The sequence below is a fragment of the Clinocottus analis genome, unplaced genomic scaffold (assembly GCF_023055335.1).
Source record: "Clinocottus analis isolate CAN_PGR_092001 unplaced genomic scaffold, fCliAna1.0.p SCAF_22, whole genome shotgun sequence".
Classification (NCBI taxonomy): domain Eukaryota; kingdom Metazoa; phylum Chordata; class Actinopteri; order Perciformes; family Cottidae; genus Clinocottus; species Clinocottus analis.
Window position 1 is genome coordinate 833826 of NW_027175954.1, and position 62612 is coordinate 896437.

A 62612-nucleotide genomic window follows, 5' to 3' on the forward strand; every position below is an offset into this window, starting at 1 on the left:
GGAAGGATGCAGCAGAGGTCCAAACACATCCCCACGCCTTCCTGCAAGGCTCACTCGACAGTGGGCACGGCAGAGTGCCGCTGGTGCAGGCTGAACACGTCCTTCGGGTTGTACTGTCCCATTCGATTTTGTTTGTAGCAATAGACGTATGCAAGCAAGCTCAAGATGGCGATCACGACAGCTGCGGCTACTATCACGGCGATTATGAGTACCATGTGGTTTGCTGCAGAAGGTCAGAGTGAAGAAAAAAAAGAGAGAATACCACACATCAGACCGACGCCGAATATGAAAACAGTCGCAATGAAACTTCCTTATTTGTGTCACGCGTGTGAGACTCAGTTCAACACTGTGACAGTCAAAAAAAAGGAAAAATAAAGCTCACCTTTGACCTTCACGTCCAGCTTCACGGCGACGGCCCCGATGGCGTTGCTGGCGGAGCAGGTGTAGTTCCCCTCGTCAGCAAAAGTTGCAGAGTCGATAGTGAGGACGCTGCCGTTGGAGGTTGAGGAGCTCCCCGGCGGGACCGTCCAGCTGTACGAGGGGCCGGGGTTTCCGACGGCCGAGCAGTCCAGTCGCAGAGGTTGTCCCACCTTGACCGTGATCGTCTCTGGATGCGACCACCCCTCCGGCTGAGGCATATCTGTTGGAAACGTGGAACATTTTCACATTCAAACAGATTGTCCTTGCTGCAGATATACAATTCCTCGCATAGAGAAGGGATGGAAAGTACCTAACAGTCTGTTTGTACACCCTCTATCAGTCTCTGCTATGATATACTTCATGCTCCAGCACATAGAGGAGCACAGGAGCAGCTGCTAGAGCTATGAGACTGAACTGAAACAGCCAAGTTGAGGGCCAGAGAACCAAAAGCACTAAGACGAAAGACACTATATTGCTCCGTTGAGACGAGGAAGTCTGTGGAGTCTGGTGATAATTATCTGTCTAAGTAGTCATGTGATCTACTGCCGATCAAAAATGTATCTGCCATCATTTCAAAAGAGAGCAACATAATGACCGACGGTGTCAAGATGATTGTGTTGATGTTCTGGCGTCAGACTCACAGAGAACGGTGGCGGTGATGGTTTGTGACGTCACCACTGGAGGGCGCTGCGGTCCGTCAGGTCCCAGTTCCAGCTTGGCTTCACACCAGTACTGGACTCCATCGTCTTCTTTGCTCGGGGTGATGTTTAGAGAGAAGGTCTCGCTCACTGGTTTCACAGATTTGTTGTCGGACCGCAGCTGACCCAGCGCTGTCCGACCTCTGTAGAAGGTCACGGTGAGGTTTTCAACAGGAGCCACTTCCTGCACCGCGCAGCGCAGAGTGTACCGCTGACCCTCGAGCATCGGCCCAGTGTGGTCACCAAAGCTGACGGACACGTTATCTGGAGGCTCTGTGGAGACAGAGAGTCAGAAACAACTGAAGGTGGTTTATTACTCACTGAGATGACAAATGATTGAATCATCGTAGCGTTTCTCAGCTTACGGTAGAGAGTAACGGGCAGAACGGTACAACACTGGTAATCAGTATTGTTGTTATAAAAGCACAAAGGAGACGTGATCCACTCCGTCAGTCGGTCGATTGTCCATGAAATCGTGGTTCCGTTCTTACTGCTGTTTCCCACAGGGCTTTCCAAATCATATATGTTGTTGACTGAGCAAGCATGCTGACACACAGAGCAGCTGGCGGAGGCCGGGTCACCAAACTTCACCACCAGTTTGGACGGAGTGAACACCGGTTTATCTGGACAGTTTTTATCTGCAACACAAGACGAATGTTGTGGTTACAGATACGCCGTTACAGCATTTTACATTGTGTAGTTGGGTTTTTACTGATCAAGATATATTTGCATTTCTACATTTCTAGTCACTAAGGATGTAGGTTACGGTTCATACGAAGGTCCCTTTTATTCTCCTGTGGTTACAAGAGTTCAAACCCGTTCACTGGAGGTCACATGTTCACCTTGATAACTGCCTGTAGTCTACAAGCAGTGTGGGTAAGTGAGTGAAAGTTAGCATGCCCGAATACAAATCAGCTTTTTGGGGGGCATGGCCATATTTATAAATGTGGACACAGTATACAAAGTTCACAATATTATGTGCAATATTCAGAATGTGAGTAAAGAGAGATGACAAATGGTACACAACTTCATCCAGAGGCACTATAAGACATGTGATATTAAAATACTGCAGTATTACTACAGTTACAGCAATTAATAAGGAAAGAAAAACAAATAAATACAAATAGTAATACATACATATATGATGAAACGTGATTTGAATATGTGAATCTTTTGAACAAGTTTTACTCCATTAAACTTGCTGAGAACATTAAACATAACGTTTAATAAAAACACGTGTTGTGTCATGATGTAAACCGCCATTAACGATCATTAGTATCACATAATGAGGGAGACGAACTGTTTCCATACAAAATGAAATAATCAGACCGCAACAGAAGGTGCAGAAAACTCACCACAGCTGGAGACGTGAAAGTCCTGCAGAAAGCTCATGAGAGAAACCACCAGAAAGATGTGACAGAAAAGCATTATTATTCCCGTGCAGGTCGGTCCTGTCTGCGAGTTCAAATGTCCGGTGATTGAATTAAAAAGCCCAACAACAGGAAGAGAGCGAGTGACTGAAATTGAAAGTAAAAGTCTTTAGACCAAAATAAACGTCCACTCCTCTATTTCCCTTGAGAGAGAGAGAGAGAGACGTGGGGAGTCTTCAGTCTCGCGCAGCCTGCCAGCCGACTGAAGGCTCGTCGTCATTACTAGAAATGGATAAGAAGCTGAACTGAAACCGGTCAGCAGTCAGGGAGGATTTCCGCAGTAGTTTTTGGGAAATTCCGGTATTGCCAGTGCAGTGGATGACATGGTTTCCATGACCCAGAGTGAACGTATGACGTCATTCAGCCTCTCAGCAGCCCCTGAACTAATGAACCCTAATATAAAAAACACATAATATGCAACCTAACCTGCACACAAGAGCTAAACATTTAGGTTGAACTTTTTTTTTTTTTTGCTTCTTTTTTTGGTGGGCTTTGGGAGAGGAAACCGGAAGCATACTGCCCTTATCTCCTTCCTGAAAGCAGTTCCTCCCTTTGGTGAGGGTCCTGCTCAGGAATCTGCTTTCATATCCACAGATTGCAGAACTATTGGTGACCTTTAACCTCTCTCACACGTGCTTATCAACGTCCTCCCCACATACACCAGATTTTCAGCTGCTTTCTCATTTTTGCCTCCACATATTTGTAATCTTTTTTCTTTTATTTATACCTCCCCTCTGCCTCCCCACCACATGCTTTCAGGCAGTACAAGGCTGGACTCCATATCAGCGGCACAGATATTTTAATGGACTTGGTGTCAGGAAAAGGGCATTAGAGGCACAGATAGGAAACCATCAGGGAACTGTGACAACGGAAACACCATAGTAGTAGTAGAAATAGTAGTAGTTTTATTCAGTCATTACATACAATACCACGAGTAAAGCCTATATACACAATATAATCTATAGTTATAGGCAGAAGCATAATGCGTATACATTCCTATACTAAATTCTTATCAATTAAATACTCTAAAGACAATAAGATATAGAAGGATATAAAATGTACAGGGGGGAGAATTTAGCTGCATATATTAGCAGAAATGGAAGACAATATGAATATGTTTTCTTTGGTATAGTGTCCTGAAATCAACAACCGTTGTGTCTTTGTTACCTTAGAAGGAAGTGTTTATAATGTAGAAAGCAGAACCTCGTCAAAGTGCTGGTTGCCATCTTACAGTTTTATTTCCTTTTTTTAATTTTCATCTAAGAAACACATCAATCGAAACGTTAACATGTAAAACACATTTTTTAAATAACACTTATTCACAGTTTTCTCAAGGAGTAAAGATACAAACTATTATCTGTTAAAAAAAATACAGGGAACAGACCGTTAGCTTCATTTAGCATAGCGTATGGAAGCTATGGAGGTATAGTCATCATGTAGAGTGGACAGTACTTGATGAAAACTGGGGGAAACAGATTAAAACCACGGGATGAGATATAATCTGTTAAAAATCAATCTTGAGAGGAGTTGGTTGACTTTCGGACAGAGCCAAGCTAGCAGTTTCCCCCTGATTCCAGTCTGTATGCTAAGCTAATCAAAACCAGCTGCTGCCTCGGACGTTAGCTTAATTTTTAGTGTTGTTTACATGCTTTAGGTTTTTGTATTTATTGAACAAACAAGATACAAGGTGTTAATTAGTGACATTTGAAGAGGCTGGTTAGGTACTGAGCTAGGCTAGCAGTTTCCCCCTTGACTCCAGTCTGTATGCTAAGCTAATGAAAACCAGCTGCTGTCTCTGACATTAGCTTAATTTTTAGTGTTGTCTACACACTGAAAATTATGTTTTTGTCTGTATTAAAACAAAACAAGATATGACATGTTAATAAGAGACCTTTAGAGAGCCTGGTTGACCTTTTAGCTGCCGGTTTCAACCTTTATTTACAAAGCTAACGGCACGGCTGCTGCTCCTTTGCTGAAAAACAGGTTCAGCAGGCAGATAAAACCCGGTGGTGAACTTCAATGTGTGTTGTCTATCATTCGGCTACTCGTTGACCTTAATAAGCTTGTCTCTGCACACTCTTATACACTCTGAAGAGAAATAAGAGTTTTAATCATGTTCCATTACAGGGTTAAAAGTACACAAGAACAGAGGAGAAAAGTTCATCATGCTCTTAAAAGTTCATCATGATTCTGCATGTTTATACATCTGCAAAGTTTATATGTGTGATAAGTTTATACGCCTGCAAAGCTTATACTTCTGCAATTTGCTAAGCGCAGCGCTAAGGTGTTAAACACTGTTACCTGAAGGTAGACACATTTCAGGAACTTGAGATGTACAATCAGTTTTTCAGACCAACATGCAGTGAAGGATGGGTTCCTGTTTCATATGCTTAGAGAAAACCAGCACGTAGAGGGGCCTCACACAGGCCGGAGGTACCACCTTTGCTCTACCGACACATATATTACCTTGATATGAAACACTCCAAGAGAAGGAGTGAGGATCTCATGAGCCAAATACATGTTTCCTTCTATTCACAGGCACACTTATTATCTTGTCACAAACAGAAGGTAGGGTTTCACGAAGTCTGCATTACCATTTTAGGATATACTCGTTTATGTAAATGATTAGCACGCATTGCTATTTTAGAACATACCCACTTATGTAAATGCTTATGGACTCTTCACCCAATAATATGTATTAGAAAAGACAAGTACGCACAAACAAGTAAGAAGGAAGGGTCATTGGAGTCAGATAAATACGTCCTGCTCTCAACGATCGGGGCTCTCTCTTCAGGGGAGCTGAGTCCAACGCCTTGTAGGTATGAATTTCATGTATGCTTTTGCTTAATAAACAATCATTGACTGTACTATAACCTGTTCTGTCAATTCTTGAACACAAAAGAAATGTCCTGTCAAGGCCAATTTCTCTTCAACTCAAAGCATTTCACCCCCAAAATGTGGGTCAACTTCACACAAATTGCCACAAAAACAAACCCGACTGAGCGTGTGCCCGAAATATTTTGCTAATGAGCGGAAAGAAGAAGTCCTCAGGAATTGTATGAAGGGATCGTTTTGATAATCGTCCAAATATGATGGAAAAAAAACACCTTTTAGTTGTATTTCAGTGGCTGTACGAACCTAAAAAACAGTCTTTTAAACTGTTTTGACCAGTTTGTAGTTTTTCCTCGCAACAAAAAACAACAATCAAAAGCGCACACACACACACACACATCATTGATGAAAATGTAACACTGTCACATCTCTAGTCATCTTTTGTCATCATCTGCTTCTTTTATCCATCACCATTAATGCAAAAAAAAGAAAGAAAGTAATTTCACTTCAAGTACAAGCAACAGAAATACTTTTCTTTTTCGAATATGAATACAACAGAATACTTTAAATATGTCAAATAGTCTCACTTTCTGTTGCAATGTGTGCGAGGTCTAGTTGCGTTTACTAGAAGAACATGTTCTCTGGATGAAGGTTGGCCGTGTTGCAGTAACAGTGATGACGTCAGAGCAGGAGAGACGTGAGCCTCAACAGTTTGACACGCAACATAAACAGCAACAGGACCTGCGTATGTTTCATATAATTTACAGGAATCTCCCCCCGATTCCTGTAAATCAAACCTCTCTTGTTTAAGTCCCTGCTAAATGTACTGAATGTGAATATGTTGCGTCTTTCCATATTTTATACATTGAAAGCAACAAGTTTGCCCTCGGTTACTTTCAATTGAGGCGTGAAGGCCAAACCGCAGTGTGTTTTTTTTTTTGGATGTCTTCAGGCGGCCAACACACCATGACTTTAAGTCCACACAATGCTTTTCCCCTTCATTAGGAAATGTCCCCTTAAGTATTTTCTTTTCCAGTTCTGCAAACTAAACAGAAGTGAAACATTCAAAATGCAGATCAGCTGACGTATCTTGAGAGGAAGTTGACTCTCGGTTAAATTTAGGTCCTGCACGGGTTTTTCAGAAGAAGTATTACGAAGCTGACCAGCGTCACTTCTGCCTTTCTCTGAAGTCCTGTACTTCAGTCATAAGCAATGCATTTAACTCTTAGTTACTTGTTTTCTTGGTACAAACTGAAATGATTAATTATTTTTCAGAAATAATAATTAATGATAGGTCTACAAGTTCTACATTGTTAAATTGATTTGATAATTATTATCTTTTTAATGTATTTATGACAGATTCCACATCTAGATTTGAGAAGTTACAGCCTTTGGATGTTTTGTGATTAACAGGATATTTTCTTTCCATTCTATCGACTTTGTTTCGTGCTTTTGATCTGCGGGCCGAGCTGCTGCATACAATCGCCCTCACATGTCACGGCAGGTGAAGGCCGGCGACAGACGGAGGCAAATACAGCCGCCAGGCAGACGGGTGTGAAGGGAAAAAGGTGAACAGGTTGTCAACAGGAGGAGGGCAGTACAAACAAACCAAACCAGGAAGGGCACGACAGGTGAGCAGGTCGGGGAACAAATGAAGAAGAAAAAATAATCCAGCAGGTCAAAACAGGCAACAAAGACAAACCGGAAGAGATCAGGTAAAGATAGCTTTGAGTGCAGACGGCTGCAAAATGCAAATGCACGAGCAGCGAGGACGCTCTGTCCAGCAGCAGGTGAATACTGAGGCGGGGCATTGCGCAATGAAAGGATGTAAGAATGTGGCTGAAAATAAATAAATAAAGTTGTCTTGAATTGAATTGTGACTCAAACTTATCACTCGTCCATTGTCCTCCTCTTTTCATTGCACTACATTGCAGATTTTCATCCACAATTACAAAATGCTATCATATAATTATATATAACTATATATATGTATAATGTGTATATTTCTTTTACATATAATTAGCTATGAATTAATAATTTTTACATGGTTGTAGACTCAAAAAGTATTCCACGCTGCATTTCACTGCATTTGCTGCTTGTAAGAAACAAAACCTTTGAATCCTTCCAGCATGACATGTCTAATAAAGACATGTGACGTTTCTCTGGAGAACTGGAGAGGTGAGTGGGGTGAGCTTTGTGCAAGTTACAACCTGCCCATATTACACTTTCCCATAATCATTCATGTCTTTTAACATCCAAACATAAGTCACACATTGCTCTCTGCTTTCATATCAAGTTACTTGAGGCATCAATAGCACCTGATGATGTCCCAAAACTCAACTTTAGGTTTGGTTATTGTGTAAATACAAATATTTTAATTGAAAACTGACTTGCAAAAAAAAAATTAGCCGCCTATTTGATGACATATTTCTTGGCTCCTCCCAGTGGTAACATGAATAAATACACTGTGGCAGACAGAAATGACAGCCTGCTGTTTTAGAGGGAGGTAATGATTTACCCCGAAAAATAAACTGTGTTTATTTTTTAACAAAGCCGGAGATTGTTTAACTTTTCAATGAGAGGAAATAGGCGAACGGATATGATGTCGTTGCGCAACAGTTATGCTTTGATTGTAAAATATTAACTCAAGAGAAGAGATTCGATTAGGTTTTATTCCTTTTTCTTGGTTTTACTGACAGTTGATGCACTCAAATAAACAACATCTTATGAAGATAATATATTCCTTTATTAGTCCAGCAGTGGGGGAATTTGCTTGAACAGCAGCAGACAGGTAAAATACACACAAAAGATAGTAATTAATATCAAAACGGAAAGAAAATAATGTTGAAAACAATCTTTGCGTTCCTTTTCAGTGATTCACTTCACAGTATTGATTGATCTGACAGGCAGGCGCGACAAAAGTTTGAACTCACCTTGAACCTTGACCTTGAAACCTCAAGATGTTAGCATTCAGATGTTAGCCTTTAGCTCAAAGCACCACTGTGCCTGATCACAGCCTCACAAAGAAAAACACATTTGTTTTAAACTGTCTATACAATATATTTAATCTAACTTATCAATTATTACAGTATGTTTTAAGTACGCATTTGCAGAAAAAGAAGAAAAAACAAACATTAAAGATCTTAACTCATAACTAGCACTCATAACTAGCACCCCTAGCGGTACAGTAGCAGTACTACACAATACAGAGTAATTTCTTACACAACTGACTACAATAAAATACCTTTTATTGTCCATTTTCTTGTTTATTGTTTAGTGGCCAAAACGTTGCTCTGCATTGTCTTAGAAACAAACCTCTTCTGTTCTGTGGGATTGAACTCAAACCAGAGCGGAGAACAAAAGCATGAAGCACATCACGAGGCCGCCGAGCAGGAAGCTGCCGGAGCTGCAGTTCGGTACGATTGTTGTCCGTGTGGTTGTCCGTGTGGTTGTTGGGGTCGAGGTTGTAGTTGTGGAGGGTGTGGTTGACGCGGTTGTTGTGACGTATGCAGTTGTTGTGACGTATGCAGTTGTTGTGACGTATGCAGTTGTTGTCGGCGGTCTGGTTGATGTCAACTCCAAACCTACGAACAAATAGACAAGTCGTCTTGTGATTTTCTTGAGCAACGTCTTTCAATGAAGGACTGACATCAACCATGTTTTTTTTTGTGTGTGAATTTATTGTATCTTTAGACTGGTCAGGTGTTTTAAAAAGCAGCCTACTGGGAGTTAAATAACTTTAAAAAAATGATTAAATAAAATAATTTCATTATCTAAAATAAATAATAAAAGAAATGTAAACTTTATTTTAAATGTATCATTGAAATATTTAAAGTTATTATTTTAAAAAGTACCTTAGTGGAAACCAAACTAATTGAGGTTAAAGACAAGAAAGATTTCTGTTCACGCCCAATTAAATTATCTAAAAGAAAAGAGTATAATTTATTGGTGTATTATATTTTTGGTATGTTCAACAACTTTTCCCTGCATTTCGTTCGCTTTGGGTCTGCTGCTGCACCAGTGCTAAAAGATCAACCATATACACGTACTATAACATCAACGCAGCATTTATACTTTTACCAAAAGTTAGCTTTTCATGTTTAACCTTTTAAATATCAAGAATATTCACATTTGCAGGTCTTAACAACGAGCATGTAGTCGTCTGCAAAGAGTCGAATTAGAGGTTTGAGAAAAGAAAGAAGGATCAGCAGCACCTTGGACCTTCACGCTCAGCTTCACAGTGACGGTCCCAATGTTGTTGCTGGCGGAGCAGGTGTAGTTCCCCTCGTCAGCAAAAGTTGCAGAGTCGATAATGAGAACGTTGTCTTTGGAGGTTAAGGGGCTTCCTGACGGGAACGTCCAGGTGTACGAGGGGACGGGGTTTCCGACGGCCGAGCAGTTCAGTCGCAGACGGCCTCCCTCCGTGACGGTGATCGTCTTTGGATGCGATGACCCCTCCAGCTGAGGCTTATCTGGAGGTAACATGGGAACATGGCAACTTCCTCTTCTGCAAAGTGCTTGCATTCTGTCTACAAGCCAGCAGGGGGCGACTCCTCCGGTTGCAAAAAAGTTGAATTGTTTGGTTGAATTATTTCTTAGTTAACCTTTTTAAAAAGGTCTCAAATGCTACTTTAAAGTCTTTTTCAATACAGCATGATGTTCATTAAGTACATTGTGGTTTCATTTAGACCATAAAGCATGGTATGTGCTTTGGGGCGGGGCTACCTTGTGATTGACAGGTTGCTACCAGAGCTATATACTGCGTCTCTTTGCACTCATCCGCAGTCTAAATATTGTCACTTTTATTCACTGGTTGCATTAATACAGCCAAATAGCCGAAGTCTAGGCTTAAAAACCTTGGTACTGATTATATCCTGATTATATCGACTTCCTAAAAACAGTCTACGGTGTAAACTTAGAGATACACAAATAAAGGTTGTCTTAGGAATAGTTTAACATGTTTTGGAAATGCACTCATTCATTTAGTTTATGAGCGTTAGTTTAGAGCCGGGCTAGCTGCTTCAGTCTTTATGCTAGGCTAAGCTAACATGTTGCTGCTGTAGCTGAGCGTTAGTTTAGAGCCGGGCTAGCTGCTTCAGTCTTTATGCTAGGCTAAGCTAACATGTTGCTGCTGTAGCTGAGCGTTAGTTTAGAGCCGGGCTAGCTGCTTCAGTCTTTATGCTAGGCTAAGCTAACATGTTGCTGCTGTAGCTGAGCGTTAGTTTAGAGCTGGGCTAGCTGCTTCAGTCTTTATGCTAGGCTAAGCTAACATGTTGCTGCTGTAGCTGAGTGTTAGTTTAGAGCCAGGCTAGCTGCTTCAGTCTTTATGCTAAGCTAAGCTAACATGTTGCTGCTGTAGCTGAGCGTTAGTTTAGAGCCGGGCTAGCTGCTTCAGTCTTTATGCTAGGCTAAGCTAACATGTTGCTGCTGTAGCTGAGCGTTAGTTTAGAGCCGGGCTAGCTGCTTCAGTCTTTATGCTAGGCTAAGCTAACATGTTGCTGCTGTAGCTGAGCGTTAGTTTAGAGCCGGGCTAGCTGCTTCAGTCTTTATGCTAGGCTAAGCTAACATGTTGCTGCTGTAGCTGAGCGTTAGTTTAGAGCCGGGCTAGCTGCTTCAGTCTTTATGCTAGGCTAAGCTAACATGTTGCTGCTGTAGCTGAGCGTTAGTTTAGAGCCGGGCTAGCTGCTTCAGTCTTTATGCTAGGCTAAGCTAACATGTTGCTGCTGTAGCTGAGCGTTAGTTTAGAGCCGGGCTAGCTGCTTCAGTCTTTATGCTAGGCTAAGCTAACATGTTGCTGCTGTAGCTGAGCGTTAGTTTAGAGCCGGGCTAGCTGCTTCAGTCTTTATGCTAGGCTAAGCTAACATGTTGCTGCTGTAGCTGAGCGTTAGTTTAGAGCCGGGCTAGCTGCTTCAGTCTTTATGCTAGGCTAAGCTAACATGTTGCTGCTGTAGCTTGGAGACAGAGTGATATCGTCCCATTTAACGCTTCGAGAGAAAGCAAATGAGCTTGTTTACCAAAATGTTTAACTTGTCCTTTATTTCACTCTCTAAAGAAAGTGAACACGTTTTTTTTTTTTGCTTCGATGCTAAAATTGAGGTGTGTTGATGTCAGACTCACAGTGCACGGTGGCGGTGATGGTTTGTGACGTCACCACTGGAGGGCGCTGCGGTCCGTCAGGTCCCAGTTCCAGCTTGGCTTCACACCAGTACTGGACTCCATCGTCTTCTTTGCTCGGGGTGATGTTTAGAGAGAAGGTCTCGCTCACTGGTTTCACAGATTTGTTGTCGGACCGCAGCTGACCCAGCGCTGTCCGACCTCTGTAGAAGGTCACGGTGAGGTTTTCAACAGGAGCCACTTCCTGCACCGCGCAGCGCAGAGTGTACCGCTGACCCTCGAGCATCGGCCCAGTGTGGTCACCAAAGCTGACGGACACGTTATCTGGAGGCTCTGTGGAGACAGAGAGTCAGAAACAACTGAAGGTGGTTTATTACTCACTGAGATGACAAATGATTGAATCATCGTAGCGTTTCTCAGCTTACGGTAGAGAGTAACGGGCAGAACGGTACAACACTGGTAATCAGTATTGTTGTTATAAAAGCACAAAGGAGACGTGATCCACTCCGTCAGTCGGTCGATTGTCCATGAAATCGTGGTTCCGTTCTTACTGCTGTCTCCCACAGGGCTTTCCAAATTATATATGTTGTTGACTGAGCAAGCATGCTGACACACAGAGCAGCTGGCGGAGGCCGGGTCACCAAACTTCACCACCAGTTTGGACGGAGTGAACACCGGTTTATCTGGACAGTTTTTATCTACAACACAAGACGAAGGTTGTGGTTGTGTGTTGTTAGCATACAAGAAGAACCTTCTATTCTCATTATAAACAGTCTAATGTTTGATGATAGTGAAGTTTTAGCCTACATGTCGTCATGTATGTATGTAACGTGAACAATTAATGTCAAAAAAAGTCACGAGATTAAATAAAGACATGGACCAAAAAACTAAAAAGTATGGAAAACAAAAGATTAAGAATGAAAGGCATCTTAAGGTAAATTCAGACTATATACTTTAGATTTTAATAATGTTTACAGGGTAAATGGAGTTCCTTATATTATGTAGACGCTTCCAGAGAATACGGCAACAGTAATACTAATAACAATAGCAACAATATACAATTACAATAACTTAATTTGTCCTGCTTGATAAATAAAATAGAAAAAGGACGCATGACGAAAAGAATCATAAGTCAAATGTGATTTAATAATAAAAAGACACTGCACAGAACATTATAAAACATAAAACACTGGAAAAACATTTCATATTTAAGTATATTATAGTTATACAGTTTTGGAACCAGATGGGAAACTTAACTTACCACAACACGACATGTGGAAGCCAGGCAGGAAACTCATGGAAGCAACAACCAAAAGAATCGCACCGAAAAACATTTTTCCAAGTTATAGTTTTAAGTTTTTTCCAACACACAAAAACGTTCCCAAAAGGTGTCCAGAGAGTGAATGAGTCCGCTCTTTTTTTTTTTTAGGGGGTTTTCTTATCGCAGTCGAACAATGTTGGCAGGCGCCGCCTGTTTTTCCCTGATGTCGTCTTCATGAAAGTCTCCTGAAAGTAAAAGTGTGGCGCTCCAGACTTTAACATCCTCTCCTCACCAGATCACCTTCAAAGAGACTTTACACCGTCCGACTGCTTCACCACCTTCACTATCTTTCCTCTACCGACTGCCCTGACTCTTCTCTGTGAACACCAACAAAGAGAAAGACAAAGAATTTAAAAAATCATCCATGTGTGTAAATCCAAGTAGAGTTGTTGCCTTTGTGTCCCATGTTCCTCCTCCATTGTAGCCTTTTAAGGTGGTGACAGAAATCTAACAAAAGTTCAAGACCAGCGAGCTTTAAACCGCCGAGTTACCACATGGCAGACACGCTGATCCGGCACGTGACCCCTGCAGCCCGCCAGGCGGTCCACGCAGCATCAAAACTGAAGCTTTTTGGTACTTCAGGCGGACAATGCAGAGGACGATTTGTGCGTATGATTTCATGTGGAAACGGTTCGGGGAGGAAAACATTCCTCAGCTTCCCGGTGATCTTTATCGCTGCAGTTTCCTGAGAACCCCGCCCATGAAAACTGGGCACACAAGTCTCATCTATTCTTCATCAGCGCTTGTACAGATCGACTTCAACTCGCTTCGTAAGCCTTCAGGAAAATGGAGGATATTGTACATCACTGATTACAAAACCATCTGAACCGCTGAATTAGCAAAACATGCGTCCGTGTATGTTTGCTCAAGACTCGTGCTGCACTTGTGGGAGTCCTGCTGGATGCTGAAATCTACCTTCAATGGACAAGCGACAATAATAATAAAAAATAAATAAAAAAACACTCCTTTCTGAATCTGAAGCTCATCACATCAGCCAGAGGCCACTTTACGGCTCGCTGGCATCAGTTTTCTCGGGGAGTCTGAGTAACACAAGTAGAAGCCAAGAATGTCATGCAATGCGCTTTTATTATTAACAAACAAAATATGAACACACACCTTTTCTCTGTCTCAGAATGACATTCAGTTCATTTCAACATCGACGAAAGCATCTATGAAAGAAAAATGTAAAAAGAAATCCATCGTTCTGTAAAACCAGAAGTGAAATCTCTCAAAGAACTCGACATTTTGTAAAAAAAAAAAAAAAAGAAAAAAGTATGGCGGCTTCCAGCAACTTTTTACTTAACTTAAACTCCTTCAAAAGCCTTTTTAACGAGTCCTTCAACGTCTTTTCACGGCACGGTGAGGTTCCAGTGGCGTTCGTTGGGCAACACCTGGCTGAGCCGCAGGCAGCAGCTGATGGTGGGCTCGTAGTACACCTCCTCGACCGGCGCCGCCTCCGCGCTCGCGGGCGGCGTGAACAGCCAGCGCTTGGGCGCTTTGACCTGCGTTTTCTCCGTCACACAGCCCATGTCTAAGAGCGCCTGCGGAGAGGAGGTGGATGGGGGAGGGTGGGGTCAATGCATTAATACTTTTAGTATTCGATGCGTTAATCATTCCGAGGGTTAATGTGTCAACGCGCGCGATGGCGTCCGTCCGTTTACCTGCATCAGGTCGAGCACCGCCATGGGCTGCAGCACGTCTTTGTAATGCTCCAGCAGCGTCTGCTGCGTGAGTCCGGGCCGGGACATGGTGTGGTACAGCATGGCCTCCAGCATGCCCTTGCACACCTGCCGGTTCAGGTTGCCGTCCACCATGCGCCACGGCCGGCTGACGAAGCTCACGTTTTCCCTGTGTGGGGTTTAGAGGCGGGAAGAGGGGGATGACGCTCAAAGAAAAATTTGACTCAGAATCAAAATGAAATCAGCGGCGGGCTGCACTCACGCTTTGTGATCACCGTCTGCCGTCGTCGGATGAGAGAGCGCCTCTTCCTCTCTTCCGTCGCCTCTGCTCGTCCGTCGGGCTCCGCGGTCTCTGATTCCTACCCGTCTTCCCTCCGGCGCTCGCTCTCCCTCCTCTTCAGGCTGCGTCGGCTTTCCGCTCTCCTCGTCCAAGCTCAACGATTTGTCTCCGCTCCCCACGTCGGCGAGCTCCATCTGTTGCTCCTGATCCTGCTGTTGCTCCAGCTGTTGCTGTTGCTCCTGATCCTGCTGTTGCTCCATCTGTTGCTCCTGATCCTGCTGTTGCTCCAGCTGTTGCTGTTTCTGTTGCTCCAGCTGTTGCTGTTTCTGTTGCTCCAGCTGTTGCTGTTTCTGTTGCTCCTGATCCTGCTGTTGCTCCTGCTGTTGCTCCTGCTGTTGCTCCTGCTGTTGCTCCTGCTGTTGCTCCTCATTCGGTTCCTCTCTGGTTGCGTCGCCCGACAAGTCCGCCGAGTCCCGTCCGTCCTCGCCTCCTCCGTCCTCGCCTCCTCCGTCCTCGCCTCCTCCGTCCTCGCCTCCTCCGTCCTCGCCTCCTCGTTCGTCCAAGGCCATGGTTTTCGCGGGCGGCTCCTCGGTCTCCGGCCGGACTTCCCGCCTGGCTCTCTTGCGCATGAAGGGGATGTTGTGGTCCTTCTCCAAAAACGGGAGCCTGTCGGACGAGAAGCGCGACTGGGACCACTGCTTGGAGTTCACGGTCAGCAGCCACGGGTCGGCGTGCTGCGTGAGCACCCAGCGCACGCCAGAACCCCCGACTCTCACCACCTGGCCTTCTTCTTGTAACTCCTGGAGGAAAAAAGAGGGAGAAATTAGGAGGAGGAGGAGGAGGAGGAGGAGGAGGAAGAGGAAGAGGAGAATGAGGAGGAGAAGGAGCAGAAGAACAAGAAGAAGAACACAAAGAATATGAAAAACAAGAACAAAAACAAGAAAAAAAAGAACAAGAAGAAACAAAAGAAAAGAAAAAAAAAGAACATGCAAAGGGAAGAAAAAGAAGAACGAGGAGAAGAACAAGAAGAGGAACAAGAACATGCAAAGGGAATATTTAGAGTTTAGGAGGTGTTGTCTTTTAAAAAAAACAAAAACTTTCCAAAACCAAAAATATGAATAAAAAGAGTACGCAGTGAATTAAACATTAATCTGCTCTAATGTGAGCAGCACATTTTAGCACGTCTGGCTAACTAGCTGAATAGCAAGAGTAGAGCCAGTGTTGGCTCCAAAGCCAACGTTGCATTCTGCATTCATGATTTAGCAGCGCGCTGTCCCTTTAAGAGCCGTAACTGGGACTTCATTTTTTTATTTTCTTGTTAATGCACACTTCACGTGCTTCATTCACTGAAATGATCCACCACGAACGGCATTAGCAGCACGCGTGTTCACCTGCAGGTACTGCTGCAGGCCCCGGGTGCGTCCGGACCGCGGCTCCTTCAGGTGTCGGAGCGTCCGGTGGAGGTCGCAGGCGGCCACGCCCTTCTCGCCGGCCGCATCCAAGCTCCTCCGGAGCTGAGCGCACGCGTCGACGTCCTGCGCGGCGTATCCCCTCCGCTCAATCAAACGGCCGTCGCACTCCCGCGCGGCGTTCGGAGAGGGCGAGGAGGGGGAACAGGTGAAGTCGGTGAGGATGGAGGGCAGCAGGGACGGGCCGCATTTAGTCAAGTCCAGCGAGGTGGAGCCTACGGGAGAAAAAAAAAAAGACACAAAAAGTCAATAAACGGTCGTGTTCTGCAGGTGACGGTGTTGGTAGGAGTGTTTTCTTTGGTGCTTACTCTCCGTGTCGAACAGGTGGTGAGCAGGCGAGTCGCGCAGCTGCAGCCTCATGATGCACGACTCCACCACCACGTTGTCGTTGGTGTTGAGGTTACGGATTTTGACTGGCAACAAAAAAGCAACACAAACTCCATTTTATAACTGTCGTGTCTCTTTACGGACTAATCCATCTTTGATTTTCTTCAAATAATCAGCCAGGCAAGAGTCCGTATTTATGATATAAAATAGAGAAACAGACAATCTTCACATTTAAGGAGCGAAAAATAAAACAAGATTAATTTGTTTTGGGCTTTAATCAAACAGAGAAAATGGATTGAAACCCTGAATACTCCTCAACCGATTCATTCATCGTAAAAAATGAAAGCAGCATGATTTTTATGTATTAATAAAACTCTACCTAGTAGCTAATGAATTATAAATAAACTTAACATGCAATTTGCAGCATTTCACATTTACCTACATATTTATATGATTACTAAGTCAAATTTCCGTTTTGATATTTTGGCTTTTGTTTCTTTCGGTGAACTTTTAAAGCTCGTTTTAACACATTTAACATGTCCTGTCGTCTTTTTCTATGAACGTAAAGTGTGCTGTGAGCGATTGTGACTGTTAAATAAACTATAGCAGGGATTATTTCATTGAATTATTGTTCAACAAGTTCTTTTTTTTATTAGCTACAGCCCTTGTGAGAAAAAAAAGAAGCAAAATTATTATTTTTTTGCTTCTGTCACACATGCAGAAAACAATTAAACAAAGAAAACTGAAGTCTACCGATGCCAGGAGAGCAGTATCCGCGCATCATCAGGTAGTTGGTGTGAGACGCTTGATGTGCCTTCACTTCTAATTTCTTCCTCCCTTCACACTCCTCCCCGTCCTCTTCATCGTCGTCCTCTTCTTCCAGAGCCGCCATGCTGGAAGAAAAAAAACAAAAGTTTTATCAAACGACTCAGACGTGTAAAACCTTCCGTAAAACTTTTAATAAGCCTGCCGCAAATTAACAATATATTTTATTTAGCTTCATCTTCCATCATATAACATATCATAAAATGTGTAAAACAAGATGCAGTTGTTGCTGTTTAACCTTTTGGAAATTGTGCGAAAATCCTCCTGCGGCCATTTTAATACCCAGCATGCCCCCTTCAGACACTCTTTTGGCATAAAATATGTATTTCTTTTCCATTTTTGAACCGAACAACAATTTTTTTTTTTGGCTTAAACTCCTTCCTTCCAGGCCAAGACTTTTTTTCATTGTGATTTTTGTTGCAGATTCTGATTCTTTAGGTCCTAATCTTTCCAAAAAGGTGTCTTATTGGCCGCTCAAGGAGGCATTTTTGGGGAATCTGGCTCATATCATGCTGAATGTTCATACTTACGATCCAAAAATCTTTTAAAAGTGATTTTTTTTTTACAGATATACATTTTTTTCCCCCAAGACTTTGCTGAACAAACATAAAAAACCCTGAAGTGCTTCATTATCGTCTCGCGCTCAACGCCGACGCTGCCGCCTCACCTCTTGACGACGTCGTTGTCCACCAGGTTGCTGTCCACCACCACCATCTGTTTGGGTATGGAGATGGAGACGCTCAGCAGCCCCAGAGACATCAGGCTGAGCGACACCACGCAGGCTCCGCCCGGAGAGTCCATGCAGAACCGCAGCATGTCCGACACGTCCGGAGGCTCTGCCGGCTCTTCCTTGGCCTCTCCTTCCGCGTTACTCCGGTCGGCCGGCTCCTCCTCCTCCTCCGCGGTCGCCGCGTCCGTTTGCATCGCGGCGTCGCTCGCCGCCCTGCCTCCATCTTCCTTCTTTTGGCCTTGTTGGTGTTGTTGTTGTTTTTTCTTCTTCTTCTTCTTCTCCGTCACCTCCTCGCCGCTGTCCGACCTTTTCTCGGTCTCGTGGTGGAACTCCACCACGGGTCGGCCGTCGCCCGTCCCGTTGTTGATCAGACTCCTCAGGAAGCGGAAGGAATCGGTGCACAGCAGGGGGGGGAAGCGCCACGAGAAACACCTGAGGGAGGGAGAGGGGGAAGAGGGAGAGAGAGAGGGGGGCGGGAGAGAGAGAGGGAGGGAGAGAGAGAGAGAGGGGGGAGATAGAGGGAGAGAGAGAGAGAGAGAGAGGGGCAGGGAGAGAGAGAGGAAGAGAGAAAGAGAGAGAGGGGACAGGGAGAGAGAGAGGGGGGGGGGGAGAGGGGAAGGGAGGGAGAGAAAGAGGGGGGGGGGGAGAGGGGAAGGGAGGGAGAGAGAGAGAGGGAGATAGAGGGAGAGAGAGGGGGGGAGAGAGAGAGGGAGAGGGAGAGAGAGAGGAAGAGAGAGGGGGCGAGAGAGAGAGAGAGAGAGAGAGAGAGAGAGAGAGAGAGAGATGTGGGGGGGAAAGAGAGAGAGAGGGAGAGAGAGAGAGAGAGGAAGAGAGAGGGGGCGAGAGAGAGAGAGAGAGAGAGAGAGAGAGAGAGAGAGAGATGTGGGGGGGAAAGAGAGAGAGAGGGAGAGAGAGAGAGGGGGGAGGGAGAGAGAGCGTGGGGGGGAGGGGGAGGGAGAGAGAGAGAGGCGGGGTCAGTAAGCTTTGCAATCAAAAACGGGAAAGTAGAGAGGCAACGATTTCAATATTAAGACTCAAGATGGAAGATGACCTTTTTTTTTTTTTACCAAATATTTAACAAATATTTGGTAAAAAAAAATGAATGGAATGACTTCTTAAGAACAGCAATGTGATTTTTTTTTATACGACTAAGACAAAAAATAACCCATGAATAAACATTAAAAAAAGCGTGACAATATTTTTCCAATTCATTTTAAAAATAAAAAATACATAAAATTTAAAAAAGCGGGTAAAGTAAATAGGAAAGTAGGGGAATTAATAAAAAAATGTAAAAAGGCAAATTAAAACAGACATATACATGTGATGCATTTTATCAATCAAATATTGGCTACCTATATTTTTTTATATTCTTTTGGAACATTTTAATAAAATATGTATTTATTTAGGCTCCAATTACTCCATAATTTGGTTTGTAGTTACAGGAAAATAAACTCTGGTGAGGGCCGAGTAGCTGAAATGTTGAGGAATAATTCCTGGAAGACCTTTCGGACTTTTCTAAAACCTTCAGCTACAAATATATGAAAACACGTAAAATAAAACACGTCTCTTGTAAAAGAGACGACGTAAAACGTAATCCGAGTGTTCCCAGTATTCCCAGTGACCTCGGCTGGGCCGTGTACCTGTAGTAGGACTGGGACAGCTGGTAGGACATGGGCAGGATGGGCAGCGCTCGGTTCTTCTTCGGCCCGAACGGCTGATTGATGCGCCGGCGGTTGACGAGACCCATCTTCCTGCACTGGACGAACACCTGGCACAGCAGCTCCTGGTTGTACCGACTGTACATGTGGAAGGTCTGAGGAAGAGGACGGGCGGTTACACAGACACACGTGTGTGTGTGTGTGTGTGTGTGTGTGTGTGTGTGTGTGTGTGTCTGCTATCCAAGAGCGAGGGACAAATGGATGTCTTTAAAAAGCAGCTTAATACACATTAAATATTTTTTATTTAACCTTATTCTGTTTTTTTCTCTCCCCCCCCCCCGAAAATGTTTTTTTCTAAACTAAAACTGTGCTATCTCCTCAGCCACAGTTCAGATTTAATTAATTTAAAATCGCTAAAGTACCGTAACCCTTGTGAGAAGAGACTTGTTTTTTTTTTTAAGACAGTTAAGTTTGAATAATTCCGTAAATGACGAAGCGATTATAACATTTCACTAAAACATCCATAAGTCCTCCTTACAGCGGCGGGTTTCAGTGTGTGGGAGTCTAATAAATAAATAAATAAATAAATCTAGATCATTTTCTGATCTCATTGGTGCTCAGACTCTTCTGAAGGTGCAGTCAGTCTCCTGATCAGAGGACCTTACAGTTGAACAAGTTGTTTTCACACTTCTTAAGTCTGTATTTCTATGTGAAGCACTTCGTAGTGCTGTGCTCATGAAACGTGCTCCACAGTGTATTTGTGTACTGAATTGAAAAAAAAATTCAGAGCAGCGACAAACTATTTGCTATTTAAAAAGAACCGCTAAAATAAAGATGGCCGTACCTGAAAGGACCTGGACGACTTCATCTGGCAGTTGGTCATGGCCAGAGTGCTCTGGATCAAGTTATGCAGCACTATGGCGTGAATGTCATCCAAGCTGCAACGGACACACACAAAAAAAAAACATTAATTTCCAACCACAACAATTCAAACGTGTCAAGGAGAAGAAAATCTAACTGGCTCCTCACCAGTTGAGCGTGTCTTTCCAGGACAGCCGCTTGCTGTTCTCGATTGCAGAAACCTTGTACCTGTAACACACAGGCACAGCGTGACGTTCTATCCTGCACGCAGCTTCTCGTTTCAGCCATCAAACCACCTCCTCCTCTTCCTCCTCCTCTTCCTCTTCCTCACCGTGCAAAGAGCTGACGCTTCGTGTCCGGCAGGACCACGTTGCGAGTGCTCAGAAGAACGGCGCTGAACTTCTGCCTGAGCAGCTTGGTGTACTCGGAGAACGATTTACCGCAATCCTGAAGCAACACAGGCAGAAATATGAGACACACACACACACAAAAAAAGAAAAGAAAACGGCGACAATATTCGACAATATCACAAGACGACGCACATCTGGGTTTTCTGGATGAGCGGGCTTCTTCGCCTCCAGCAGCTTCATGAGAGGTTTGTCCTGGTAAACCTCGGCCAGACAGATCCTGCAACGCACAGCGGAGGAATCAAACTTTCGCGAGGTTCGCGGTGAACAAGTGTGCGTTGTTTTTCCGGCGTCGGCACCGACCTGTAGTTCAGAAGCGTCTGAGGGTTCTTGAGGATGTATCGGGTGCGGCGCCCGACGGAGAGGGACGTTTTATCCATCGATATCTCAAACTCCGCTTGGAGGAGGTCCCTCACCACGCAGTAAGGAACGTACGGCCTCTTCAACTGCAACACAACAACAAACACGTTGAGGAGTTTCCATCCAGACGAGTTTCCATCCAGACGAGTTTCCATCCAGACGAGTACAAACAACTGATCGGGACTTTTGACTCGTTGGTTGAATCGAAAGGTTACGCTTCAGAATACTTTAAATACTTTTTGGGAAGACGCAGATTCATTGTTTCTCTGTGGGTTCATCACTGTGAGTGAGGCTTTTTGCGTCGTTTACACATTGTCATTTGATAAATTATGAAAATATAGTTTTTTTTTTTTACGTTTTAAGCTAAGCAAAGCCTTACATGGACAGAAACGTTTTTTATCAGCGGTTCTCAACTGATCTGGCTCGTTTGTTTTACCTTTGAGCACAACTTATCTCATGTCAGAGGCCAAAAGAGATAAAAAATAATATCCAATATCTAACTAACAAAAGCAAAAAATAGCCGAAATGAGGAAAACGGAGAGAAATCAAAGCTAATTCTTAATTTTGGAGGACAGGAAGCAGGACAATAATGTTTGCTTTCACCATTTTTTTTAAACTACAGGATAGCTTTACCTCTAAAAATGATTCAAATGAAATAAAGAGTAAAAAAAAACGTCAGTCTTCGGTCCAACTGCCCGTTGACAGTAAACAAAGACCGTTACAAGAAGGAATCATTTGGATTGAAGAAAGGAAGTTCTCGAGGCGAAAAGGTTGGGAACCCCCAGCTCAAACGAACACGACTTCACGTGTGTGCTTGTTTCTCTGTTTGTTTGTTTGTTTCTCTGTTTGTGTGTGTGTGTGTGTGTGTGTGTGTGTGTGTACTTTGCTGTTGAGCAGGTGCGTGGCCACGCTGCACAGCATCATCAGCGAGTCCTCCTGCAGGGACCAGTAGACTCTCTGTCTGGTCATCAGTTTCAAAGCTCGGTGGTCCGCCTCGTCGTGCGCCGGGGTGCGTTTCTTGGGCTCTGTAAAAACAAAAAAAAACACAAAAAAATCATACACAATCAGACACAGGCACACAATCTGAAAGCTTTCCGTGCTTTTGTAACGCTCGCGCTGTACCCTTCTTCTTCTTGCGCGGGGCCTTGACGACCTCCTTCCTGACTCTCTTCCTCTTCTGTTTCTTTCCTCCGACCACCTGCTGGTTTCTGGAGGCGGGCTCAATGTCCAGCTGGTTATGAAACACACGGGAACAGTAGTTTGTAGCTTGTATTGGCCCTCAGATTTCTATTATTCTGTCCGTCCCATTCACACCAATGAGGTTTGTTCAACAAACAAAATGACGACATCAACACCTCAAAGACAGTCTCAATAATAATGGAACATTTCTAACCTTCATGAAGGATCTTTTACAGGACAGTTGTATCAGAAAACATCTTCAGACAGGTGTACCGAATACATTTGCAACTTGGTGTATATGTAAAATATCATGGACTCATACCTCAATGGTTTCTGCGATCAGGGGCCTCTTGGCCGTCACGTACCGAGGTGTAGTGGTTCCTCCTGTCACACACAAGACGCATAAAAAGTGATTCATCGACGAGTGAGAGAACTGGCGCAGGAGCGTTTTCCATCTGGTCAAAACGATGAGCAGCAAAGTCGCACGCAAAAAGTAAAGCGCCGCTTGAGTTTGTGTGTGTATTTAACACAAAAAAAACCCTGACGTGTCAATAAATGCATATTTAAAAGAATTAAAGTCGGTGCAGGCATCGGTGGTCGGTGGCAGTAAACTCACCGGCTCTCAAAGCGATCCTGAGAGCGTTTCTGGTCAACAGGCTCTTCAGTCGGATTTTATTCTCCTGCGACTCCAAACCACTCGACCTCTAAAAAACAACAACAAATAGATGAGGTCACATTATTCTGGAGTCGCGGACTCGGCGCTTCGTGCACGTGCACACCGCTGCGTACCGCTTTGACAGCGAGGAGGTGATTGGTCCACAGCCAGTTGCGTTTAAGATGAGCGAAGAACTCAGAGTGCAGACCTCCGGCTCCTTTCCCGTCTCCTGGTATCCACCCGTCTTCAGACACTTCACGACGGCCCCTGTGTGTGTGTGTGTGTGTGTGTGTGTGTGTGTGTGTGTACAGACACATTCACTCATCAATGTCACACACAGGCTATGAACTGGATTTACACTTGTTTTTTTTTATGTTTACAGTTAAAAATGTCAGCTTCTTTGAGGGGATCCTCTTCTAAATAAACACCAGGAACATTTAGCTAAATGCATTTATGTCGTTTACAGACGATTCTACATTCGCAGTGACTTTGTGACTCTTTTCAGTGACGGCTAACAACTTTGTCGAGACACAAATGTATCATTAGAGTAAGTTGGTGTGTTTGGCTAATAGCTAACAGCTAACAAAACCACCAGTACACACACAGCTGAGCGCACTGCTAATGGCTAACGTGGCTACAATGTTAATGCAGCATAGGTCTGGTCTATCTCTATCTTCCTCTATCTGTTTATTTTACACTCGATAGTAATTATATATATTACTGTTATCTCTCTCTCTCTCTCCACTTACTTGAGCAGGTATGACAATCCCACAAACACGTTGCGTTCATGCACAAAGGAAGGAGCCGGTGTTTCTTCATCTGTGGTGTTCCTCTTACTGCGGATTACCCCTAAAAAAAAAAATGTAAAAAGTGAAATTTCTACTCTTCCCACTCGGTTGCCAGTGCTGCCGAGTGATTTGTCTGCGTGTGTGTGTGTGTGTGTGTGTGTGTGCACGTACCCAGCGCCGTGTTGAGGCAGACACACATCAGGTCAAACCAGTAGTGTTCTACATCTTCGGCGGTGTTGAACGTGTAGCGGCGCCGCTCAAACGGCTTGTCGGGCGACTCGGTGACCAGCCAGTAGTGCGGCTCCGCGCTGGTGGTGTCCACGATGGAGGCGTTGCGCATCAGGTACACAAACACCTGGATAAGAGCAGATGTGGAGGGAGAAATAAGACACTCGTGAACAGAGAATTTACTACATTTTGACCTCTACTAGGATATTACAATATGCTTTATTTATAACACGTGCAATACATAATCCCATTTCATTCGTATACAGAGCAACAGACACTGGAAGCCCCCGTGCTCTGTGGTGACCTGGACATTGGATTTTATTTGTATTTATTTTTTCATTGGATTTTTAGACTTTGGAAAATAAATGAAAGACATTTTGAGTCACTTGAAAGCACAGTTATTAAATCTAATAGGGAAATTATTTTTAAGCAGCAGAGAAAACTTACGAATGTGAGAATGAACATTTAGTTCGGCTCATTTTAAACCAACTTTTAATGTCGCAAAATAAATGAATGCAAATTAGGTCCCAACCGTTCTATTAAATGGTTGAGATAAGTTTTAATTGTTCTTTCATGCCAGCTCATACGTATGTGTTGTTGTCTGGAGACACAGATCTCTGGTTTGTTAAATGTTTCACAGACAACGTAGCAATCAACTCTCCAAAATCCACCTCAAGCGAGCGTAAAAAGTCTTTTTTGTGCAATTAAGGTTAAGATTAATCTAACTTTTCCACTACAACTCAACTTTTGTAATGTAATACTTCAAAATGTGCGAATAAAATATGTGAATGGATTACTATTGATTACTTATGCTACCGTTAAATTACTAGAATAAAAAAAAATTATTTGGACGAACATCTGGTGTGAAATTAAGCCCTCATATATTTTATATATATATATATATATTATATATTATATTTCTATTGTTGTACATTTTAGATAGATTACATCTCTACCTGTATTTAAATATAGCTAATCTAAATTGGTTTGAAGTAAAATGAGGGGAAAAAACTCATAATGCTGTAACGACTTAAAAAAGTTAAAATGTGCATGTTCTGAACCCTTAAAACCAAACATCTGCTCTCTCTTTGCAGGGTTTTTTTTGCACCGTCGACAGGTTTCCTGTACCTGGTCTTTCTCCTTGAACTTCTCCATGGGGCCAAACTGCAGCAGACCCATGTAGACCAGCTTCTGCAGGTTCTCGTGAAATGAGAAGATGTACTTCCTGACGCAGGAAACAAAAGACACATTCTCCAGTCAGGACGAACGGTTTTCACAACGCTTCGTGGAGAAGAGCCGGAGAGCAAGGGGGGGGAGAGAGAGAAGTCACCGTTTGTAAAGCAGCTGCCTCTTCATTCTGGCCGGCAGCGCTCTGATGAGATGGTGTTGCTTCACGGGGTCGTTCAGGTATTCCTCCAGGCCGTCCACCTGTGGACACAAGACAGCGTCTCTCTTCACGCGCTGCGAGCTGAACATTCAGTTCATCGGGTCCAGATGTTACTCTGACCCCTCCCCCTTTTATATCAAGGGAACACTAAATATTAGAGTATAAATCAACACAATTCAGCAACAACACAAACTATACGGTGGAAAACGAGTCCACGCCTCTCTTCAAAAGACATTTAACAAAGAAGTTACAGAGATAACCTAAAAAAAATATGTCATAAGCTACAGAAGAGCACAATATATTTGCCAATTGTAAATAAATAAAACAATTTCACAAAGTAATTAATCAAATCATAGGTCAGGATTTTCTTTTTACGAATTAATAAATTAAACACTGGTTTATTATTTATATATTTATTCATATAAACGTCGACTTTCACTTCTCTTCTTTCAAAAAATAAAGTTGATATCACTTGATTTATTTATTTTTAATGGTAAGTTTGATGTCCAGTTCCAGATTTATTTATTAATTACCTTTGAGCAGCAGATGAATCGGCTTGTTCCTGCTCCAAACTGTAGTTATTGTACTGGCCTTTTAAAAATTAACTCCACTATCTGTCTAACCTCTAATAACAACCTTAAAAAAAAAGATTTCTCACCACATAATTGATCTGTATGACCTGGATGAAGATGGAGAGCGGGAGGCAGAGGAGCAGGTCGCCGACCCGCGCCCAGCCGCTGCCGAAGTCCGAGTGCACTCGGACAGGCGGCATGAATTTCTTCCAGGACTCTTCCTCGGAATAAACTATCAGAGAATATTATATTATCAAGATGGCTAGAAGAAGAAGAAGAAGAAGAAGAAGAAGAAATCTCATCCACGTGACACACGTGATGCTCTCTCAACCTTTCAAGCCACACCACGAGAGTACAGGTTGCTGCTTTATCCTTCACGCCCTCGTCTTCCTCACCTGCCGTCACGTCCGTCTGCGGCGAGTCTGCCGCTTGTTTGTCGGCAGAGCCGGAGGCGGCCGCCTCAGACGGCGGCGCTTGACCTTCGTTGGCGGTGGGGGAGGACTCTTTCGGGAGTTTGCCGTCGGGGTCGGCGTCCTTCGCGCCGGTCGACGCTTGAGTGGCGGACGACTGGGCGTCAGCGGAGTCGCGTATGCCCGGGTGTCCGTAAATCAGGTACCAGAGGAAGTTGTGGACGAGACGCAGGCGATGCATCTTGGGCTGGAAGCCAAACGTCTTCCCCAAGCCGCGGACTATAAAAGCAGACGAAGAGAGAAGACTTAAGTAGAGCAGCAAAGTGGGCAGATCGAAAACTATTTTCCCGACTGCGAATGTAAAATAAAAAGTTATCTTTTTAACTGGCTCCTGAATGCAATACTGTGCAATTCTTACACTACCAGCATTTATAGCAATGTTTTTTTGTATTCTTAATTAGTTTTTTGTAAGGAGGACCTAGAAAAATAACCTTTTCTCTGTATCTGTACTGTTATCTGTGCGTATGACAATAAAAATATCAGAACAGAACCTGTTGTGGGCTTGAAATCTTCAAGTTTTGTGGTCTTATCCTTGTTCATCTCCTTGGACAGGCTGGTGTTCCCACTCTCGGCCTCTTTGGCTTGTTCTCTGGCTTTCTCCTCAGCGTGCTGCAGCCTGGAGGACGAAGAGGGAAAACCAGAGACAGGACTGAGAAAATGTAATCTCGCGGTGGGAGAGCAGCGGAAATCAAGACATCCCATCCCATTCGTGCTCACCGTACAGCCGAGTAAGAGCTGGAGATTCTGAAGCGGACCTGTTCAATAACTTGGCTCACGATCTCGTCGCCGGGCTGAATGGACGGATCAACGACCATCTCCACCTGCAGGAGGAAGCACGTCGGACAGAGGAGGAGGAGGAGGAGGAAGGGGGAACAAAAGTTAGGTTGTTTTTTTTCTTTCTAGTTTGCATATTTGTTACACGAGTGTGCTCAAGATTTAGTACCAATTGTGCTGCATTTTTGATGATTTGTCATCTTAATAAGTAGTAAATATGTGAGTAAATGCGTAGAGGTTGTTCCATTTAAAGAGTTACTATTCACAATACATTGAATTATGCATAACTTCAGTCTCATAACAGTTTCCGTGCTGTGATTTATTGATTTTCTATCGTGTGTCACTTTGTAAACCTCATCACTAGCGAGATGAAGTCAGATTAAATACCTTAATCATTATGTTAAAAACTTAATTATTGATTCCTTTAACATATTTCTCAAAAAAAAAGATTTTTTTCCTACATAAATCACAACATTTTAAACGTTTTGCCAACTGACAACATGCTTGTAAATGTCTCTGACCATCCAGGTGCGATGTGTGCGTTTACATTTTTGGTGATCCCATCCTGTATGACGGTGGTCTTGTACACCTTGAGCAAGCCTTCTCTGGACAGACTGTCCACGAGGCGCAAGACGGTCTTGCGGCAGCACTTTGAGTTGATCCCGTCGTTCTTCTCTTCTTCGTTGATGATCTTCTGCAGCCTGCAGAAAGACACACGCTTTAATTCCTCGGACTGTGCAATAAAAGGCTTTGAAGTTAATTAATTGAGGGGATACTTCCAAATGTATTGGCTCGGGGTTGTATGAGGTACTTATCCGCAGTTAGAAGATGGCGATCGGCAGCACGGAGGTAACAGTTTCTGTCAAAGAAGTCTTGTGAATTTAAAGCCGATAACAGCTTCAGTTACCTGATGAAAGCGCCGTCTGGAGTCAAGATGAACACACTCCAAGCGGAGCTAAACTGTTATTGATTTATTTCTTAAGGGTATTTTCTGTTAGGTGGCTGAATGATATGTTTTGTCTCGCTCTTCTGTCTGTTTCTCCACACTGGAGATGACACACCGCCTACGGATAAGTACCTCGCACGACCCGAGCTCTCGGTTTAAAAAATGGTAGCGCTGGAGACCAACTGACGGGAAGAGACCCTCGATGATCCTGAAGCTGCGGACCGCCTCGATGATCACGTTCCTCCTCCTCAACAGGCGGTACGTCTCGTGAGACCTCGCCAACGACCGCTTGGCTTTCAAACGGCCCTGAAGGAAGAGGGATCGAGTCGGTTAACTTTCCAACGATCTGTCGACAGATAAATACGCAGAGTGAAAAGAAAAAAGGGAGCAAAACACTGACCCGCGGTTTGCAGACCTCTTTGACGAGCACAATGTCGTTTTCAGGCCGGTTATTGGCTGCGTTCGAGTCCTTCCTCCCAGGTAAGGGAGGACTGGCGGCGCTTGATTCTCCCTCCTCAGCTGCAGCTTCTTCTGACAGAAGAGATCGTTTGAATTTAATATGATTGAACAGCACGAAAGGTTGCAATTTTGGAGAAAATTACATTTTATAGACAATGTTTTATTATAAACACACACTTGAGAAAAATTACAGAACATGTTCTTGTGCATTATTCTTGGGCAATACCGTTACTATATTTTTTTACCTTTTGTTGTAATTTGGTTTGTAGGAGGACAGCAAAATATGCTTCTTATTGTAAAAGTGACTGTTATATGTGCACACGACATGAAAAATGTCTTGAATCTTTATTTAAGTTGTCAATTATAGTCTTTATGAGAAAGAAAATTGGAATCGACAGGTGAGATTTAAGAATTAAAACTGCAATTAATGCATTTCTAGTCTTTACAGATTACTTCCGTGTCATATTTCCAGCAGCATTGTTCATTACCGTGTGACAGCGAGACCCTTCAAGGTTCTCTTACCTGCTCTGGGACTGGACGCCGAGTCAGATCTCGTACTCGTCTCGCCGTCGCTGCCGGCTGCAGTTTCGCCCGAGCGATGACAGAAGCACAAAGAAATGGGGATGAAGAGAAACAAATACTTTTGGTTTGGCCGTGTGTCGGCTGTGAAAAGGGTTGCTGGGTACTCACATTCAGCTGGCGTGGTTTGTGCGACGCGGATCTCTGGACTCGTTTTCACACTTTTCCCTCGTGCCGTCTGTTCTTCAGCTCCCGGCTTTCTTCCTGCTTCACCTGCGTCTCCATCCGAGGCTTCACCCGCTTTCTTCGCGTCGTCCTTCCCCCCGCCGCCCGCTTTCTTAAACTTCTTTGCCGCTTGGGGTTTGGTTCTCTCTTTCGCCGCCGGCGGTTCGGAGTAAAGGAGCTTCTTCCGCTCCTGCTCCTTCGCCACCAATTGGAGTTGATTGCTCACACCGACACACCTGTCAGGAGGAGTGAGCGGAACGACAGCATTTGACACGATGCTCGTGTTAAATGTTAGAAGTTAGAACATCTACACCTGGTTACGGATACACACCTGTGGCTGATGAACCTTGTCGTCCTCTGACGACCCACGTCCACCATGAACCCCTGCGGGGTGAAAGACATCATAGACATTAAAATGAGTGAGCAGGAAAATGAAAACAACTTCACAATGTAACGAAAAAGCCCTGGATCAATACAACATTACTTAAAAATGCTCATTTTCTGTATAAACTATTTTACCGAAGCACATTTTTATGAAGAGTGTTTCCTATGTTTTGTCCACCTCATCTGTGAACATATAATACAATCCAAGTGTGGCTGAAATTCAAAACAATTGTCTTCATCTAGCGTCTGTGTGAGGCTGAATTTAGGCTGTACGCTAAGTGCTAACAATATGGTTATGTGCTCACAATCATGATGCTAACGTGCTAATGTTTACCATGTTAATAGCAAAAAAGGGAAATTCATTCTGTGGAAAAATTATGAGATAAAAAGTCAAAATTATGAGATAGAAAGTCAAAATTATGAGATAAAAAGTCAAAATTATGAGATAAAAAGTCCTCATTATGAGATAAAAAGTCCTCATTATGAGATAGAAAGTCAAAATTATGAGATAAAAAGTCAAAATTATGAGATAGAAAGTCAAAATTATGAGATAAAAAGTCAAAACTATGAGATAAAAAGTCAAAATTATGAGATAAAAAGTCGAAGTTATGAGATAAAAAGTCAAAATTATGAGATAGAAAGTCAAAATTGAGTTGGAAAGCCTTGCAAAGGTGTCAAAATCCTTTTTTTTTTTACCGGCACTATAATATGCAACTCAGAGCTGAAACATTAGACAAAAAATGGGCGGAAAGCCCAAACACATCGGACAATTGAGAGTCTGCTGCCAACATGACCGCGTTCACAGGCTGACTTCCTATTATGCAAGATATTTAATCTCAAACTGCACATTCATTAGCTATTGTTACAGATTTAGTTTGCACTTCACTGACTTTTTAGGGAGTTTTTTTGAACGGAAGTAGTAACAGTGGAGCCAGCTGTTTATTCATAAAATGTCTCCGTGTGGGAACCATCGTGTTTACGGCGTAATTCTCACCTTAATCAAGCCATCCCTCTCCAGCCGGCGGCAGATCATGCGACATTCCAGTTTACCGACGCGCATCCTTGTCCCGACATCGCGCTGGGTGATTCCCTTTGTGCCACAGGATAACACTGCATCACAACAACAACAACAAAAAACAAAGAAAGTTATGTTTAGGGAATTACAGCGCAATTAAGAACATAAGAGATGGAAGTGGGACATTTATTACACCGCTTGTAAGAAGGTGGAAGAAAAATATGAAAAATCTCTCCGTGTGTGTGTGTGTGTGTGTGTCCATTTAACCTGCTACAGGCTCATTATGAGGCCGTCGGTTTATTCAGACTCTTAAATGGGAAACAATCACGGCGTCGTGATCTAAAAGCGACTCGAGAGTTTATTTATGCGACCGCCACGTGAGACTGAAACCACAAGAGGAACCAAACCTACCAAGACGATAGGCCTGCGACAGGATGTCGGTCTCCATGTTGCGCCCCTCCGACGGGAGCGCTCTGCTGTCGTAATCTTCGTCCTCGTCGTCCTCGTCGTAATCCTCGGTGACGCCCTTCTTTGTGTACGGCTTTAACAGTCTCACACAGCGCACGAGCACTTTACACCCTGCAGGACACAGGAAAGAGGACGCAGAGCATTTATTTGGCATGTGGAAGCAACGCATTTTTAGCAGGAACTTGAGCATTATGTTTATTTTTTTTCTCCTTTCTTTTTGTTCGGCAAGCTACTTTTTTAAGATGAGATAAGATAACAATTTGAATATCAATGCTAAAACTTTCACGCTCATCTTCCATTTTATTTATGTATAGCATCACTTAAAATATTCCTTTTCATAATATCACAAAATACTTTTTGTCTTTGCATATTTTATTAGTCGTCTAGGCAAAGATACGATTTGATCACAAAAGTCAGCTGCAGCAACTTGATAATTGATTCATCATTAAATCTTTTTTCAGACAAAAATGCCTGAAAGACAAAAGAAAATCAGCTTTGCCAATTTGCATAAATCAATAAACTGACATTTTACAGATGAAACAACAAATGAAGAAAATAATCACAGTGATCTATAATAAATTATTACTTTCAGCCCGACACACAACACATTGACAAAGTAATGCTGTTTAATAAACATTTACACAATGTTAGTGAGTTCTATTACTCCTTATGTTTAGGGGATTTTATCTATATAACCTAACTTTGACATTAGGGAACTGTTTACACTTTCAATATCCTGAAGATTTAAAACGATCAGTCATGAACCTCATTGCGCATTTTGAAATGAATCATTAAAGCTGAATCCACTAGATCACAGTGTTTAAGGCAATTTCTCAACTGGGCTACAACTTTTTGTCTGATATTGCGATGACATACTGTCTGTTTCATGTGTGCAATGCAGTATCATGTTGTGCTTCTACGCACTGACTTGTGACTCAGTGGCACGTTACCTTTTTTGTTGATGCAGGGCCCGGCGGAGGGATCCAAGTCCTCCAGAGGGTACTGGCAGAACTCAACCAACTTGGCAGCTCGCATGTATTGAAATATGCGCTTAAAGCTCCGTTCGTTCACGCTCTGCGAGAAAACACGCAAGTTATTACCACGAACAGAGACGCACTACCCCGACGGACACTCACAGAGCGATACTCACAGGAAGTTGTTCTTTGACAGCCACAATAGTAGCAAAGTGACTCGGTGTCTGCTGGAGAAGGTTGGACACGTGCTCCATCAGTATGTCGTACTTCGTCCTCCTGAAAGAGCAGGCGGGGTTAAGGGGAGATTCTCCAAGAGAGAAACAAAGACATGGAGTGGCAGAGATCACAGAATAAACTTCAGTTTTGTAATTAAATAAACATTGGGTTTGTTCCCTCTTGATATTTTCAGTTTAGTAAAGAATTAAGTAGCGTGTTTAAGGCGGAGGAAAGATGCATTCAATTGGAGCTGTATTTTTTTTTTTAAACGAGTGAACTTAAACGAGAAGGAAGCCTGATCTCATGATTTGTGTTTATGTATGCTAAATGAAAAAAAAGCTTCCTTTTTCTTGGAAAATGCAAAAGAAATCTAATTACGTTTCTTAAAATTGTAGCACTGATCACTTTATCCAATATGCAGCGTCCCTTTTATCCAATTCTGTAACGTATGGCTGGATGCTTTGTGTCTCTATTACTGCAGACTTCATCACACAGCTCGAAGCGTTCCCAGAAAGGATGAGTTTCTTAAACCTTACTGGGAAAATAATTAAAAAAATTCTCCCCAGAATGATGACATTATCCCATTGGCACTAAACATACGGTAAACTTATTTGTAGTTATTTGAGACACAGACCATAAACAGACCTGTTTACATGGAAGCGTTTGAGCAGCAGAAGAATGGAGTGCTGCTGTTGACCCGAATTCATTCGTGTGACGTGAGACTGCATGGTGACGAGTCCGTGTTTGACGAGAGACTTGCGCATGTAGTGCAACTTCCGGGCATCGATCCTGTGGGAAACACAACACTGGTTGTCACACAGCGAAACGCATGAGCCGCAGCTTATCACACCTAAGTGAACACCGAGCAGCGGCGACGCTGTGCCGAGCGGGTGAGCTCCTACTTGAAAGCGCTTCCGTGCAGATCCCTCTGCAGCTCTCCTTGCCACCGAGCTCGGCCCACTCGCTCCAGCACACAGAAAGAGTCGTCGTTCAGTATCAAATCCGGATCGCTGTCGTCACCAATGAGGGTTCTGAATCGTACCACCTGAGACGCCACCACAACAAGCTTTCGGCCATATCTGTAGAGGGATGGGTTAGAAAGAAAGGGGGAGGGCGGAAATGAGACCAATGTAATTTACTGAATGACTTTCGTGCGTCTTGAACACGTCTATATAGCATCAAGAAAACTCTACGAACTTTTCCAAAGCCTCCTGCAAGTTGAGTAACGGGGTGAAGGTCTTGGAGCGGACGTGCTGAGTGACATCTGTTCTCTCTTTGAGAAGCACGCACGAGCCTTGAAGCCCTTTCTTGTTTTCTAGAATGATGTGGATCGGGTAGATGTCTTTCCGCACTCCAGAAGACTGATGTGCGGCTTCGATGCCCGTTTCTGGGTCGATGTCTTTAAACCTGAAGAAAGTGCATTGAAAGACAAAATCTGCATTAGGGCATTAAAACGTGGAACATGCGTATCATCTCGAATGAAGGAAAGTACTACATCCAGTGAATGAAACACTTTTTACAAACCATAATGTTCACCGTGCAAACTTAAATTTATTAAAAATAGTAAATATTTTTGAATGTATCTAAACTCAGACCACAATCTCTTCTGGGTTGCTGATCAGAGATTGTGGTCATTCACATGAGAGTCGACATAATAGAAACCCTCTCCAAGTACAAAAGTCTATAAAAAAAAAAACAACAGTCTATAAAAGACCAACACGTTGATCCACATCTCCCTGAAACAAGGGTAACAATAAGCAAACATTATAACCCTTATTGAGGTCTGACTTATCACAAGGATGTTGTATTATACTCCATTTATTTTAGCTAGCTAAATGGATCTCAAACTGACAACTGGCTAAGCCAGTTAAATATCGTGTAAAGTGAATTATTTGATTACAACAACGGTGTTTGAGCCTCTCGTGGTAGAAGCAGAACGATAAACTCACCTGTCAAACAGCACCACGTCGTCTCTCTCCTTCGGCAGTTGGTAGAACCTCAGGTCGGCGTTGTTGATGAGTGACTTCCAGATGAAATCCTTGGTGCTGTCGTCGAGCTTGAGGGGGAAAGCAGGCTTTATATCCTCTAGTCGAATCCACAGAGAGGGAAGAGTTATTCCGTCCAGTCCCTCCAAGGCCACTTCATCCGCAACGATGCTCAACGGTTCCATAGTATGGAAGCTAACCTGCTAGCTTAACATTAGCTAGCTCGTAGCTCGTGTGCTAGGCTAGTTTCGGGTTCATAAATTCACCGGGTGTTAATAAAAATAAAATTAAAAAAAATAAAGATTATTCGCGTGTTGAAGTTCTTTCAGGTCAGCTGACTGTGTTATCTTTATTTTATTTTTTTAGTATGAATACAAACTTGTTTACAAAAATGCCTCCTTCAACTACTGACGTTCTTCATCTATTGCGTCACTGAGTACGCGATGGCGTCATATTTGAACTTTAAACTCACGTTGACGTTACGTTTTTACAGGAAGAAAATAAAAATAGAAGCCACGTGGTGGAGCCAAAGTACAGCTTTCTGAATTGCCTACCCTACCATGGACGCATTATTTTATGGTTTTGAACAGGCACGGAAGATTAATATGGCCACACACATTTTATTTAAAACATATTGCTTTCACTGTACAACTACAGCTGATAATGTATACTAGTCAGTAACTACTTGACTTTTTTTTAACTTCTCCAGTGTGCATACTTCTGAGTACAGTGGTAAGTTTGACTTAAAAAATATACAATTAGGTAATAAAATATGATGCATTATTATAGAATAAACAAACCGTATATTAAATAGTTGAAACACATACACTAACAACAGTTGCCTTCATAATTTAAGTACATTTTTGATGCTATTTCCTATACTTTTACAGAATTAAAATGTTGAATTCAGACCCTTTACTTATAACCTTATACCTTAGCCCATAGTATCATCTTATTTTGTAATTGCAGTTAACGTTAAATGTCCTATGATATCAATATGAGTTGGTTAATGTTTAAATATGTATTGTAATATGTATATTTATATAAAAAGGTAACATATTTTCTTAATATGACACTGTTCTTCACATTGTCAGAAAATATAAGTCAAACCTGAGAATTTATTGAAAAAAAAAAATATTAAGTAGATAAAATCCCAGCTCAAGAGCCCCTTACTTGCTTTTTCCAAAGAATTTAACGATGTTAGATTACATTTAAAAGTCCTGTCCATAAATACTTGAAAAGAACAGCAATGTTAATAGCAAAATATATTGAAAATAACTAACTTCATAACAATTAAGGAATCAACATTTGCCAACGTTAAGTACTTTATATGCATTGTGTTTAATACAATTTATCAAATATCATGAACTGATCATGTTGGTTTTAAGAAATCTTTTTCTGCAAAGTGACAGCAGTCAATTTAATTAGTAGAGTAAAAAAAACTAAAAAAAAAAAGAATATTTCCCTGTTTCAGGGTCCTGGCTGGCTTGCGAACTCGTTAACGTTATTAGTAACACCTGCGCTTCTCCTGCAATGAAAACAAGTCCAAATATCAGGTGTTTAAAATACCACCGTTTTAATTTAAGCATATCTTATACGTCTAAAGTAAAGCATGCGAACTGCGGAAATTAAGTGAACGCCGATAAAAAGGAGATGAATGATTTATTTAACATCTTTATTATGAAGTACCTTTTTTTTTTAAAAGAAATGTACAAGTGGAACCAGCACAGTGACATCTTGGCGTTTACCTTCGAAAAAACAGAAACACCATGGACGTGTGGTGCGGGTCTGAAGACATATATGAAATGATAATGTACATATTTACAGCAGAGGATCTATCAGAAAAGAAAAAGAAGTGGGCAAGCATTGACCGCAGCTAATAATACAACGGGACTGACTGGAAATAAAAACTTTTAAACAATAAAAAGCATGGATTGGTTCAATAAAGATATTTTCGAGAAGAAAAAAAAGATAACATGATAAAGGCACTGTGTTTCACACAAACTGACAACACAACAGACGCAGTTGTTCGTTTTGTCCATCGAATCATAATCACAAGAAACAACTCTTTAACAAATGTCGTCATTCAACCGTCCCTGGGCGTTCTAACACAACGGATAAAATATATCAGAGGGGCCGTAGCAGTTCGCACATAAACAATAAAACAAAATAGATAAATTCAACTCATCATCAGGAAAACATTCCTTATAAAGAACATGCTTGGTGATTATTAAAATTACACTTTTTTTTTTATAAACAAATACATATCTAAATTTTAAATTTCATATTGAAGGCATAATGGGTTGAAGTGAGGACAAATATGTTTTTTCTTCTTCTCCTCGATCCTATGTTTCCCTTACCGGGCCGAAACCCAGGACAAATTGTATTTGACGTTCCTGCGAGACGAACAGCAGGAGCTCTCTGTTGAACACATTCAATGAACTACCAGCATAGATAACACAAAACACTCATTTCGGGGCCGACAGTCCGAGATCACTGACTGAAGACTCGACATGATTACGGGACCAAAAGAAAGGGGGTTTGGGGTTTCCTTTGAGGACATGGTGGGTAAAAGTTTAAAATTAAAAAGTCTAATTACATTCAGCTTACATAGCTGCTGTGTGATAAGTGCACTCTCTGCGCGGTGCTTTGCGACGTTCTCGACTGCAGTTCTGTGCTGTCGCGAGAGGTTTGAAGGGTTAATTTAACATTCGAGAGGAGGAGGGGGGGATACGCTCATTTCTTCTATATTTCTTGCCGAGTGTCACGCAGATACCGTTCCCATGTCTGTGTGTTCGATATGACGCTACACTCAGCAGCCGGCTAGGGTTAGCTTAGCACAAAGAGCAGCAATCTGGCCTACGAGCATCTTTAAAAAGGCTCAACTCTCGATATACAGATGAGAATTGATCAAATGAATTGGCAGAAAAGGGTTCTGAATTGTGCAGATTTGCACTGTAATTGTATCCTATGGGATAGTAAACCGCTTAAATTAATGTTTGAACGGTTGGTTGGATAAAAAAAAATGAAAATGCGACGGCGAAATTTTATTTGCAAAATAATCAGTTGTTGCAACTCTAATTTGAATAATACGCACAAAAGCCACGCTAGCCATTTGCCCTTTAACCCTCCAGTCTTTATGCTAAGCTAAGCTAAGCTAACCAACAGCCACCTGTCGCGCTAAATTTGCCAAACAGACGTGAAAGTGGCGATTCATTTTCTCGCACAACTCTCAGCAAAAAATGGGGAAACAATGTCAAACTGTTCTTTTAAGATGAGCCGCAGGTGTTGAACTCAACGTCTGACGTTTGGGAATCTGCAAGAGGGGGAAGATTCACCCCCCGTCTGCTCGTGAGTAAAGAATACATTTGATGCTCGTGGACTTGCGACTGCACAGACTAGAAAACACGCATGAAGGCATACGGGGACGCACGGTATGCTCTTTGGCTGAGTTCAGGCGGACGTGACGCGGGCTTTCACGCTCGCCAACGCGCTTCAGAATAAGCATTCGGGATCGTTAACGGCACTGGCCGGGCAGGCAGGCAGGCACCTCGACTGAGTACGGAACTACATACACAGTGGAGCACGGAAAAAAAAAAACACGACGAAGATGAGGTGACAGTGTGACCGGTTAAAAAACAACACACACACACACAACAGATACTGTGGTCGATGGTGGCACAGGCCAAGTGTGCGCTGCTCTTTTTCATGAGAATTTGTGTGTGAGCCTAGAATAAAAAAAAAGAAAAGAAAAGAAAATGCATCGCGCAGGAAAAACAGAACTACACACTCGCACGTTAACAGTACAGAAAGTGAGGTGCAGGGATGTATTATAGGAGATGGAAAAAACAAACAAAATGGCTGCCCTGAAATCACTAATGAACTAGCTTCAAAACATACACAATAATACAACATTAAGTTGAGATATAACGAAATACGGCTGCATTAATAAGTAATAGTACCTGCCTTGTACATACACAATTCAAATAAAATGAAACAAGTAGCTAGGATACTTGTCTTATCAAAAATATGTAGCTTTGGTAAACAAGTTATGTAGAGAACTGTTGTCTGAACATGTGGATGTGAGAGATCACGACACGACATCTAGAACGTTTTCGTTTTCGCTTCGAGGCCGCGAAGTCAAACGAGAGGAGAAGCAGGCTAAACGTTCCACTCCCCCGAAATCCTCCCGTCCTCTCCCCTTTGTCACCAGCTGATGAGGAAACAGAGACGGCAACAACAAAAAAAAAAAAAAAAAAAAAAAAAAAAAGGCAAGCGAGGCTCTTGAAATGGAACCAAAGCTGCTTTTCTTGAACTGTCCCCGAGCACCGATTGAATAGTTTCCGTGGTAATGTAGCAGCATCGTAATGGTCTGCGGAGGGCAGACTCCTCCGGAGCAGAAGCGGAAGACTACTTTATCCTCTCCTTCCAGCAGCCCCCCTCCCCACCCCCTTTTTTTCCTCCCACCCATCGCAGTGGAAGTGGAAGACTGGTCAGACATCAGATTTTTTTTTTTAGCATCATCAGCGCTCCTCGGATATCCCCAGTGGAGACAAGACAGGTGAAATAATTTATGTTCCTTTCTTTATTTCCTTTTTTTTCCCTCCATGTTTCTCATGGACGAGCTTCTTCGCTTTCACGAGGGTTTGATCCAGGCGGGACGCCGACGTCCAGATAGTCCATAGACATAACCGCCTCCTTTACACTCTCGGCTTCTACCAGGCAGCGCTATCTCCCTCCCGTCACACATGGCTCCTCCCATCTTCCTACTTCCTTTCACTCGTTTTATTCTTCTTCTTCGCCTCACAACTGATTTTTCTTCTTACAACACCCAATGTTCTCTTCCGAGCTCCTCTTTTTTTCCTTTCTTCCAAATGATCTTTTTTCTTCTTATTATTCTTCTTCTTCTTCCCCCCCTCGCCAAATTCTGTGTCATCTTCCTGTTCCCAAATTTCAGTCGACCTTCTCCACCTTCCCGATGATCTTCTCCTCGAAGATGGGCAGGATGGCGTCATCGTCGCGAACCTCCTCGAACACCACGCCGCAGTCAAACTCGTCGCTCACTTTCTTAAAGTAGAACCTGCGCACACACACACACACACACACACACAAAAAAAAACAGACATGCTGGATTATTTGCGAAGACAAAAAATGTCTCCTTTAATAAATGTGACATTCCCATACTGTAATACAAACTGTTCGCATGTTCTCACCTGTAATGGCCCTTTTTGGTAAGCAGCTCCTTGAACTGGCCCAAAGTCACCACTCGGCCTTTGACGGATGTTCGGTACGGGATCGGCTCTCCACAGAAGTAGTAAGCGACCGTCATGTTCTCACACACTTGGCGCTTGCCCGACTTATGCCTGAAAAGGGAGCAAAGGCCGCCGTCAAAACACTTGAATAAAAAAGATATTTTGGGGGCGAGACCGATACGAACATCTGGACGCCCACCTCTGCTTGGCCTGCTGTAGTGCGTTCCTCCTCCTCTCCTCCTCCAGTCTCCTCCTGGCCTCCTCCAGCTGGGTGAGGGGGTTGGGAGCCGGGTTGGGCGGCATGGCCGGGTCCTGGATGAACGGGTGCGAGGGCTGGACCTGGGTGGACGTCGAGCCGGGGATGGTGGAGGACACCGTGGAGGGGTTGTTACGCAGCTGGGCAGACACCCACGGGTGCACGGCTCCCGGGCGCTCCACCGACGTCGGGCGCGGCGACTCGCTACTGGGACCCGACCTCCTCGAGCTACTGGTGCTGCCACTGGACACACAATGGGAGGGGAGAGAGGAGGCGGGACGAATGTCAAAGGACTACAAAAGAGAGCTCCGCTCCGGCCAGACTATCTACAAACTATTTGTTATGTAGCTGGAAAGGACTTCCTCAATGACTGGTGCTGGTTTGTGTATCTTCTCTATGATAGGAAAGTGCTGAAATCCATCTTTTAGCAGCCACATTTTAAAGTGTGTATGCATACCAGGGCCTTCTAGAAATCTATAGATTCTCATTTGAATGTTATGTTAAAGCAGCTTTAATCAATATGTTTACACTAACGATGGATCAAAGGAATTTGCGTCACTCAAAGTGATGAACCCAACGAAAGCAACCACCAGACTCCTCCATCGACTCAGCATATAGCTCCTCTCGTGCTCATCGTTCTAGTTTTCCAGCCTGTAATATTACCGTTTTGGCATTTATTCTCAAGAGTAAAAAGAAGCTCTTTAATAGAACAAAACTGTCCACTACCTGTCCGACACGAGGCAAATTTAGAGTCCAGCTGGTGAACGCAGCGACGCATTTAGCAGCTAAAGAGCCAGATATGGAAAAACAAGCTAAAAGCAGAGTAAATACTTGACTTGTATTCATCAGATGGACACAAACGCGACTCTGTCTGCTTGATGTGTAAATAGGAAACCGTTTGCTAACAACTTTGTTCTACCTTTACAGTGATACAGTGTTGCATTTACAGTTTGTTTCTACGGACCCAACTTTGTTATCGATCTGTTGATGTTATTATACATGTTATGTAAATTATACAAACATGATTCAATGTGTTTTAATGATGAGGAATTACATAATCATGAGGCAACACGCAAAACACGACTCACCCGTGTGAGGTCTTCCTTTGTCGGTCTCCTTCCATCATCCACTGCAGGATCTTCTGGTTTCTCTCCAGATCCTCCAGTGGTACCTGGCCCTCCATGCCGCGGCCGCTCTCTTCCCCTTTGCTGGACGTCTCCGGCGTCTTCTTACAACCTCGCCGTGAGAGCGTGCTGCCTTTACTACTGCAGAACCGACAGGGGAGACGTACAGTTGAGGTAAAAAAAAAAAAAAAAAAACGGCACATGCAGCCAGAACGCCAAAGAAATGGCGGCACATTCGAGCCCACGCCAGCGTACCTGTAGCCCATGCCCTCCAGCGTGCTGGCGCCGGCCCCGTCGGCGTAGTTTCGGCTTCTCCCCGCGTACTGGCCGGCCGGGTCTCCGTTCCACGCGAGGCTGGCCTGAGACCTAGAGCCCGCCTCCTCCTGCCCTTCTCTTCCTCTGTGGTGATACGGCTGCTTGTGGTGATGCATACCTGAGACGCGCATCACAGACAGTTATTGGTAACATGCTAGCCTTCCTTTAATACATCGCACACCTAAACACCTTTGACATCCGCACTTGAAGGGGGAAAAAAAATATTCTAGGTGTCATTGCACATGATTCAACACCCCAGTGAGCCAAACTTCCCAGCATCTGTAATGGTTTTCATAAGATATTTGCTTGTCGAGAGCTTCTTCTTTACGTTAAATGATTGCCTGCTCGCCTGGAGGAAGTAAAATGCCATGATGGGCAAGTAGTGCTCGCATCTAGCAGTTGAATAAAAGCATTAAACACAATATTTTTGACGTAGCTGATGATGGAAGTAGCTCAGGACGGGCCACTCGGCTTGTGTTGCTACTGCTAGCTCACCTAGCCTCGCTGAGCTAGCCAACGTTACAGCTCAGCCGAGAATGTCGCCAATTACGCCGAGCAAAACAATAGAGATTGTTGAATAACTCCGTGAGAGGAAAAATATATATAGTCCGAAGGTACACATCCTTTCCTGGGACCAGACATCTCACCTTTGACCCCAGCGGGAGGCAGACTGTGACCCCTCCCCGGAGGGCAGATCCCCCCGTCGGGCGAACGCGACGCTTTGGGAGGACTGTGTCGACCGCCTCCTCCCAAGGTGCTGTTGGTCGCGCCCGGCGACTGGCAGCCCGGCGTTTTCATCACGCGCTGCACGTGCTCGTCCAAGATGGACTCCGGGTCGTCGTCCTGGCAATCTTCCATGGCTACCAGGCCGCCGTAAGCGGCGACCGCCGTGTTGGCCGTGGTCTCCGAGTAGCGGGCGCCATAGAGGGGCGGGAACGACGAGGGGAGGGGCAGCGGCACGCTGTGAGAGGACATGGAGGTCATCACGGAGACGTCAGCATCGTCACCTTCTTCTTCCTGTTGGCAGAAAGAAGCAAACACGTTTATATGCACGTCTATAACTGGATATACACATCCCTTTATACCTCATATTTAAATACACCTTTCACATTACACTTCAAAGTGCTGCTTTTCGTTTGTCTGTGTACATTTTAATTTGATATTCTATTGTAAAGGTGATGACAAAACCGTAATCCAAGTGTGTTTAGACAAAGACGCAGAAGCACAACGGCATAAGGCATTTTAAAAATATTCAGATCAAGGTTTGGTTAACCTTACTGGTAGACTTTAAGAGAAATTGATTAGATGCACTAAATATTTGCTGTAATTCTGAAAATAATATTATCTCAATAAGCCGTTTACATGGATATGAATATTTCACCAATATTCACATTTAAATGCAGCCGTGAATATTCAAAGAAATGCAAATTTTCTCTCCCTCATGTTGCTCCTTTATCGTTTCTTCATTGTCACCGTTCTGAAAGTTTTGCTTTGACAGCAGATGGCTGGTTTGTGTACAACACACAAAGCAAAAAATAAAAAAGGGGCAAGAGACAGCTTCTGAATACAAAGAATGTTCCTGAATCTTGAATCACGTCTGCATGTCTTAGCTGGAAAACGCTGCATGAAGAATAAGGTCAAACTCAGAAATATGCGGTTTACATCTTCACCCATATCAAATTCGTAATATTAGCATATTCTGAATAATAGAGGAACAGCAGTGTGGGTGTAAACATAGTCACCGCCTGCGCAACATGAATAAAGTCAAAGATATGATTTTATATGATCAAAATCAACCAAATCTGAATTTTGACTGTAAGAAAGTCGCCTCTGAGTTTCTGCCTCATCTTGGAGTTTGTGGAGAAAGTGAAAAATATATCATTTTTTTAAAATCACATGCCAGTGGGTCCTTCGTTTTCAATACGCCCGCCTTTGATCATCATGCATAATGTGAAAACACACCATCCAAGACACAAAGGTGTGCATCCTGGACATAGTTAAGTTGTGAAATGGCGAGATCTCTCCTTTGCGACGACAACACTTTCTCATTAAAAAAGAAAAGGTTTTCACTCCGCATACAAGTAATACTGAGGAAACAACAACATCACCATTGTGTAAATAACTGGGATGAATTACAGCTCCAACTCACAATGTCCAAATTGCATCATATCACGAGGCGCAAACACACGCGCACACACACACGTGCACAGTAACACACTCACCAGTCTAACTCTCTTCAGCCTCTCCTCGAGTCTTTCCTGAGCCTCTCTCTCTCGGAGAACCGTCTCCAGCCTGCTGATGAGCTCCGCTGCAAACCTCTCAGGCTCTATGTGGATGTCCTTTGGCATGCGGTACGTGCGCTGTGTATAGACACGAAAAAAATAAAATTGCATGCCGCAAATTAGACACAGCTGAACACATCTACAGATTAAATGCAGATGTCGTTTCAGTACATTATGAACAACTTCAGGCAGTAATAACAATACACTAATTGCAATAAAGAAAAAAAAAAAACGGTGTAAAGCTCATAACGGCATCAACATCTACACACATACCTTTCCGCTAGGTGTTGTCTGCTACAGTAATAATTTACAACACAACAGCCACATCGGTAAACACGGCCTCGCTGATATTTTTTGAATTAGGTCACCGGGGGTCGAGGTACCGCTACGCTACACGAATACAGATACGAGTGAGTGTCTGTGGAACTCACAGGTATATGAGGTAGGGGCACACGTCCATTGGCTTTGGCACTTTCATGCATCTCTTTGCGATGCTGCTTCCGATATCTGTATGGAGGAATACCATCTCTGCACACACACACACAGATAAACATAAATTAAACACAGACCTGGATTAGCTATTTAATTTTGTAAACCCGCGTTGTCGGAAACCCCTGCGGTGGTTGTGGGGGTTTCGACCGGCGCGTACTCACACGCTGCTGTCGGGCAGTGACAGTGTGTCGGCGTCGCTCGACATGCTCTGCTGCTCGCTGTCGTTGGCGCTGGTCGCTGGAGCGCGAGCGTAGCCCATGTTTGCGTAGTACGGGTTTACCGGCTCCCTGTAGGGCCTGAGGACGAGAGAGGAGGTTATAATGAGGACGGCTCACGTTCAAATGTTGCCGCTGGTGCGCATTCATGCACGCGCAGGGGGCGAGGGAGCGCCAGCGTGCAGGAAGGGGTAGTTTGTGAAGTCTGAGGGGGTTTTTCTTCCAGGACATTGAACACGATTTCCTCGACACGCCTCACGGCTTCTCGTGTTCGATTGCTTCTAAATCTAACTAAATGTTTGTCTTCAATATTTAGATAATTAATCATTTTAACACAATTTAAAAGAGCAGTGAAAACAATTAAATTCTATAAAGACAACAATTTTTTGAAATGTCAAAATAGCCCTCTAACCTTTTTATGCAAATGTGCAATTAGTGTTGATTATAATTATATTATAGTCAACGAGCAATACATTTGTCAGTGTTCGCTATATTAACCGAGAAGCAGAGTTGTCTGCATCACTACCGCGGCAGTATACCCAAATGAATAGAGCGGTACATAAAATACATCTTTGTCCATATCATCGTCCTCTGCACACAGGTTTCGAGATGCCATTTGCACCGTTTGAAAGCGTAGATTATTTGCAATAAAAGCGATGAGAACAAGGAAGCTCCGTTTCTAAAACGGGATCTAGAGAACGGCCCCCGGGCTTCCCAGAGATGGAGACTGGGAGTCAAAGCTGAAATAGCTGCCTGCAGTTCTTCCTTGCATCTAACTAGGTCGCAGTCGGGGTCAAATGACGCCGCCGGGTGCGCGAAGAACAATTGCAAACGTTCTCTGTCAATATAGCACGCCCTGGGGAATTTATAGCTTCAATCGACTACATTTACCATCAACACTGGTTGGAAATTAACATAAAAAACATTCCCTTCAAGTGAAGAAGCAGACTTTTCCTGTGATGAAATGTACTTAAATATTTTTCATCATATTAATTATTGTAAAAAAAAATTTAAAAAAAAGGTTTTCAAGAACGTTGCATTCGTGCCAATTCATTAAAAGTGAAATGTGTATAGAAGAAAATAATGTTATCGTTATAAATGCTTCAATATCACACATCGTGAGGGGAAATAATATTCAGACACCACAGTCTTCCTTAGTAACCTTGACACACACACACACACACACACACACACACACCTGTACTCTCTGCTGTCTGGCCTCCTCCTGTTGGTCGAGGTTCTATGCGGCGCCGTCATCAGCAGGCTCTGAGTCAGCCGATCAGCTGGTGTGTCTCCACACTCCTCCTCGTCCTCCTTCTCTTCCTCCCCCTCCCTCACACCTCCTCCACACCTAAAAAAATCAGATTAAATTAGATCAGAAACATCGGGAACTGTCTCCTACTTCACACGTTAGGAGAATCTTCCGACGTTGCGTTGGTGCTCCGCTGAGCAACTCGGGAAAAAGTCAGTGGGATTTATTGTTGAATTATTTTCAGATGACAGGCCTCGGATCCTGTGCAATACACGACATTACTTCTGCATCGTCTCACCTCCACTCCTCATCCTCGGCGAGTGTTGGTAGGTACCCAGGCACAGGCTTGGCCAGCCCCGATGAAGGGCTCTGATCACTGGGGTTGGGCTTGGGGCTCTCTCCTCCTGTACGCGTGTACTCCAAGTACAGATCCGACTTCAGAAATAAAGGGTAGGTGTTCTCCTCCATCATGCCCTGGATCTCTGTCTGGGCCTGCAACGAACAAACAAACGCAGCAGTCAATAGGGCTGAGTAGCAGAAAAACATTTTAAAAATAGGATGCCAGTAAAATGACACTTCATTCGATGTAAATGGAAGATGTGCATGTCCCACTGACTAGCGATTACCGCTGATAAAGCCATCCTCCAAGCCATGACGGCGGGACTCATCACAAAAAGCGACTGAAGTTGTTATTAAAATTTTTTTGGTCAATACCTTAAAAAAAGGCACCGCGTTTTGACACACAGGCCTAGTGGTCACATATATGTACAAAGCTAAATGATGCCCAAGGAAGTTACTTCCATTTCACACATTGCTTTATCACTAAGTTAGGTCCACCAAAGGTTTCAACCTTTTTTGGACTCGCAACTATGCTCTTGGTTTAGGTTAAACAGTTCCAACAATGCTTAGCATTTAAAAACAACACATTTTACGGGGATTACTATACGGGGTTTAGACTCATCCACTCCGAAACAACACAATGACACAGAGTAAAACGCATATTTATACAGCTAGCGAGTTACACTTAAACCACACTGACATATGAAGGTGCGTTATGCCCGCATGAAAGTCAATCTCTCGATAGACCTCATGACCGGGTTTGAACGCAAGTCGCACAGGTACATGTATGCGTTTTAATTAGGGACGGAAATTACATGTATTGACATTCAAACGGCATTTAACTGACTCCCAGAATCTTCCCCCAAAAAAAATTTAGCTAAATTAAAAAGCAAGACAGCACGCGCTAAAAGGTTGGCTGCAGTGAGAACAAGCTAGCCTCATTTTTGTTCATTGTGGTAATGACCTAATCTCATTCTGTGAAATGTAGTTGATCAGCAGTGATGTGTGAGGAACTACAGTACGGGACCCGAGTCTCTGTTAACAAGTCCCAAGGGCGTGCGGTCTGGAAACATAGACCACTGAAGACCGAAAGCATGAAAGAGATCAAGGGGCAAAAGAGGGCACAGGTGGGCGAGAAACTAACCTGAAACTAAACCTCAGTGTAATTTGGTCTTTTGCTGTGGTTTACTTACTAAAGCGAGAAAATAAAACACGTTAACGTGGACATCTGGGCTTTGGCAGAGACGACTGTGGAACTGAAGATGCAAACTTTCCTTGTCCCATATTTTAAAAAAAATACTATTCAAACTTTTTTGCAACCACAAAACATATATTCAGGAACCCAGGGACCTTTTACTCCGGTACTATTACTGCATTTTGACTGCAGGAAGGAACCCATGGCTTCATAGACATAGGTCAGAAACACTTGGCCCCCCAACTGTGTACTGGGGAGATGTGAGAAAAGTTGTGAGGGGGGAAAAAAAGACACGGTTCTCAGCACCAGTATGCAGACGGCGCTGCCATCAGATCATATGTGGTTCTTTTGGGGTGATATATTATATATTATTATTATTATATTACCCAGCAACACTGTTTTGCATTAGTCATAGACAACCAATCAATCAATGTGGCTTAACGTGACCATTTCACAGAACTGAGACAGCCTGTGCGAAAGCTATGACAATGCCCACATGCCAGTGTAATCCAACATGCACTGCCATTAATGGGAACATTTACAAACAGTGTTTTAATTACCTGTTCAAACATGGCAGGGTCTGGATGCGGCTTTCCAACACAGTCTCTGATGAAACTCTTGGTGGCCGCTTTGATCTGCCTGGAGACGATCCCACTTCCGTCTACAATGTACTTCCTGTAGATGGCCTTGGCCAGCTTTGCCCTCTTCTCCTGGCTCGTCTTCCTGAACCCCGAGCAAGCGAACCAGAAGTCCAAGAGGTCCGCGCAGCCTTCCTGGCAGAGGAAGTTTCGGAACAGCTGGATGCCTTCCTGGTCGTCCAGGAGAGAGTGAAGCGACTCGGCCCACTTCAGGTAAGGTGGAGTTGGCGAGGCCGAGCCCTCGGGTTCATACCCCAAGTCCAGATCCGGGCGACGCGGGGTCGCCGACGACGAAGAGGGCGTGTAGCTCGATAGATCCCCCATTTTAGAAGACGAGGACGACGGAGGATAGCCAAGGGTTTGGGAAAGGGTGTTCGGACGGGTGCTGGCTGACTGGACTGGGGGGTCCAAATCAGAACCCTCCTCACCAGGAACTGGGGGTCGCGGAGCATCCTCGGTAAAATGGGTAGGGCCGCTCAGAGAGGCCACAACGCAACCGCCGCCGCCCCTGTACCCAATCCCATGTAATTCTCTGACAACACTCATGTCTCTGATTGCAGAAGGGAGAGGTCAGACGTTCCCCTCTAGCAATAATTTTGCTGGCAAACAATTCACCCTACAAAAAGGAAACAAGAAAAAGACGTTAGCGAGGGAGGCGACACCAACGAAATACACATTGTGACCACAGATAAGTAGATATAAAAAGGGGACTGACTCATCTCTCAACCCCTTAGCTCGGTCAGACACACACACATGTACACAGCAGTATCATCAAGCAACACAATTAGATGGTGAGCAGAACAGACACGTAAAAATAGAACCGAACAGGATGTAAACAAGTGTGGGTGAGAACGAGGAGAAGAGCCATTAAAAACTGAAAATATTGGTGGAATGCTAATAAGGGATGTCATTTTGGTGTATATGTTATTTATAACGTCAGCTACTTGCAGCCAAGACTCTCCAGGCAGGACACACACACACAAACTATTTTCGTGCGTAAATATCCAAGCTGAAGTTCACCATATAGTTGTTTTTCCTCAGTCAGTTCAAGCGTTAGCTTTAAAACGCTCGCGCTCACAGTTGTCAAAACAAAAAGTGTAGCCGGGCTCTTTATTTCCCCCTCCCGAAGAACCAACTAAAGTGAACAAGCTAACCCCAGCTAGCCAGCCTTGCAGCAGTGCCACCACCAATGCCAGTGCTTTGAAGTGGGAATCTCATTCATCTTGGCCTGCAAAAGACGGTGGGGGATGGGTAACGTTACAGAAACAAACTCCACAACCACACAAGACGGGCCTGCGTGCGAAAAAAAACACACACTCCCGACGAGTACACGTACTTCGTGAGTGTACTCGTGCCGGGGGCAAACTCCCGCAGAAGCAACGGCAACTTTACCAACTGATTAACGCCGACGAAATCGGCCGATGTGAGATCAAACAAAACAAGAAAGCGAGGGCACGTTTTCCACTCTGCTGGCTCGGTGCGCTAGCTAGTTTTTCGGGGGGGTGGGGGTGGGGGGTTAGCTCGGGAGCTAAAAGCTAGTTACGTTAACGTCCCGTGTTTTCCACACAAAGTGTCCGTCCTTACCGTCTCTGTGAGCCCGATCCCCGTAATCCGCTGCATTGGGGATAGTGGCGCGAACTGGGTGCCCCGAAACGCAGCATATGGAAAGCTTTCCGGTATTAAATATTAACGAAAATGACCCGTCGACTGCCCCTTCAACTCCCCATGGTGGCTGGTTTCTGAGCAATAATACAGCGCGAGCGAATGCGTGCGTGCGCGCGCCGATGACGACGTGCGGCGTGAAGCGCGTTCGTAAAACTACAACGGCTAGAAGAGACACACGTGACCCGTCGACCAGCGGCGGTGGTTCAGTATTTCCATTATTTACTGCAGTAAAAATTACTCATAAAACCCACAATGCACAAGGACTCCATTATGAGCAAAATGCATGTATTTAACTTTAGGAAAAGTGCATTAATGCAAATGTATTAATACTCACTGTGCAGGCTAAATGCCCTTTGCCAGTGTTGCGTTATCATATATTATATTATTACTAATGTATTAACATGTAGGCAGCATTTTAATGGTGTTAGTGAGGCGTTATTGTGAAGGGGGTTTAATGTGCTGTACAACAAAGTATTATTATTATTTTTTATCTTATTCTTTTTCATATCATATTTTTGGTTTTATTCTGTTTGTCTATGTCCTTTGTAAAGCGTATTTGAGCATTTTGAAAAGCGTTATATAATAATAATAATAATAATAATAATAATAATAATAATTAATAATAATAATAATAATTTGCAAGTAACTATAGCTGCTAAATACATCTAGGGCAGTAAAAAATATAGTATTTTCTCAGGAATGCAGGTGTATCAAAAAAATCCATGTAATTAAAATACTTCAAAACTTCACAACTGTAGATATAGTAAGTTGAGTAAAAGCATGTGATTAGTTTTCATCACGGTAGTGAGCTTAACATTATATTGACAGTGTATTAAGTGAATACAGCGCGTGCTACATACAGTGATCTTTAGTTTCGAAGCCCATTTCCTAAAACAAGCGCCCACTCACATTTGTATTTAAGTTATTTATATTGTGGCCATAGTTATGTTCTGCAAATTGGTGGAAGAAGTACAGTATATGAATAAATTTACTTAGATAAAAGTAACCATACCATCATGCAAAAATAATCCATTATATGTAAAAACCCTGCATTTTAAATGTCACTTAAATACACGCGCACGCGCGCACGTACACACGCACACACACACACACACACACACACACACACACACACATGTATATGTTGTCAGATAAATGTGGAGAAAAAAAGTGCCTCCAAAGTGTCATGGTTTAGAAGTACAGCATTGCATGAGATTAAGATAAATACAAGAAGTAAAAAATACCTCATAACTGTACTTCAGTACAATAGTTAAGCAAATGCACTTAGCTACTTTGCGTCACTGTCAATATTAATTTAACTATCATATAGATAATAACGGTTCTATCTGTCGTGGTTCTATGTCCGGGTAGTGAAATCGCGCCCAACAGCGCCCCTCCCGGCACCAACAGGTCATTACATCATTTCACAACCCAAAGTGAATTGCAAACCTGCTAATAGGCTCTAATTAGTATCTTACATGATGTCTAATGAGTTGCTTATTACATTAAATGAAACGAAAACCAACAAAAAAGGCAGAGCTCGACGCAGGAGCAGCACCACATGAAAGAAACATGACCAGGTAGGTTACATCTTACTTTGCTCGGGGGCGACTATAAGCCGACTTTAAAATGCGAGACAAATCTGAGGGCGACCCACATTTCGGTGCGAAACGCCGACAAAATAGAACAAGGCGCCTCAGCAGGCATTCTCTTACCTCCGGACAGGTGTGCGGTTCACGGTGCCCACCTCCACTGCAGAGTGACTGACAGGACGGAGACAGCGCGCGCGCGGCCGCCTCCACCTGCGCATCCTGTGTGTCAGCCGCCACCGCCGGGCTGTCAGTCAGTCAGGAGCACCGGGCTGCAGCCGGTTCGTGCGTGCGTGTGTGCGTGTGCGTGTGTGTGTGTGTGTGTGTGTGTGTGTGTGTGTGTGTGTGTGTGTGTGTGTGTGTTAGTGAGAAAGAGAGTGAGAGAGACAGAGGAGAGAGAGAGAGAGAGAGAGAGAGAGAGAGAGAGAGAGAGAGAGAGAGAGAGAGAGATTAGACTACATATTACCAATATGAATGTAAGCATTTTAATACTCCTTACCGAAAAATTTAAATGCACATTTTTTCTATTTTACTGAAGAGATATCTCATCACATGCTATTCCACATGGATATTTACCTGAGAGAATGTAAGTACATGTACTGTGGTTAAGTGCAATTTTTTTGAAACAGTTGCATTTAACTTAAGTATTTACTTTAGTAAATATTGTACAGCAACAAATATGTTTATTTGATATGACTCGGCAGTACTATACTAATATGCACATTAGTACACACATATTTGAAATTGTCTTCCCATTACTTAACTATAATGTCAAAATTCACATGACAAAAAATGTATTCTATGTTAATATTAGACTTAGAGAGAAGCTATTCTGCATACTTTTGATACTTTAAGTGTATACGTTTTCTGATAATACTATATGAACGTTTATTCAAGAAACATTTTGAATTGACATGAATAAATAATCTTGCTAAAAGGTCCATTTAGTTCCTCAGCATGAGGTGAGATTTATTGTTTCCAAGGTCAGGATTAAACTTTGGACTTCAGCTGATAACGACGCTGAAATAAATCAGACTGTTTGTCCTGCATTATAAGAAAAGAATAAAACACATATTTCATAGCAAACATTACTAATAGGAGCACAAGTTGGTACAATACAAAGTCAAAACACAACCTTCTTCAGTTTCACAAGTTCAAATGGAGCTGTACAATATTACATATTTAAAAAAAGAAATACAAGCACACGTTTTCTAGACTTCTCAATCAGACCCTGATGTGCACAAAGTGTCTCACCGTGCCTCCTGTGAGCCGCTAGCTGTCCCATGAGGAAGAGGAGGGGTCTGGTGGCTCAGGTGAGGTCCACACACCCGTCCTCATCTCTGTCCACATGGTCAGTTCTTCCATCGTCATCTGAACCTGGAGAGCAGAACAAAACAAACACAGCATTTACAAATCAAACAGAGCACCAGGCATCTTTTATTTCACATTTCAGAGAAGATCATATACGTACAATCAGAGAACAACAACATGAGGACAATGAGGTGAAATAAGAATATATATTTCGATCTTTTTTAATAACATGACAGCTTAAAATGTGCGTAATGTTTCCTTTATTGGTTTAATCATATCCCCATTATACTATTATAACATTACATTATTATAAATATCTCCTGAAAGCCCAAAGTCCTCCCAAAACATCTCATATTGGTGATTTTTGCACGGTTACAGATGCCGTCATTTGAGCCTCAAACTATTTAAATTGTCTCTGCAGTCGACGGGTGTGACGTTGTTCACAGGAGCGTTGCGGCGGGCGGCGATGAAGACAGACGATGTTTGACGATGAACTATTTTCCTGTAGTGCGTTTGATTGGCAGCAGACTTTACATGCTGAGCTAAACAAGCCTCATTATGGAAATGTATTCATATCACTTTGGCTTGTGTTACAGTCAACAAACACACACACACACACACACAGGCTCCTGCAGCAACAGGCTGGTGTTGTTGTGGTTGCTGCAGTGCCCCCAGAGACAATGAGCAGAGCGGGGAGGGCGACAAAGAGAGAATACTGAGGAAGATGAACTTGACCTTTATGATGTCTTGGTGAGGAAGGGTTGGGGGGCATGTTGGTACTTATGAATCTATAATGAATCTCGACTGTGTGTGTGTGTGTGTGTGTGTGTGTGTGTGTGTGTGTGTGTGTGTGTGTGTGTGTGTGTGTGTGTGAGAAAGAGTAGAGGTCTGAGCTCTTAGCTGAAGAAAGGTCATCACACAGGGGGAGACACTAATGCACCTGGCCGCATCCTCCTCTCTCTCTCTCTCTCTCTCTCTCTCTCTCTCTCTCTCTCTCTCTCTCTCTCTCTCTCTGTGTGTGAATCTAATAGCGCTTGGCCACGTGTTGAAGTACTCTCACTGTCTTACAGAGTTAAGGAGATGGTTCCTGATTTTTCTTGAAGTGGGGGTTGTGTGATGTACTTATCCACAGGCAGTGTCTTACCTTCAGTAGATGACGAGTCAGCACGCCCTCAGTTTGAAGGAACAGAACAGGAGCAAAGTGATGCTCTGAGCGGGTTTCAGACATCCTAAAAGAAAGGGCTCACCGGTAGAAAATCCCTTTAAGAGTATGCTATAATCAGAATATTTTCCTCACTTTTTCTGCTGTCAGACAGACGGTGACCTGAGCTAAAAGGGAAACTTGTAGCTCAACTCTCTCTTCAGAGACACAGACCCCGTCAACAAAAACAATGTTGATAGAATTCCTAGTTAGTTATCCGTTGGAAATTAATCTAAATGTAGCGGACACATGGAGGCCTTTCTTTTCGGAGGCTAAAAGAGTTTTTTTCAGCTGCCTCGTGCTTTGCTCCGGTGCCTGTACTCATGTCTGTAGTGCATCTGCAGGTAATACACAGACTACGGATAAGTATCTCACAGCCCCCACTGCAAATAATCAGAACTACACCTTTTGAAGAGAAGGTCCATGACACTCACACGCTTAGCTTAGCATTAGTCCGTCCAAACTAAAGTAACACAACTCCATCAGCACATCCAAAGCTCCATCGTTATATCTCATTTAATGCGTACAAACTGAAACAAAACGCCCTGTTGTAGTTTTGAATAGAATGTGGTTTTAATGTCGGAATTACTAAATATATTTTAATGATGACATATTACTTTTGAGTTAGAGCTTTTTAATTAGGAGGTTTATTTTTCCCGGATGCAGCAGAATCTCTGTGACGTTTGTTTATCTTTTACGGTTGGTATATTTTATATATTCACCATGAAGACAACACACTGTACATTCTGCAGCGATTGTTCCACCATCATTTTTCATACAGTCGGAGCTCATCGTCTCCGGGTGTCTTGTACTTCCTCGCGGCGTTGACACTTTGACCTGCATGTCATAGGATTAAGCACAGGTGTCCAGAAGCACATTAAAGATGGCTCCTTGCAATTCAAACGACCCCGTGAACCACAAGTGAGTGACAGTGAGCGCGACACCAGAAGGCTGAAACTCAGAGAATATAATCACAGCAAATCTATCTATCTATCTATCTATCTATCTATCTATCTATCTATCTATCTATCTATCTATCTATCTATCTATCTATCTATCTATCTATCTATCTATCTATCTATCTATCTATCTATCTATCTATCTATCTATCAGTTGCAGCTGGTACTGATTAGTTATAATGTCAATAAAGGATCCATATCCAGCGACAGATGACCCTCGCGTGCTAGTTTGAACTATTTGCACAACTATTTGTCTCAATAAGAAGACAAAGAGCCCCAAAATAGATACTCTTCAAATATTGTCAAGTATGTGATGTGAAAACAACCATTTCCAGTGAAGATAAAATTGGATTATTAATTCTTAAAATTGAGGCAGCCCCCATAGACGACTGAGACGGAGGTTTTTTTGTCAGTGTGCTGGTCCAGCTCAGGGGTCCCTTTGTTCCAGCTGCCACAGCAGATTTGGGCGTCTGTACGGAGGCCTGTCAGAAACAGGCTTATCTCTTGGGGGCCTCCCGGCACAAAGACCCATTTAGATGCTCACGGAGAGAGTGAAATCTTCATTATATACCTCTTGAAAGAGGGACGGACCTCTGCTCTTTAAGATGATTAATTGGAGACAAGTATTTCTGCGTGCGTAATCTAGTACAGTGGATCTTTTTATTATGTTCGACTTGGAGGGAATTCGATGATATCGATGCTTCAGGTCTGTTCACTTTAAAAGTAGACACTGTCACAGAGCTTAGAAGGACGTTGAGAGCTTATCGCCTCTTTTTTATCCCTCAGTTTCTTCTTTTTCTTACTAATACTAAAGTACTAATGAACATACCCACCGAGGGATAGACTATAGGTGAACTAAAGCGACCACAACGTCAAGCATTTCCATGCGTACATTTTCCATTCATGTATCTCTATATTTTCCATCCATCCCTCTATCCACCTATCCATCCATCTGCTGGCCTTTTCCCAGCCATGCCTGTAGTAAGAGTGTCAGTATATCTGCCATGGCGTCCTGCTGATGTGTATTGTGATGGAGCTGAATACTCCAGCTACCAATATGGCCTGCACCAATACTGGATTAGCCACAGTGGATTAGCTGCCTGCCCTCCTGCTGCTTATTCAAATATTGTTTCACGTATTGTCATCATCGGGTGCAGAGCTGTGGCCCAGTAGCCTTCAAGCTACCCAATATTCTCAAAGAGAGAAAAAAAAAAAGAAAAGAAAGTCTTTTGCTTTTCCATTGCGCCACAAAAGCGACTGATTTCATTTTTCTTTCAGCGAACGCGAAATTTGGACCACTGAAGCTAACGTCGACGGGTTTTGGGAGAGCGTCTGCAGCCCGTTGGAAAGATGATGGAAAGCAAAACCCAACCAGGGCCAAAATCAGGCATGAAAGCGTGCCTTGATCTTTGATACATGGTGTTCTTCTTTTTTTTTTTTTCTTCTCCACTCTCCCTTTCTCTCTTTCACCCTCACACATACACTTGGGAGTCAAGGCAATTGATGTGCTGCCTTTGATGGCAAAGAGAGGCCTATATTAACGGGCAAAAAAAAAAAAGAGACCATGATGAAAGGAGCGGAGGAAAAAGAAAGAAAATGGGTAGAAGATGGTGTTATTGGAAAGAATGGCAATTCGTGATGAATGCTTGGGACGGCGTGATGGTAACCAGACATTGGGGGGCGGGGAGGGGGGACGGCGTTGAGGGGTTTTGATGGTTTCACGGCGGCGGAGGAGAGGCTAAGGTAAGACGGGGGAAAAAGCTTACCGTGCTAGCCTCGGCGGCAGTGGCGGCTGCGGTCGGCTCGGTGGTACCAGTGTGCGTCGTCGTGCCGGTGGTCATCCTGTTTGGATCGAGGGACGCGAGAGCACCTGCTGCGTCTCGCCGGGGCCCCTCCCGGTGATCCGGGGGTCTGGACGCCGGCGGACGTCCCGTAGCAGAAGCGGTCGCCATCTTTGTCCCGTTGTTGTCTTGGATATCCTTCTCCTGCGTCTTCCTCCCCTTCCCCTACTCTCTCCCCTTTGATCGTGCCTCTCTCCCCTCCCCTCGCTCCCTGCCGTATGACATCATCACGCAGCGGTATCGAACGCGGCATCAAAGAACCTCTGGGCAGGACCGTGTATCTGTCGGTCTGTGCGTTTGAAAAAAGGGGTGTAAATATGAAGCGTAAAGAGTCTCGTGACCCCCCCTCCGCCTTCTCCTCTCCCAGCAGACGCATGGTTTATTTGGCCAATGCAAAACTATACACACACACACACACACACACATGCGCACACACCCACTCCACCCATCTCTCGAGCGGCTGTATCCCGAGGCCCCCCTGCTGTGCCTGTAGCGTTTGATGATGTGTTTAACGGCTTCATTCATCCCACGGCTCGCTCCTTTCCTCCACTTCTTCTTCTTCTCACCCTCCTTATCCATCTTTTCAAGCTTTTTTTTTTGTTGCGACAAATCCAAATGTGTTCTTTAGTCAACTTTGTGGCTAAATGACAGTTAATTCCTTCTCAAACGGATCGAGCAAACACTCCTCCTGGAGTCGCCGCCCCTCCTTCCTCCCACTTTGACTCTCATCCCCTGCTCTTTCTCTCTTACCTCTTACAGCTGGTCGGTACCATTTCCAATCCTGTTAAAAGTTGTATGTCCTCTTGGAGGAGCCCTTCTGTCTGTCTGTCAGCGGCCTGAAAATCACATATACATGTTTCACTGTCACTCTCTCAATCCTCCGCGGCAGCTGTTGTCCCATCCAATGAGATCTTCCCCCTAAAGAAAACACACATAATTAGGAACAGAATGAGCTGGCTTTGAACCAACATTCATGTAACACAAACAGAATGAAGCAAATCAACTTTATTTTATAACTTTAAGCATAACGCTGATATACATTTAATTTAAAATAATTTAAAAAAACAGTATTTCAGCAATTTCTACAGAAATGGTGAAGTTGAAAAAAAGGGAATAAAGTTTTCAGGTTGGACGATGAATTGTGTAACAGATAGAAAAGTTACTTAACACTAGTTATTTTATGCATTTTAGGGAATAAAATGCATAAATGAACATTTTACCCAAACTCAAACACATCAAACCACATCACACGTGAATACTACAGTGAAAAGTAAAGATTCACTGCTGCCTGCTTGAGATGAACTAGTTTAGCTGTTGTCTTTTTCTTCATTATGACACGATTTAGCTGCATTAGCTCAATTTAGTACAAACTGACCTACCAGTGACTATTTGTCTTAACTTCCTATTAGCTTAAGCTCGGCCGTTTTGTTTTTAGCTTTATTTTGTTAAATATATCAAATAATATGTATAATAAATGAATATATACACATTTTAAATGTAGTTTTTGCAGAATTTTATATCCTATAATGATTTTTTCATATTTTTTTATAAGGTAAAACCGATGTATTTCTTATGAAAAGCTGAAGAAGTGAGGACGTACTAGCACCGTAGCTCACAGTGTTTACCTGAGAGTAGTAATATTAAACTTCGTGGCCACTTTAATAGGTACACCTTTGCATTTTAATGCAGCCCAAAGCGACAGCCTGAACATAGATTCTCTCTTCAAGATGTCCATCAGGGTTAGTTTTTTGGTGACACTCTCAGAAATGTATTAATGAAATAATATGTTTTATTATAAATTACATTATATTATCATGTGTGTACTTGGAAAGGACAAAGATTACATGAACTCACCTAATAAACATAGAATTAAATTGACATATTTCCGATAATGTCACCAAAACGTGCACGTAGAGGTAGACTTGCATTGTGTCGGTGAAGCTCATAAAATGGCCACTGGGTGCATGTTGCCTGTAGAAATGCTAAACTATAGCGGCTTCAATTACATCTTAAGGGTCTTGCTGTAATTCATATGCTGAGTTCTCTCTGTGTCTTCAATTTAAATAAGAGCAAATTCATTCAAAGTCTCATTGGTGAACTGTAGGGCTTTGAGCCACTTCCCCTTCGCACCGATCACCGCAAAGTAAAATGAAAGAAAAGTAATTAAAGCTTCTTTTTTTGGAGTCACACAGCTGATGTCCCAGTCTCCCACCTCCTCTGGTTCCTCTATTTCTCCCAGCTTTTCATTCACATCGCTCCTCCCCTCCCTCCCCCCCCATACACACACACACACACACACACACACACACACACACACACACACACACACACACACACACGTCCCCTCTGCTGTCTAACTAATTGTCAAGGTTCTTGTTAGCATTATGCTAAAATGCGTCTCTCTGCAGCAAAAGCCACCCGGTGATATGGAAAGCACCCTGCGCGAAGGATTATACCGCTGATGAGAGTGAGTGAGTAGATGTGGGCGGTGTGTGTGTGTGTGTGTGTGTGTGTGTGTGTGTGTGTGTGTGTGTGTGTGTGTGTGTAAGGGAATAACTGCTCCTGAATTTGAGTTGTTCACTTATGCTCTCTCTCCTCTTTGTGCCGCCTTCTCTTCAGCCCGACAGACTGTTCTCTCCAGAAAAATAAATAAATAAATGAATAAACATCCCTCCTCCTCTTGTCCACATAAACAGTGATTCACATTCAAACAGCATCTTCAGCTCAGGTATTAAGAAAACTAATTTCACAACATTAATAGACGCCCTTAAAAAACAAAATTGCCCTCTTATTTTCCTCTGCAAATTACTTCCCGTAATCCTCATCAACTAAATCCGTCTGCTGATTGCTCCCATTCTGCGGGGACAGACGGGAATGTTTGGGATAATCAATACGAGCACTCTCGGCCCTACCTGTAGGATTGTTGGAGGGTGGCGGCTAATAGCGGCGCGCTGACAGGCTGTAGAGGCTTGATAAGCATTTCTCATTATTGAACCCCATTCACACAGCTGGCTGCCACACACACACACACACACACACACACACACACACACACACACACACACACACACATACAGAGTACACACAGCATCTCTCAGAGAAATAGATGTCCTCCAAACCATATTCCAAATTGCAACAATAGATATAAATAAATAACAAAATCATTGGCGTGTGCATCTATTGACTGTGTGTGTGTGTGTGTGTGTGTGCGTGTGGGTGTGTGTGTGTGTGTGTGTGTGTGTGAGTGAGTGTTGGACAAAAGAGAAAAGCGGCTGGAAAGCTACAAACTGACACCTAGGGATGGACAAAATAACAGAAAAGCCTCCTCTATACAACCGCTCTGAAAAAAGAAAATACCAGTATGACAAAGCTTGTAATCTGGGGTCATTTTTTAGGCCGTAATTTGTTATCACACACAGCATTCAGTCAGTGTCGGTCTACTTGTGACCACTTTGCAAGATTTGACACAAGCGAATGCTGCCGTGTTTGTCGTATACTTTTTTTCAGACTTCACAATGTTGCATAAATCTTCCGTGCTGCTGACAGATGCAGACGTGCAGATATCTCAGCTTTAAGAGGGCTGACAGTCTCACATATTGTGAATATTACTGCAATATTTGGACTAAGGTATCACTTTATTTCCTCATCTGATGGTGTAACTCATGGTATTAGCACATTACTAATAGAGGGTTTGATACCATTCCCCATTTTTATTCAGCTCACATGATATATAACATGAAACTAAATTCCAAATAATTCTGATCGGTATTTTGTCATTGTAGGAATAAGAGGTGTTACTCATCACATTAACATGTAGGAGGCTCTCAGCACGTGATGACGTAATACTTTAGTGTAAAAAATGATCTGCTGTTTATGCACACAAGAGTTTGTTGAACGATAGTACACATGTGGAGTATACGATTTTACTATTTTATTTTGTTCAGAATGTAAAATGAATGTATTTATTGGTTTTAAAAGCAATAACTTGGTGGGAAAAGTATGGAAGCCCATTTTCGCCACACACAAAATTAAAAAAAAAAAAAATAAGGACCAAAAAAGAATTAGGGGGGGGGTTCTAATTTTTTATTTTTTTGGTCCTAATTTTTTTATTTATTTTTTGGGTCCTAATTTTCTTCTTTTTTTTTTGGTCCTAACATTTTATTTTTTTTGGTCCTAATTTTTTATTTTTTTTGTGTGTCAGAAATGGGCTTCCATAGAAAAGAGACAAGCCGCCTTAACAAAAGGGAAATAAAAGAAAAATAATCTCCATCAGCTTGTTGCTATGAGCAACGGCGTCCTTCATAAACTTTATTCTGCCAAACTTGGAACACTTTTAGTTGTTTCACGTGATCGATACGTCTGTGTGTGTGATTTTTGCTGTTGTCTGTCCACTGGTTTGCAGTGGGAGGGTTTCTGTCTGCAAATGTGATGTCACAGACCTGCGTGCACCAATCACATCGCAGAACCACTTGAACCCAGACGTGACGACAGTCGTGGCGTTGCTGTCAATCAGATTTAATAAAACCAGTTCTAATGAAGCAGTGAACAACTCTAAATAATAAAAAAACGTATCAATTAGCTTATTAATACTTAAATAAGGAAGGTTATAATGCAGTGTTTAATATGTTCAGCGGGCTTTAACGGTTATTTTAACCACGTGTAACTATAAGTGAAAGTATGGACCACAACGCGAGCCTCTGCATAATGGTTCTGCGCCGCGAGAGAGGAGGCTACAGTCGTGAGGGGCTGAGGCCATTGTTCGGGTGAAGTGAGACAAATGAGACCCTGGAGAGTACTACTTAGCCGCTCATAAAGGTCAGATATGGTGCCACACCAGTGGATGCTAATCCTGACCCAGGGGGCCGTGTGCACACGCGTCTGTGGATGCGATTGTTTCACAGGCCTGTGACATTTAAACCTGAATGAGCGTACAATCCTGGGTGGCAGAACAGCGCGTACGTGTCTGTATGCCTATTTGGCTGGAAAGCAGTGGGCTTTAGTGCCAACGGAGGTTTAATTAGAAATGGCCTCGGGGGCAATTAAAACATCAGAGGCTATTTTCTCCTGTAGACAACGCCAAGCGGCCGGCGCTGTAAATACCCTCTTGAATTCGATGAGGCCGGTAAACATTCAAAACTGTCAGATTCTACCGCTTGCTTTAAAAAAATGTGATAAAACATTTTAATAACCTGCATTTGTTGTACTTAGAAAAAAAATACAGCAATCATGCAAAATTGTCCTGGCATTGCTAGGAAATGATGCTTTTATAATATTCTCCATCAGAGTTCACCTGACAGCAGGGATGTCATTACTGTGATATCATTACGAGGCATCGCCGCGCGTTAGCCGCTACGTAGGCTAGTCGCACGGCGGACTAATTGGCGTTGTGCTAATAACGCAGTGGCAGGCTGAAAACATCCCCTCCGTCCCTGCTCGTGGAAGCTTGTCAGCAGGTCACGCTGATTAGGGCACCTGAGAGCCAACAAGAACGCAATTTGTGAGTTTTTTAGCAGAACGTGGCCGGCGATAACGACTGACGGGTCACAGCGACAGTTCAGCGCAAGTGTAATGAGCGGCGGGAAAAATTCCCAATCCTGTTGATGCATCTGTGTGTGTGTGTGTGTGTGTGCTGACTGTACGTGACGGAGTTACACTGCACCACTTTGCTTCTGGCGACCATTTTCGAGGATCTCCTGAATGCTGTCTCTGCTGCAAAAGAGAAACAAAGCCACGTTCTCCTGGTGACGCCTTCAAAAGACCAAAGCGTCAGCAGCGGTTCGTGACCTTTACAGGAAGCCTTGGTGGACGCAGGAGGAGGAGACACCATCGCACTATGAGCTCACATACTCACTTAAACCCGTCAACTGAATTGATGCAAGAAAAAAACAAAATAAAGAAAGCAACTCATCATATGTAACCAGTTCGATCCAGATGAAAATATCTTAATAACTATCGGAGGGATTGTTCTGACATTCATGGTCCCCAGAGGATGAATCCATATTTGGCTTTGGGTGAAATATCTCAATGACTA

At 43.3% G+C, this 62612-nt stretch overlaps 4 protein-coding genes across 7 annotated transcripts in view; all 4 read right to left on the minus strand.

Moving 5' to 3' along the window:
• Positions 1–2594, minus strand: part of LOC137793163 (cell adhesion molecule 4-like) — a 4559-nt gene extending 1965 nt beyond the window's left edge. Inside the window, exons 1-5 of the mRNA XM_068589161.1 lie at positions 2474–2594; positions 1484–1756; positions 1062–1391; positions 383–640; positions 1–223 (exon numbers count right to left, since the gene is read on the minus strand). The exon at positions 1–223 is cut by the window's left edge and continues 1965 nt beyond it. Coding sequence (XP_068445262.1) covers positions 51–223; positions 383–640; positions 1062–1391; positions 1484–1756; positions 2474–2546 — 1107 coding nt within the window. The 5' untranslated portion in view covers positions 2547–2594 and the 3' untranslated portion in view covers positions 1–50. The remainder of the gene's footprint in view (positions 224–382; positions 641–1061; positions 1392–1483; positions 1757–2473) is intronic.
• A 5508-nt stretch (positions 2595–8102) lies between these two features.
• Positions 8103–13805, minus strand: LOC137792855 (cell adhesion molecule 1-like). 2 transcript variants are annotated; one of them, XM_068588633.1, is made up of 5 exons: positions 12756–13805; positions 11920–12192; positions 11498–11827; positions 9595–9852; positions 8103–8964 (listed from the first exon to the last, which is right to left on the minus strand). In XM_068588633.1, the coding sequence occupies exons 1-5, from the start codon at positions 12826–12828 to the stop codon at positions 8720–8722; spliced, it is 1179 nt and encodes a 392-aa protein (XP_068444734.1). In that variant the 5' UTR covers positions 12829–13805; the 3' UTR covers positions 8103–8719. The 2 variants fall into 2 exon arrangements, with proteins under 2 accessions (XP_068444734.1, XP_068444735.1); XM_068588634.1 differs by lacking the exon at positions 11920–12192.
• Positions 13806–13882: 77 nt separating this feature from the next.
• Positions 13883–35068, minus strand: LOC137792854 (general transcription factor 3C polypeptide 1). 3 transcript variants are annotated; one of them, XM_068588630.1, is made up of 41 exons: positions 34620–35068; positions 33868–34077; positions 33573–33749; positions 33316–33459; positions 32631–32730; positions 32431–32554; positions 31424–31591; positions 30992–31107; positions 29945–29997; positions 29560–29849; positions 29392–29448; positions 28811–28938; positions 28598–28716; positions 28012–28165; positions 27408–27511; positions 27182–27306; positions 26616–26909; positions 26307–26452; positions 25592–25689; positions 25390–25486; positions 24205–24388; positions 23995–24094; positions 23380–23512; positions 23207–23294; positions 22913–22974; positions 22534–22642; positions 22294–22436; positions 21355–21497; positions 21187–21271; positions 20976–21091; positions 20813–20872; positions 20628–20721; positions 19766–19938; positions 18063–18557; positions 17324–17463; positions 16552–16656; positions 16166–16458; positions 15292–15574; positions 14757–15261; positions 14477–14663; positions 13883–14356 (listed from the first exon to the last, which is right to left on the minus strand). In XM_068588630.1, exons 1-41 carry the CDS (start codon positions 34838–34840, stop codon positions 14165–14167), a joined length of 6615 nt encoding a protein of 2204 aa, XP_068444731.1. In that variant the 5' UTR covers positions 34841–35068; the 3' UTR covers positions 13883–14164. The 3 variants fall into 3 exon arrangements, with proteins under 3 accessions (XP_068444731.1, XP_068444732.1, XP_068444730.1); XM_068588631.1 differs by having other exon boundaries at positions 15307–15574; positions 28811–28941; XM_068588629.1 differs by having other exon boundaries at positions 28811–28941.
• Positions 35069–39222: 4154 nt separating this feature from the next.
• Positions 39223–49778, minus strand: LOC137792927 (axin-1-like). The gene is made up of 13 exons (XM_068588744.1): positions 49600–49778; positions 47938–48631; positions 46142–46335; positions 45790–45942; positions 44538–44672; positions 44316–44412; positions 43825–43962; positions 42250–42619; positions 41543–41720; positions 41252–41428; positions 40107–40406; positions 39869–40018; positions 39223–39735 (listed from the first exon to the last, which is right to left on the minus strand). Exons 2-13 carry the CDS (start codon positions 48559–48561, stop codon positions 39609–39611), a joined length of 2643 nt encoding a protein of 880 aa, XP_068444845.1. The 5' UTR covers positions 48562–48631; positions 49600–49778; the 3' UTR covers positions 39223–39608.
• Between the last annotated feature and the right edge of the window lie 12834 nt (positions 49779–62612).

Bases quoted from the DNA above. Each gene is read 5' to 3' on its own strand.
- LOC137792855 (XM_068588633.1), bottom strand. From the start codon at position 12,828: ATGTTTTTCGGTGCGATTCTTTTGGTTGTTGCTTCCATGAGTTTCCTG. The intron at 12,193-12,755 runs GTAAGTTAAGTT...CTTGTGTTGTAG, and splicing joins CTTCCACATGTCGTGTTGTG to ATAAAAACTGTCCAGATAAA. The intron at 8,965-9,594 runs GTGCTGCTGATC...ATTTGTTCGTAG, and splicing joins GCTGAGCGTGAAGGTCCAAG to GTTTGGAGTTGACATCAACC.
- LOC137792927 (XM_068588744.1), bottom strand. From the start codon at position 48,561: ATGAGTGTTGTCAGAGAATTACATGGGATTGGGTACAGGGGCGGCGGC. The intron at 46,336-47,937 runs GTAATTAAAACA...TGTTCGTTGCAG, and splicing joins ACCCTGCCATGTTTGAACAG to GCCCAGACAGAGATCCAGGG. The intron at 40,019-40,106 runs GTGGGCGTCCAG...CTCCCTTTTCAG, and splicing joins CTACAGCAGGCCAAGCAGAG to GCATAAGTCGGGCAAGCGCC.
- LOC137792854 (XM_068588629.1), bottom strand. From the start codon at position 34,840: ATGGAACCGTTGAGCATCGTTGCGGATGAAGTGGCCTTGGAGGGACTG. The intron at 19,939-20,627 runs GTACGGCCATCT...CCTCTTCCTCAG, and splicing joins AGTCGTCCAGGTCCTTTCAG to ACCTTCCACATGTACAGTCG. The intron at 14,664-14,756 runs GTGAGTGCAGCC...AACCCCACACAG, and splicing joins GCAGACGGTGATCACAAAGC to GGAAAACGTGAGCTTCGTCA.